Genomic DNA, 52,235 nt, shown 5'->3' with positions numbered 1-52,235 from the left:
ACATTTTTTAGAAATGTATATATAATTTTTATTTAATTTATATGTTTATTGTTAAGCACAAAGGAAAACAATGGGCTATGTTCTGCTTATTGTACGTGTCTAAACCTGATTTTTAGAGTTTTAAGCCAACAGATGTACCACTGAGGGCCCAAAATCTTGGACCCAGGACCACGACTTGTCATTTGCTATGTAGAAGTTTCTCTGTTTTTTGTTGTTTTGTTTTTCTATCAATCAGTTTTCATCCATTCCTCTGCCATTCAATGGTTTGTGTTAATTTGAAATCTTTCTTTTGCCACATGTTGTTTTACTGCCCATTTCAGGCTAGTAATGTCTCTGACTAGGACAGTTAACTAACTTTTGAAGTCTCAAGTTTTTGAGTATTTAGCATTGTTTTTAAAACTGTTTATAGTGGTGATGATAGCTAACTGGCAAGCCAAGGTTGTTAATACTTTCTAACTCTACTGAACATATTTCAAAGTTTATCAGAGTGACTGAGATGAAAATTTCTTTTCTAGAATAAAATGATTAAGAAGATTATTTAAGTAAAAACTAATTTCCCTGAAAGAAGGATGTAGGAGTTACCTTTTTTAACCATTTGCTCAAGTAGTATGTTGTCTGTCAGTCAGTTAATAGACATTTAAAATAGCATTACATAAAAACTTATTTGAATGAATTACTGTTGGGTTCCAGAGCTTGTCTTATGGCCCTGGAAACTCTTGGGTTCTAGATTAACTTTTATACATCATTCACCTTTTCCTGAGAGTATATTTTTCAATTTCAATACATCTTTACTGGGGGCAATTTGAAAAGTTGGAGCCCCACTCCCCTACACCACCATCATAGGGTATCTAAGAGACATAAGAGTTGTATATGTAGCAACGATGACTTGTAAAATGGTTTACGTAAAATATATTTGGGGCATTGTGAAACACATCCAGGCTGTGAAGTGAGTAATATAAAAATAATTAGGTAATTTAAGAGTTAAAATTGTACATAACACCTGCTGAAAAGTAAATAATCCTGTAATATTTTTGAAATTTACTTTAGAAAAATGTGTGGACGTACAATGAAGTTTTAGGACTTCTGACCCCTAAAATATATGTTCCAGATCTTTAAACAAGGTACTAGAGAGAGTAATTATGACTGACGTTATTTAAGTAGTTACCAGAGAAATGTTTAGAAGTTTGCTGAAAAGCCATTTATTTGAGATGAAATGTTTAAGGATTTTTAAAGCTCAAAATAAACCCTTCGATTGCTCAAATTCTGTTACAAAATAATTTATATTATATTGCACATGAATGATATTTGTTGTGGAATTGCATCCAATTTTGATATAGTTTGCAACGTCTTCAAGAGCACAGAAGAATTTGGTTGATAATTTTAAGAAGATACGAGAAGTATTAATTTCGAGCACCGATATACTAATATTCAGTAGAATGGCAGAGGAACGTGGTGGACAGAGCACAGATAGCCCATTGTGTGACTTTGTGCTTAATTCAAAACAACAAATCCTTTCTACTTTCCATATTACGCCAAGGTTTGATTTTCATTCTTGTACTCAAGAAGACTTTTGGCCTACACCCACATTAAACAATAGGTAAATTAATATAAAAAGAATTACAAAATGTTATAATAAAATCTACCAACATGTAGATCATGAAATTGAACGTACTATCACTTGTAGCATCTGTATTTTCGTAAAATTTGGAAAACTCTCAATAAACATTACAAGTTTTTTAAAGCGAAATATTATATTTTTAAATTTATTTTTATTAAATATTTAACCAAATTTATAGTTTTGCTTATTTTGAAATTAAACATAAAGCTACATAATGGGCTAGCTGTTTTCTGCCCATCAAAACCCGATGTTTAGGAAGCCAGAGTGATTCAGACTGATAAGTTTGAGTTATAGTGATTTTCATGATAGATTAAAGGTACGTTTTTATCTATAGGTTTTCAAAATTTATTTACCTAATCTATAACCTCCCTAGTCACAATATGAAGTTTGTTTTTCAGTAAAACTATTTGATTTGCTTTCCTTAAAGTATAATAGGAAAAAAGTCTACTCATTTCATTAGAATGATATATAGCCTAACTTGGACACTAGGTAATCAAGTGATTCTGTGTAATAGGATACAATGCTATCATAATCCCGCATGACTAGTTATAACTATGTACATTTTATCTTAATGCTAACAATACTGCTATGCTTTTTATTTCCCAGCTTGGCCAGCAAAAATTCTACGTTCCGTATCGTTATAGTTAATGTCGCATGTCATGTTAACTGTTTATGTTCAACCACAGTGCTAACAGTGTCGTTGTAGTTATTATTTCAAATGTCCATTCTAGGTTCCAGCATAATGTTGACAATATTGTTTTATCGGTGTGTTGCATGTTCTGAAATTGTATATGTTCTATCACGCTGTTAATAATTATGCTATAGCGATTTTAATTTAAGATCTGTACATATTTGAACAGTTTGTTCGTTTTGAATTTCGCGCAAAGCTACATGAGGACTATGCGCTAGTCGTTCCTAATTTAGCAGTGTAAGGTTAGAGGAAAGGCTGCTAGTCATCGCCACACACCGACCACCAACTCTTGAGCTACTCTTTTATAAACAAATAGTGGGATAGACCGTGACATTTTAACGTCTCTACGGCTAAAGGGGCGAGCATGTTTACTCTGGCAGGTATGATTTTGAACGAAACAGTGATGAATATCAACTAAGTAATTAACCTAAAGTTATAATACTTCGGCTGTTAGATATTAAATTTTAAACATTAAATATTAAATTTTCTTTGTATCATTCAATCAGACAGCCCCTTAGTTTGGGTATTTTTTAAAATGGTGAATGCAAATGAACCGGATATTAAATATCTTCCTTCTAAATTGTATGTTCTTTCTTTGTAGTTAAATGCAAAGCTAGCCAACCAACTGAATATTTGTGTTGAGGCCTGCGTACCCCGATAGTACAGTGGTAAACCTACGGATCTACAACGCTACAAACAGAGGTTCGATTCCCCTTTGATGGACACAGTAGATACCCTCTGTCTACAACAGTTGTTGAAAGTTGGATTTTAACATCATAAATTTAAAACTTACCGTTTCGCTACTAGGTGGCATTGCATGTCCTAAGAAGAACTCTCATCTTGGCTGTCATTATTTTGAAGTTGAACAAAATTTCTTAACAATAAATTGAACTGCAATGAATTTCCTGTACGAGATCTATCAGAAGTGATATCGTCATGCGTTGTACCTACGAAGTGCTGACTTCCAGTAGTATACATAATGCGCCCTGTGGTACTTACGTATATATTTTGTGTTGAAATTTGTAAGTTTGGTTTGTTTTGAATTTTGTACAAAGCTACTCGAGGGCTATCTACACTAGCCGTCCATAATTTTGCAATGTAAGACTAGAGGGAAGGTAGATAGTCATCACCGCCAACTCTAGGGCTACTCTTTTTACCAACGAATAGTGGGATTGATCGTACCATTATAACGCCCCCATGGCTGAAAGGGCGAACAAGTTTGGTGTGAAGGGAAATTTGTAAGTACAAAAAGAGAAATGTTCACATTTCGTTGAAGTTAAGTTCAGAGGAACGGTTAAGAGAATACAGTTATAATCAGTTTTTGGTGAGACAGTTTTTGCGTTGCCCCAATAAATAACCCTTCTTGTAGTAACTGAAATCAGTTCTTTTAGCAATGTTAGTAGAAGTCCTACTGGTGGAGACATCGGCTTACGAAATGTTCTTTCAATGTGACAGTATATAAAATGTGATAACGTAAGATTTAAATTACATGTACGTCGTCATCTTGCGATGTGACAAGTCGCGTCAAATGTTAATTGGTGAAATATTGAGAAATATGCATAAGTGCTTTATGCCTGAATCACTACATAGAAAACAATAACAATAATTACGTTTACTGGTATGTCTACTTTGGGTTGCCCTTTGTACAGTGATGATGCAAGAACCTGAAAGAAACATGATTTCCCAGTGGGCGTCTCGGCGATTGGAAACTCTTATCATGCATTATTAGATTGGTTGGCTGAAAATAGTTTGATACAAAACTAGCTCTGTTTAGGTATTGTGTCAGATCCGACACAGAAAAGAGCTATGAGGAAAGCCACTAGGAGATAAACGTTACTTGTTTCAATACAGTGAAACATCTAGGGCATTCTTAAACCACAACTCGAGAATTGGCAAGTATCCCGTTATATATGGACCGGACATGATCCATAGTTTAGTATAATAGGCTATAGATATTTTGGTTCATGGTTCGCGTTCTTTAACGAGAAAATAAATAGATAAAATCGCATTCCACACTTTGGGGAGGTGTGTGTGATAATAGTGATGGTCAAATCCATACAATTCGGTCAGATAATGGTAGTTTCAGAGTTGAAGAAGGTACTGTTGGTTATCTGTCTATCGCAGATAGTCTGTGAGTAGCTTCTCATGAATATACAAAAAAACTCTTGCTAATATTATTATGAACCACTGTTGTGGTTCATAATAGAGATCGCAAGAAATTGAACGAAACCTTAATATAACGTTCAGGTAAAAAGGTACCTTGAATAGCAAATATTTAGCTCAAGCAACACTTTAGAACCTTTTCTGTTGGCTGCTAAGGCTGTACAAGTATAAAGATGTACAAAATAAGCACGCGTGTTAGACTTAGAAGGAAAAGAAAATCTCAAAACGGACAGTTTGTAATTCTTATTATTGATATTCTGTTGCTAGCTTACAACAAAGACAGTTTGGTACATTGTATCTAGACCTTTTGTAGTGGTATACTAAATAAAGTACTGCGAAGGTCGTTGTGGTGTTATATTTTGTATGTTAATTATTGTCTGTGCTCTTATGTTTCAAATGCCTTCCTTACTGTCTTGTTTATATTTTTTGAATAATTGATATCAGCCATCCCTACATTTATTTCCTTTTTGAAAATTTTTCTTTTTTGCTTGTTGTTGTTTATTAATGGAGTGTTTCAATAGATAAAAAGGTTGTATTTATAACCAAGTTCTAAATACAGTGAGGTTCGAACCATAATATTTGTTTTTTTTTAATTATTGTCCGGTAATTCCCGTTAAACCCTGTGCTTAAACTTTTTAAAAAACTGAGGCTTGGCGGGTTAAGACATTCGACTCGTAATCTGAAGGTCGCGGGTTCGAATCCCCGTCCCACCAAACATGCCCCCTTTTTCAGCCGTGGATCGTTATAATGTTCGACTAATCCCACTAGTCATTGGTAAAAGAGTAGTCCAAGAGTTGGCGGTGAGTGGTGATGATTAGCTGCTTTCCCTCTGGTCTTACACTGCTAAATTAGGGACGGCTAGCGCAGATAGCCCTCGTGTAGCTTTGCGCGAAATTACAAAAACAAAAGAAAGGTTTTTTAAAGGAACACCAAATTTATGTAAAAAAGCTAACTGTATGGGGGTAATGATAGCGTCGTTTACACTATAATTATGAGTTGTTTATATATTACTAGTTAACAATTACTATAAAAGCTGATACACCGTTTAAAACCACGTCACTTCAGTGAAACTGGTTCACATTATTGTTTGTTTTGTCTTCAGATATGCAATAAAAAAAGAAGCGGAAGAAAGATGAACAAAAGAAATACAAACTTTTTGTTGTGGTATTTACAAACAATACCAGAACTAGTGACTCAGTCATTATATACATATTGCTACAAAAGGAAACATTGTATAGTATTGTAAATCTCTGATGATTTGTCGAGGATATATTTAAAATATAATATCGATGAATAGTTCAAGTAGTTTACTTTCTGATTGACAAAAATAAGTATTTACCTAAACTACAAACCCCTATTTTGACTCGACCAAATGTAATTTTAGGTATCAGCATGGAGCCAAAATTAAAATTTTGTACTTTGCGAAAATAATGTTTACACTATTTTCAGTCTTGTTCCTTTACTTTTTTACGATCCATGTTTGCAGGTTCTTAAGTTGTGATTTTTTTAAGTTATCTTGTTGATACAATTTTCGCGTCTACTATTTATTAAACAATCTTTCATGTTCGTGATGATGAGAAATCCACTTAAAGTAAAAATATATCTCGGGACGGCTGGTATGGGTATTTTTAAGCTTTCAACTTCTGTTTAAAATCGACTTGTTTCTGCAAGTTGGGAAAATGTATTATATGTGCTTTTCAGTTTTTGTTATTATGGATATTCTATCGCATTTCGTTACGAGAATAATAGATGGAATATTACTGATATGATTTGTGAACACGTTGTTCACGAGCATTTACAGCAATGTTTCCTATTACGTATCGCTAAGCCTAAAGACGGCTTCAAGAATTAAAATATTGATAAATATATATTGAAAGCGGGTATAAAAACTCGCTTAACCTTCATTAGTTATTTTTTTATGTAATTGTCACATTATTATCCTCTGACACAAAAAGTTTGTTTTTGAAATTCGCACAAAGCTACTCGAGGGTAATCTGTGCTAGCCGTCCCTAATTTAGCAGTGTAAGACTAGGGGGAAGGCAGCTAGTCATCACCACCCACCGCCAACTCTTGGGTACTCTTTTACCAACGAATAGTGGGATTGACCGTCACATTTTAACGCCCCGACAGCACAAAGGGCGAGCATGTTTAGCGCGACGGGGATGCGAACCTGCGACCCTCAGATTACGAGTCGCACGCCTGAACACGCTTGACCATGCCGGACCAATACACAAAAAGAGTAAAACTTTCTATGTTTGGCAATCGAGTAATTTTTTTGAATAAAAAGTTGCATCTGGTCCATGCGGACCCCAAGTGTTATACAGTTTTGGAGCTTTGTCTTCATCAGACATTGTGTGTATGGACTCACAGAGGTTATCCATTGTGAGAAACAATGATTACATATTTAGATATCTCCTGAAGTGAATTAATGCGCACAACCTACTTCACAGCCGTCTCCAGAATACCCGTGCAAGGCAGAAAGGCGTCAAATCTGTCTTTGTAGATCTAAGATTGCTTGACACAAGACAGCGTGCTGATCAAGGTGTTCCAGCAACAAAAAAAAAAACGATGTTATCTTTGCCCAAGAATCGCGGACAGGAAATTCCTTTAAACCTATACAGCATGTGGAAACCATGTCTGCACTGATCACACCATATCCAGTGTACGGTGTAATGAGTGTATGTAAAATGACTTAGACATGAGAAACACTTTATGTTCACTCAGAATGAGTTTTGCTTACATATTGTCCAAAGTTTGGCATTAGTTTAGCTTTAAAACAAAGCTTGATGTAGTTCGACCCCCTTGTGTCTGTTCAGACCCCAAGCACATTTTCGTACAATTTAGTGTTTTTTTTGTTGCATATTCGAGAAATCTGTTTCTTCATTCAGTGTTATTAGTTTTAATTGTGAGATGTCAATTAGAGAAGTGATCCTATATTATCAAAATATTTGTCAATGATGACGTTATTTTGTCTAAATATGAGAAAATGGATATAAGTAAATTTCATATTTTGTAATAACAAATCACGTATTATATACTTACGGCACTCAGTCTTTCTTACAGTTTATCTGCACAACGCTATGAGAAGCCAGTATGCTAACTTTTCAACATATAAATCATAGCTTCAATATTATGACCATTAAATATATGCAAGGTCCGTATATTTTAACGCGTACTGATGAAGGTTAAATCATTGCTATTATACTTTGTCATTTTAAAATCTTATCTGATCATGTATTTGATTTGTGTTTTTATGCAAATTTGCATAATTTATTATGACTATTGAAGCTGGGGTGATTTCGACCACGAACTCTAAGGCCTACACAATACAAAGGAATATTGTTTCCGATTTATTTATTTTTTCTAGAGCAAAACCATACGATGTTATTGATAGTAACTGATCCAAAAATGAGCGAAGTTGTAGATGTGATTCGCGTGTGTTTTTTTGTTTGTTTGTTTGTTTTTTTTTAAACTAGAGTTAGGTTTATATATATATTAATAGATGAGTAATTCCTTAAGTTTTGGCCAACTAGTTAAGGCGCTTAACACGCCATCTGAGGGTTGCGGGTTCGGATCCTCGTCCCACCGAATATGCTCCACTTTTCAGCCGTTATAATGTAATGGTCACTCCATTTATTCGTTTGTAAAATGAGTTGGCAGTGGGTGGTGATAACTAGCTAGCTGCATTCCATCTAGTGTTTCACTGCTAAATTAGAGACACAAAGCACGGATAGCCCTCGTGTAGCATTGCGCGAAATTCAAAACAAATTCTTACGTTTTATCGTATTACGTCTATTATGATGAGTCTCAGGATAAAATGTACAATATACATATGATGCATAAATATTGTGCTATATATACATCCGTGTATATTATCAAGAGTCCCAAACTTTAGGTTTGTAGTCCTAATTTATGACTGTCATCATGTTGGTCATTCTTGGACACTAGATGCTTGACACCAATGTTGTCTGAGCAGAACTTTGCGTATACTGAAATCGTATTATTCGACTGTCGAGTAAACAAGGACTGGTCAGACCACGAACTACAATCAGTTTTGTTGCCAATTTTGTTTGGTTCAACCAGCCACCTAACTGCAAGCTACTGTTCGAGCCGTAACCAACTTGATTAATGTCTTTGTTCGAAGCTAGAGACCATCTGCCGTCGAGGGGGCTAATACTAAGCTTCCGGTGGAACTGTTTTCCAACCCTCGCATCCAAACAAACCATACCCACAATGTTGCGCATCATTGCTTATTATATCGTTGTTCAGGCTCTCTGACTGCAATGAAACCCGTGGCGCGCGTAGCCTCGTGCTAGACACGCGTGTCGTCTTGTGTTGTTTGTTAGCACTCATGGTTATGTCAATCAAATACCATGTTTATTTTTTTCACACGAAATTAATAAATGTGTTAAATTTCTTATAACGCGTAATAATGATATATCTGTAAGTAAAAGTATACAAATCAATGTGTCTCATTCATTAACAACTGTGTATTTTATTACCGTCTTTGTGGTCAGAATTCATCAGTCGTCTCGGTTTTGAAAAGTTGCACTCTTTGCGACAGTGTCTAAAATATTTCAGCAAACATTATAATTGCTAGGAGCGAGCCCTGATTTCACAGAAATCTTAAGAAATTTGATAACGTTCAAATAGCAGTTTCATGGTTGAGAAAAAAATTAACCATTTTTCTTTACAAAAGAGAAAATACATTAATATAAGTTTTTCTATAAATTCAAAATAATTTTACACTATTAGGCTTAAGTATTTTCCTTTCAGTTTTTTTGTTTTTTATGTGACGTGAATCTTAGTATTTTGTTGTTGTTTTTCTTGTATCTCTCAAGGGTTCAGATTGTCTTGTCTGTAAATTTTTGCCATGAGTATCTTAAGAAAACATAGTTAAATTGCTCTATTCTAGCCTGCAACTGTACTGAATTCAATAATCAAATGTTTTTCTAACCTGGGCGGGTCCCTGCTGGGATAGAGAAGTCTACGGATTTACAGTGCTAAAAGTTACACTGATGTGGCTTTGCTAAAAGAAAAACACATACAGTAAACTAGGGTAATGTGATTAGATCAAACCTTCAGATGCCCCGGAGAAAAGAGGTAATAAATAGCACCTTATTTAGATTTGTATGAGGATCTAGATATGAGTTATTCTAAGTCTGACGATGGACAAGCACAGTGAAATCCGAATAAAACTATCTACATCAGCTTTTGTTGAACGTGTAAATAAAATAGGTCATAACCTTAATAGATCCAAAACTAGAATTGTAAATGAACCTGTAAAACAGCTAGACATATTCGTGAATCTATTGAAATAAACAAACAAAAAAGAACAGTTTCAAATATTGACTAAGGTCCAGGGAATAGCTATGTATATAACTGATTAAACGTGTTAACTTCCCCCTTCCCCGTTCATGGTGATTGGTTTTTAGCGTGTGTTACATAAGTTACGTTTGTTTCCCTCCTCCCTCAACGGTAATTTTAGGGCTCGTAACTCTAACAGTTGGTTTCGACACCCGTAATGGGCAGTACGCAAAAACACAACCGTATGTATTTCATTGCTGACAAGGGTATCGCAGCAGCGTAGAAACGTGTAGAGTCGGTTTTTAACATTGTGATAAAAAACAACAACTTACATTCAGTTTTATATTTTCGTAAACAGCATATGGAAAAAAAAAAAACTTATGGAACAGAATAGGAACTGCACATGTCGTAATCTACAGGAATAACAAAGAGGATTTCCACAAAGTCTTGATTCATTCAAGATAGAAACAGATCCGACTTAATACGCTAAGGCTTCTCTTTGTTACTGACTTATCACAAAAGTAGATTACAAGCAACAGATGTAAAGTAATCCCATTGACTCCACATACAGAACGTAGAATAAAATACATCGTAATAAGTATTCCATCGCGTAATCATAGATAGCATTTTTTATCGTATTCTGCTGCATGAAGTAACATCTGTAGTTAGATTAGTACATAATGTGAAATCTTTTGAACTGAAACTTTAAGAAAATTAAAACAAAACCAATGTTAATATGAAGTATGCACTATATGAGACAGAGTTATACTCTGTTTACAAACCACAGTTATATGAAGATGAATAGTTTTAACGTTAATTTTAAACGCACGTTTCTATACGCGTGCAACTGCATTTTATTTTGTAGCGATCTACTCATTCTACAATGTTAAAAAACGAACAAAATCTACGATACCAGAGAATAGAACAACCTTGCTACTAGGAAACAAGCTCACAAGGTTGCTAGGATACGAACACGTATATGGTGTCAAATCAGGAGCACATCTATGATTCTAGCACATGAACATGAAATAACCGTAAAACCAGGAAACGAAAAAGTATCGTAAAACAAAGATATAAATACAACTATGATGTCAGGATACAAACAAAACCACGGTGCCAAGATAAAGACAGAATAATGATGCCAGAACACAAAACAGAAACAAACTGAGATGACACTAATAGGACCGTAATGGAAGGATACAAACAAAACCACGGTGCCAAGATAAAGACAGAATAATGATGCCACAACACAAAACAGAAACAAACTGAGATGACACTAATAGGACCATAATGGCAGGATACAAACAAAAGCATGTTGCCAGAGCACAAACACGACTATAATGCTAGGACATAAACAGAACAGTAGTATCAGGATACGAAGAGAACCATGTCTCCAGAACACAAACAAATATATAATAGTAAAACCCGAACAGAACCATTATATCATGACACAAACATTATACTAGGTGAAAAACAGAAGTATAGTACCCGGATACAAACAGAAACCTGATATGAGAACTCGAACAGAACAATGGTGCTAGGACATATACATAACCACAATTCTAGCACAGGTATAGATTTATGATGCCATGATACGAACATAACCATAATTCAATGACACAAACAAATATACGATGACCCAAATGGATATCGGGATACAAACACAACTATAATGCCAGCAAAGAAACGACGTAACAAAAAATAATGACATTTAACTAAATCACGCTAATTAAATAGCTTAATTATTTCAATAATTTGATTTTGTAGGGGACTGTGATAACATATTTTATCATTAGAGAAAAGGAGATACTTTATATTTCTTCTGAACAATCTAATGAAACATATACTTTCATGTTGTGATATTAAATTAATAGATATAACAAGAACAGAACGATCGTGACATAAATAGCATCTAGATGCCAAGAGTCGCAATACAAACTGTAATGCTAGGATACATGCAAAAACATAATGTCAGATTACAAATAGAACCATGGTAGGCCAGGTGGGTTAAGGCGTTCGACTAGTATCATGTTTTTGTTCCTTTCCTGAAATTAGTATCTTGTCATCGTGGTTCTCTTTGTACTGGTACCAGTGGTTTGTTTTTATCCTGGCATCAACGATTTGTTCATGTCCTACCATTACTGTTCAGTTCGTAATTTTTCGGGCGTCATGATTACGTTTCTATCTCGCATGATGGTTCTTGGTGGTTGTTTTTTTTTAATTTCGCGCAAAGCTACTCAAGAGCTATCTGCGCTAGCCGTCCATAATTTAGCGGTGTAAGACTAGAGAGAAGGCAGCTAGTTATTACCACCTCCCACCAACTCTTGGGCTACTCTTTTACCAACGAATAGGCCCGGCATGGCCAAGCGTGTTAAGGCGTTCGACTCGTAATCCGAGGGTCGCGGGTTCGAATCCCGGTCGCACCAAACATGTTTGCCCTTTCAAGCGTGGAGGTTTTATGAACAGTAATGGTAGGACACGAACAAATCGTTGATGCCAGGATAAAAACAAACCACTGGTGCCTGTACAAAGAGAACCACGATGACAATATACTAATTTCAGGACAGGAACAAAAACATGATACTAGAATATTTAAGCAGAATTAGATAGAAAAACGTGATCAGAACAGTAATACTAGAACACACACACAGAATCATGATATGTTTTTCTATACTGGCATCATGGTTCTGGTTATGTTCTAGTATCATTTTTTTTTGTTTTTATGTGTATATCATAACATCATGATTTTATTTGTGTCCTCGTATAATTTTCTGTTAGCATCCTGACAGCATGATGCTACGATACACACACAAAAGCAAGAAAAATTGACTTCAGAACACAAACAGAACCATGATGCCAGTGTAAAAAAACAAACATAATACTAGAATATAAACAGAACCATGATACCCAGATATAAATAGAAGAATGATTATATGAAATTAACAAAAATGTGATGCCAGAACATAAACATATTCAAGATGTCAGTATGAAAAAAGAACCATGATGCCATGATACCGATGGATTTATTATTCCAGGGGATGAACATAATCATGATGCCAGGGCACTAAAGAACTATGATTTCATGACACAACCAGAACCACGATGCTAAAATGTAAATTGAACCAGGTCACGGCTCTTTCGACTGTTTATATTCACATTACTAGTAGACACCTTTAAAATTTTAACCAAAATCAAGCAATAAGAAAACTAGTTTTGTTTTGGTCTCTTTCTTCGTTAATTGTGTGCCATGAAGACCGAAATGTTTTGCTCATGAGTAACTATTGTTATAAAGAAACATGTACCACCAAGACAGAAATGCCTGACTCATGAATTACTATTATTTCAAGGAAACATGTACCACCAAGATAGAGATGTCTGAACCATGAGTTACTATTGTTTTAAGGAAAAGGAACATAACTGCTGCTATGCTCTATCATGTGTTTTATCTGACTAAAATGACGTCACCAGTGTAGCAAAGAACATAAAAAACGAGTTAGAGAGAGAGAGACTTTTAGTCAATTTTGAAAAATGAGTTCCATTCCTTAAGCCTTCACTAGGATAATATATTAGAGAGAGAGAGACTTTTAGTCAATTTTGAAAAATGAGTTCCATTCCTTAAGCCTTCACTAGGATAATATATTATTTTGAGTTCCATTCCTTAAGCCTGTCCTTCACTAGGATAATATATTATTTTGAGTTCCATTCCTTAAGCCTGTCCTTCACTAGGATAATATATTATTTTGAGTTCCATTCCTTAAGCCTGTCCTTCACTAGGATAATATATTATTTTGAGTTCCATTCCTTAAGCCTGTCCTTCACTAGGATAATATATTATTTTGAGTTCCATTCCTTAAGCCTGTCCTTCACTAGGATAATATATTATTTTGAGTTCCATTCCTTAAGCCTGTCCTTCACTAGGATAATATATTATTTTGAGTTCCATTCCTTAAGCCTGTCCTTCACTAGGATAATATATTATTTTGAGTTCCATTCCTTAAGCCTGTCCTTCACTAGGATAATATATTATTTTGAGTTCCATTCCTTAAGCCTGTCCTTCACTAGGATAATATATTATTTTGAAAAGCCTGAGCAGTCTTACGTTACTAAGTGAAAGTTTGACTCTATCGGCAACATAAACTACACAGCTTGCTTTCCACATGGACCTAACGATGTTATCTCTTAGCAACGATAGCTTTCTTTTTGTATCGCTTCCACAATCGCAGAGTTAAAAAAGGAAAGAAAAAAAACTTAAGGGAAATGCATATATACGAAAACAATGTAGGATATAAAACATTATACGGTACTATTACTCAAACCAATACTAACTAACAAGCAATTGTGTTGGATAAAGTTTATAACTATTCTTTATTCTCAAAAAAAAAAGAGAAAAGATTTATACATATGTATACAAACTGCGATACATTTTATATGGGAAGACATGCAGTTGTGGCTGTCCGATCTTGTTTAAAAGTCCCTGGTGTTCCTTCCCACACTCTACCACTGTGTTTGAAGAAAGAAGGTCTACACAAACGATGAAAGCTTGTAAGGGGAAGGCTTTTGTATAGTGTTTAAGAATTGGCGTCACTCTGGGTTTTGTAAAGGTTGAAACGAAAGCTGTCAGAATGAGAAACGCATTAGTGATGGGAAAGCAGAAGCAAAAAAAAAAACAAAAAAATCAGAAATGCAAGATTTTTGAAAGGGCGGGAGAAAGTGCTGCTACTTGTTGTAGATGCGGGTCTCCCTCTTGGCTCCTTAACTCTATTGTATGTAAAAATCTTTAGATGTGAAGACACGGCATCTTTTTAAAAAGAGTAGTTTATCGCTTAAATAGAAACATTGAATACCTTCGTTATTTCAAATTAATTCATCACACACCTCCCGTCTAATGGAGCATGATACACAGTTTAAAAGGTAACCTTGGGAACGTGTAAACTGAATATAATTTTCATATATTGGTTCCTCGTTGACAAGTAGAATCTTTTAAAGTACGCACCTGACAATGAAATTCTTAACCTTTACTTTATCGTTGAAAAACCACAAAAAATCTAGTGGTCCGTCATGGCCACGTGGTTAAGGCGTTCGACTCGTAATCTGAGAGTCACGGGTTCGAATTCTCGTCACACCAAGGATGCTCGCCCTTTCAGCCGTGGGGGCGTTATAATATTTCGGTCAGTCCCACTATTCGTTAGTAAAAGAGTAGTCCACGAGTTGGTGGTGGGTGGTGATGACTAGTCCTCGTGTAGCTTTGCGCGAAATTCAAAAAACAAACAAACAAAACCTAGTACACAGCTGTATTCAACAATACTGAGGGAGGGGAAATTAAAGTTGTAGTTTAAGTTTGTTTAGAATTTATTGAGGAACTTTACGACTTATTTATTTCTGATATAAGACATTCCTTTGAGGGACATCAAGAAATATCGAATTTACCAGTGTGAGACTAGAAGGAAGGCAGCTAATCATCACCACTCATCGCCAACTCTTGGATAACTCTTTTATTAACGAATAGTGGAATTGACCGTTACATCATAACTCTTCTACGGCTGGAAGAGCGAGCATGTTTGGTATGACGGGGATTCGAACCCGCGGCCCTCAGATTACGAGTCGAGCATCTTAATCACCTGGCCGTGCTGCGCTTAGCTAAAATTTGATAAAAGTGTATTGTTCACTGCTTTCTGAGAGATATTAAGCTGTCATAATATCTGGAACATAATAAGTTTATATTTGTTAACTATCCTAGGGGGAAATTACAATGTCACGATATCTGGAATATAGGAATATTGCATTTATTTAGCGATTTTGACGAATATTGTGGTGCTATAATATCTGGAATCTTGGAAGACTGTTTTTATTCACTGATCTCTGAGGGATATCAATTTTTCATAGTATCTGAGATATAAAGAGCTTGTATTTGTTTGTTACTCTCTGAGGAATACTACGATTTCGTGATATCTGGGATATCAGAAGCTAGTATTTATATAATGCTTTCTGAGGGTTACAGCAATGTCATTACATTTAGAACCTAGTACTTATTCGACATTTTCTAAAGGACATCATGGTGACATAACATATAATATAAATTATATTTAATAAACTAAAGTGATTTGATAAACAATGAGTTTATCTCATTGTTGTCCTCAACGGATCTACTCGTACTCGAGTTGTTGTTTTTTTAAAATAAAATCAGATGAGAGCTTTTTATTGTAAAGACAGTCGTATTCACGTTTTTCGCTGATTAACTACTGATAAGCACGTCCTGGCGGTACAATATAAAGGGAACCAGCAGCGAAAACAGGTTTGCAGTTCCTCACTTTTCTTCCAGCGTCCGTTCGAAAACCACCAATTGTCTAGTTTCCGGATTGTTCTCATTCAGATTTTTTAGTACGGGAAACTCTTAATGCTAGACAGAGCATTTTTATACATATAGATAGACGAGGTGGGGGATAAATGATTAAAGTCAATGAACAGAGTATATGAAAAATACACGTGCACGATTATTAATTCGTCGACAGATCAAACAGATAGTATAGTATGAGAAAGAACCTTTGGAAACATTGATAACCAACAATATTAACACGGACCACAAGGACAACGAGGGTCCGATGGGACAGAAGAAAGCGAGGTGGTGCAGGTTCCGCAAAATTCCATAGGTAGATGTTGAATCCCAGTTTTCAACTATTAAAAAAGAGGATTTCAGTTAACTGTAAGCCAGGAAATCAGTGAACAAAACTTTTTAACAGTAAAACTATTCTGAATGCAGGTTATTATAATAATAACAGTAATTATCGGTACAGAATGTTACTGATGACAGTTTCAGATAACAACCAACACCTGGAAAGTAAGTCAATAACGCCTGATTGTTCTGATTTGTTGTTTTTGGTTTTGTGAGAAGCAGTTTTGGGTAATGTTATAGACGCTTAAGGTAAGTTTGGGGTGAACGGATATCAATCGTTGACATAGTACGTGTCAATACCTTACTCGAATTATTAGTTAAGTACTAATTTTTATTATCTACTTCTTGCTAATTACAAAGTATATTTTCTCCTACTTTTCGGCTGCTAATCTATTGTCGTCTTCAGGGTTATTCAAAGACTTCAGTCTAGAGGACAACAAGCTAGGCGTATGTCAAGAAGACCCAGGATCGAGTCCAGAATAGGCTTTCTTAGGACTTAATCGAAGATTAGCAACCGAAACATAGGATAGAAAAATTGTTTAGTAATTAATGGCTACTTATTAAAAAGTTTCTAATGATTATTTAGATTTAGAGGATCGTATAAACTGTTAACCATGATAATGACTTAATGCCAGTTTCCGATTAGAAATAGACCTAGCATGGCCAGGTGGTTAAGGCATTCGACTCGTAATCTGATGGTTGAGGGTTCGAATTCTCGTCATACCAAACATGCTCGCCCTTTCAGCCGTGGGGGCGTTATAATGTGACTGTCAATCCCACTAGTCGTTGGTAAAAGAGTACCCCGAGAGTTGGCGATGGGTGGTGATGAATAACTGCCTTCCCTCTAGTCTTACACTGTTAAATTAGGGACGGCTAGCGCAGATAGTCCTTGTGTAGCTTTGCGCGAAATTCAAAACAAACCAAACCTCTCCGATGAGAGCAAGATATATCTAGTTAGATCAAAACTAAAATTCATCACAATAATTATGTAATTAAATATACTTCCCATCTTCATAAAGATTATGTTATTAACACTTTCATTACAATAGGCATTCACAAGATTAAAAAAAAAATTGTAAATTAAATTTGAAAATAGTTTAATTTCAGTACATTGTAAGTATTTACGTCTTTTATTAAAAGCTGTTTTGACAGTCACTTCCAGAAAAAAAAATCAATTTTAACCAGTCATTTTTGTGAATATTTTAATGTATCCCTAAAATAAATGTGAAACTCAATCTGTTGTTTGATTTACCGTTTGTTATTGTGCCACACTAATTTCAGGGAATTTCACCTCTCATCAATAATCCCAGACAAAAAGTCAAATCAATAGGAAAAAAGACTATAGAAACACATGATAAAATAAACCTTAAAACACCATGAGTATGCTCTCTTACACTACGTGAATCATCGTCTCATTCTATCGATTTGCCTTTTTTTTGTTTGTTTGTTTGGAATTTCGCACAAAGCTACTTGTGGGGCTATCTCTGCTAGCCGTCCCTAATTTAGCAGTGTAAGACTAGAGGGAAGGCAGCTAGTCATCACCACCCACCGCCAACTCTTGGGCTACTCTTTTACCAACGAATAGTGAGATTAACCGTAACATTATAACGCCCCTTCTGCTGAAAGGGTGAGCATAATTGGTGTGACGAGGATCAGAACTCCCAGATTACGAATAGAGCGCCTTAACCAGCTGGTCATGTCAGACCTGATTACAAATGAAGGCTTTTGTCTGATTATTACGAAATGGTTAGGTTATAAAATTTATGTTTTTCTACAGTTTTTGCTAATGAAGAGTTAAGCAGTATTTTTCATCTTGAACAGTTTAAAGAAGGTCAAGTACTGGATATGTGAGCCAGTTGCTAAATTTCTTTTTTAAGTTCTTATAGAGTGAACATGTATCAACATCGCGACGGGGATGCGAACCCGCGACCCTCAGATTACGAGTCGCCTTAACACGCTTTGCCATGCCGGGCCCGATTTGCCTTTATCAAACGTTATTGATGAGAAGTGGAATTTCCCGAAGCCGGCTACAACTCGGTTGCAAAACCAAATCGAATAACTGATTGAACTTCAAAAGTGGTTTTAGTATTTCAAACAACTTGTCGGCCGAATAATTCACGAGAACAAACTAGTAGCGTATCGCAAAACAACGTGTAAAGGTTGTTCTCTGCTTTATTGTTAGAAGTGTTATATCAGCTGTTCTCAGATACATTTTTTCTTCAAGTGGGTTTCTCGTCATCACGATTTTACTTTAATTATATTTTATAATCTTTATAGTTACAAGTATATTTATAGCATTATAAATTGCTATAAAATTCATAATTTTATAATTTTTAAGAATATACCAATATTCTCTAATATTGTGATGTTTCTCTTCAAAACCTCTGGCTATGTATGTCAAAACTAATTCTATCTCTAATTTTTACAATCCAGGTGCAGAATGAACTTTTTTTTCATGTGCCCCAGTATCAAGATAATGTGTGGATGTGCGTTACCAGTTTTTCTTAACGGGGGTTTTTTTAGACCGTAGACCCTATTGGATCATTCGAACGTTTTGTATTGTTATCAAGTGGTTATTTTGGGTTTTAGACCTATCGACCGAACAGGGTCACTAAGGTCGCCAAAGTGTTGAGACATCTCACGAATACCGAGGATATGTGCAGCCAGAAGAATTAAGTGCACGGCACGTGATTGGTTGTTGTGCAGCTGCACAGCTTAAAGATAACGCTAGACAAAACTATAGAACACTAATTAATATGTACAAATCTCGAAAATCATAGTTTGTTGTGCATATAAGCTCAAAATGACTAAAAACGTGCATTAAAAGAAGCTTGAATCCTCGCTTATCTAGCATCAGGATCTTGAAAATACCATAAAAACAAGCCCACATCTCTACTATTTCCAGACTGAGTAGATTCTTAAACGTCACCCCTCGTTATTATTCGGACCTGATCAAGTATCCTGAATGGATCATAAAAATCCTCAACTAATTCTTCCTGACACTTGATCAAGTAATCGAATGTGTGTTGAAATTCCTTCATTCACTTGACATCAGACCTGTTCAACTATCCTGAAAAAGGTACGAAACTTTTCCACCCATTTTGCTTCAGTTCTGATCAAGTATTTTGAGGAGCTCATAAAATGTTATCCAATCGTTATCCAAATATGCCAAATGTATCACGAAACTTAATCCACTCGTTCGTTTTCACACATTATTAAGTAACCTGAATGTATCACGAAACGTCATCCATTCATTCTAGTTTTTGGTTTTTGAATTTTGCGCAAAGCAACACAAGGGCTATCTGCGCTAGCCATCCCTAATTTTGCAGTGTTAGACTAGAGGGAAAGCAACTAGTCATCACCACCCACCGCCACCTCTTGGGCTACTCTTTTACCAACGAAAAGTAGGATTAATCGTCACATTATAACGCCCCCACGGCTGAAAGAGCTAGCATGTTTGGTGCGGCGGGGATTCGAATCCGCGACCCTCGATTTACGAGTCGGACGCCTTAACCCATCTGGCCATGCTGGGCCTATCATCCAGTTATTCTTTTTCATGATAATTTTGTTTAGGACTACCATCTTTTAAAATCTGTTATCGTTCTTTAAAATATATTTGCACACAGGGAAACGCAAGGAGATTATGGCTAAATCCAAATATTCTGGGCCCGGCGTGGCCATGTGGTTAAGACACTCGACTCGTAATCTGACGTAATGTTAGCCCTTTCAGCCACGGGGACGTTATATGTGATAGTCAATCCTACTATTCGTTTGTAAAAGAGTAGCCCAAGAGTTGGCGGTGAGTGGTAATGACTAGCTGCCTTCCTCTCTAGTCTAACACTGCAAAATTAGGGACGGGTAGCGCAGATAGCTCTCATGTAGCTTTGCGCGAAATTCAAATCAAATCAAAATTTGTGCTCTAAGTCACAGACAAATACACAAAGATGGCGGAATGTTCTGCTCTAACAAAAACACGGAGATGGTCAAATGTTTAGTTGTAGCTCACAAATACACTGAGATGACTGAATGCTCTGTTCGAACTTATAGACAAAAACACGGAAGTGACGAAATATTCTGTTCTAAGTCACAGACAAAAGAAGGAGGTGACCAAATTTAATTTTTTTCTCTGACTTAAACAAGTGAATGAAGATGATAGAATGTTCTGATCTAACTCATAAACCAACATCTTTAGGTTTACACTGATAGAAAAAAAAAAAAAGTTTAGAACGGACCTAGAAACATCCTACATTTAGCCAAACGTTCAACTCTGTTAATTGATAACTTATACAGTTAAGAACGGATGGAATAATAAATTTGGTGAGTAGCGTAACACGTCGGATATTTCCTTACTCTCATCTGAAGTTGTTGCGTGGTATAATTATACCACTGTCATAGCATATGCGTTCTCTTGTCTTCGGTATGACGGGGATTCGAACTCGCTACTCTCAGAGTAGGAGTCGAGTGCCTTAACCACCTGGCAATGCCAGCCCTCGTCTCAGTTTTATTGTATTTATGTAAGGACTATGAATATAATCATGATCTTCTTGCAAACTTTCCTGCAAGCTTTAAATATAATATAATATGCATGTTTTATTTTCATAAGGCCAGCCGTGGTTTTAATGGTTAAAGTAAGGTATTGCACAACAGAAGGATCAAATCTCGAAACGTAATGTCAATGAACGCGTTCTGCACGTTTAGATATGTGTTATAAAACTTATTCGACTTAAATAACTGCGCAAAACACTTGTGGGGGCGAGTGCTGTTGATTGGCTGCCTCTATTTGGTCAGTTAGAGAGAGGTATAACACTCTGACCAGGCCGTTTATCCCATGTGCGCGTAAGTTGTCGTTCTGATTCAAAAGGTCAACTTCTTTTTCGTAGGCACACGAAACACTAAATATATAAGAAGCCAATAAACGTTAGTATTGCCACCTCGAATCCATATAGACATGACGTCATAGGTTCTATCTCGTAGTAAACATCATCTAATTACGCCCGTGAGGCGAGTTGGAATTAGCGGAGTTTTGAACGAACTTGTAATCTAATTCCTTCTTTACAGCATTTTAAAGACCATTATTATTTTTGTTTAATTAGACCTCATGGAAAGTAATGACTAAATACTTTTTACTCCCCGAACTGAGGTTTCAGAGGCGTGCGTGGTTTATAAGATGCATTATGACACACGTTCTTGCTAACTTCGGGTGTTAAATTCTCTTTGGAAATGCTCATTACGTCCAGAACGTGTATCACGAGTATTCATATGTTACAGTCAGCTTCGCTTCGCGAGTCGCTACAAAATTTAATTTCGTGATAGTTACTACACCACGAACGTATATTAAACTAATTACAAAACAAGATTTTAAATTATTTGGAATTTCACTGACAGTTTTCCCCGTTTGCCTTTTCAGCATCGAGATTATTAAAAAAATGTCAGGCAAAAAGAACCAAAAAAATGTGTGTTGCTTTCAGACTCTTTAATAAAATTAGCTGTACTGCGAATTCAGAGAAAACCGAATCTGTTTAAATTGTCTTTAGAATATCAGGAGTAAACATTCCGAGGGAGAAAAAGTTTGACATTTCCCACAGAAACCAGATTTTTACTATAATATCCTTATTTGTTTTCTTATTTATCCAAGGAAATTTAACTCTCTCGAATTCGCGAAATTTTTCACGAAAATTTTATCTATGAAAGTCATATTCATTCTGTAACAACATTTTAGCAGTTTCAACTATTCAATAACACAGGCCTGCGAATTCAAACTTAATAAAAGTTGTTTTAGTTTAATAAAAAAAGTTTCCATAGTTTATCTATCGAGATTTTGAAAATAATATTTTTTTTTGTCGTGTAAGGATTTTTTTTTTCTTTGCAAATTGGGAAAGAAAAAAAACCCAACGTAATTAGATCAAATTATTATTTCGTTTACTACAATGACCATTATTTTATTGTTAAGTTTGTTTAAAAAAAAAAAAAAAAGTGTAGAAAACGAAAGGACAAACGAATACTGATCCTCACCTGTCCTGATTTTGTGTGTGTTTGAATCTACGTCTTTTAGTCTCAAAACTATTCGTCCAATTACCACAGTAATCAGACACCATGCTGATGTTCCACCTTCCCTGATATCTCATCTCCATTTTCCTGATGTCTTGATGAAATCTTCCCCCTTGTTCTTCTCCAAAAATACTGAGATTTTTAGGGAAATAATCAATATGCGAGTGTAAGAAATGAGCTTGCAAGTTCATATTACAACCCAGCTTTTTGAATTTGTCGAGCGTGTTATTGACCTTACTTTCGTAATTTGGGTCCCTTGGTTCCTAAACATTTAACATGTTAAAGGTAATCCACGCTTCTTTTTTAACTTTCGTCATTGTTCTCTGGAACTTTTTATCAGGAGTCAATTTTCTAAACTAAGGACCAACAAAAATCTCTTCTCTAAGTTTCGTCTCTAAAACAGCTGGGAATTTTCCACATAGGTACTTGAACTAGTCAGCATCTTTACAAACTGCTTCATCAAGCACAGTTTTATGCGAAGTCGAAGTAATAGGACTTTCTTTGTGTAAAACGAACTTTCACCTTCATTGTTTGTTGGTCCTAGCATCCATCTGACTCCATGTGGCCATTGCTTTTTTATCTAGTGATTTCTTGTTCTGCTGTCTCATTCACCCCAAAAAACAAAGAAACATTTTTATAATCGGATTGCTGACCCAACAACATACAAAGGAGTTTTAAGTCTCCACAAAATTGTATTTGATCTTATTAGGAAGTTCGAGGTTTCCATACGTTTCCTTCAAGTGAACCGAAAGAGCAACAGGAACAGATGTATGCACATATGTTACAGTTGGGAAGGAGAAGACCTTTTATACTTTTTTTTCTTTGGTGGAATCAATGAACAATCGCCTCACACTTGGTTTATAGACTGCACCTACTAGCATTTGTATTAATTCAGCAATATATATTGTCGCAGTAAAAGAGTGAACTTTCTTGTATAAAATATGATATAAACTCTTTCTCATAATTTCTGTACGAGTAAAATAATTCTCTGGACAAAGTAAGCTCTTAGCCAAGGTATTAACACATTTAAATACATCGTGTAGTCTTCATAATACGATTCATTTATTAGGTTAAATTTGCTTTTTCTTTTTTGCGTTTTTTCTGATATTTTCAAATCATATTTGTTTTTAAGCAAATATGTATTGTAGCTTTATAATGTTTCACTACATGTGAATTGAAAATGTTGGTAAATAGGCTTACTTCTATTAGTTAGTTTTTAAAAACAATTCATCTGCAGCAACATAAAACAACATAAACGTTCTGTTTTTCTGAAATGACATCACCTGCGAAGTGCATTTAAACATGTTAGTACTTTATGTAATTATGTAATACACGAGATTGTGCCACGTTAATTATAATAACAAAACCTTGACTTGTTAAAGTTATATCAAATAAAGATTTGTACTTTTCTCTCTGGTTTCTCCTTATTTTGTCCAGGATAATTTACAAGATAAAAAGTTCACAAGGACAATATCACTAGAACAACTGATCGTAGAAACTCACAAGGACTATTCCACTAGAACAGTTGACTAGAGAATTTTACTTTAGTTAGGATAATCGACCAGAAAGTTCACTTGAGCCATTGTGCTAAAATTATTAACAAAGACTTTTTAAAGAACCATTTTGCTAAAACAATTGATAAAGAAGTTTAAAAGGACCATTGTGCTAGGACAACTTACAGAAGTTTAAAAATACAATTCACTGGGATTTCAGAAGTTCACTCTGATAAGTTAATTAATAGGAAAAGAGTACAAGGACTATTTCGCTAAGATAACTGACTTTTAAAGGAACTAGGAACTTCACAAGGATTACTTCCCTAGCACAATTTACTTGAGAACCTCACAAGAATCATTTCACTGGAACAATTGACCGATGAGATTTAACCCTATTGTTGGCCCGCTGATCTTTAAAGATTTTCAAAGCAACAATAACATGCAATAAAAAGATGGTGATAGTCCCCTCCCCAATTTTGTACATAAGCAAATGAAAGTTATAATTACTTTGAACAAGTAGTCGGAACAAGAGTGTGCGTGCATGCGTGTTTTTCTTATAGTAAAGGCACATCGAGCTATCTGTTGAGTTCACTGAGGGGAATCGAACCACTGATTTTAGCGTTGTAAATGCATAGACTTACTGTTGAAGATGTTCTTTGAATTCTGTTATCTGATAAAACAGAAATCAGAAAGGCAATTTCAAAGGCATAATGCAAATATAATAAAAAACGCTTTTAAGGAAGGTCCTTATTAGTCAAGCGGTCACACTTAGATATCAGTTTTAGGAAAGGTTTTGTTATTATTAATCATAATTTAGAATGTATGAAAAGATAGAGCTTTTTTATACTTACAATTTATTTTACCTAACACGTTTGGCTAGTCTGTGAGACTGTAATGAATTGTTGCTACCCTGTGAAGCCAGCAGCTGTTACATTGTCAGTTTCTTACGTACCGCAACTAACTGAATAGCTCGAGAGCTGCACACGAGATTGTCGTAGCGAAAAGTCCCACTCAGACCTCGTCTGTTCCAGTTATTCAGAGGAAGCGCTCTCTACTGCTTCACGTGTGGGCTCCTCGTTTGTGGCTACTCTAATACAACTCCACGCCTGGAATGTGATTTACAAAGAACCGACAGAAACACTGTCACGATTGCTCCAGGGCCGGTCCGATAACGTAAACTTGTGAGCTACGAATTTGGTAAAACGCTTGTTTATTGTATCTTTAATAGTCGAGTCACTAATGTGTCTTGGACCGTGAACTGGAGGAGGCCAGAAGATCGTTTCCTCTTGTGCTCGGATAGGACAAGAACTTCTGCTGGTACAACAGTAAAGGTTCGAGAAGCAGAGAACTAGCTAGCATCCAACTCATTAGGTGATGTTACGCGGTGCAGGACCATCTCAGTAAAATATGTTACTATTCATGTCCGCATTAATAGTTTCAGTTAAGAGAAAACATATGTGATACATCTTCCATAAAACTAATTCAGTTTGTTTGTTTCACCAAGACAACTTTGAAAAACATTTTCGAGAACAGTCTTTTTGGCAATTCCTCTAATAAGGTTTATTTTTTCTCTTACAAGCTTCGCCAGAAAAAGAAACAACGTCAGCTCAAGACGTGATAGTTAAAGCACACGTTACCCTTAAAACCTTAAGAAAGTAAGTTCTCTTTTCTTTTAGTTCGTATATTTATCCATTATTTTAATAAGTTCGTTAAGCCTAACTCTCTATCAACATCGGAAATGGCAGAAGTAACTTATTTTCTGTAAATAATATAAATTAGCGATTATTGATTAATATAATTTGATATAGGTCCGAAAAAGACATGAATTAAAAACGATTCAACTAGTGGACTTTGGTCAATACGTTCGACTTCGTAGTACGTTGATAACGAATCAATATAACGTTCAGTGTATTAGTTTTCAAAAGATAAAATATCAATCATTAGAACTTTCGAAAATCTTCTAAACTCCATTAAGTTCACAAAATGTCGTTTTTTCTTAAGTTCAATATAGCTAATCCGATTATAAGACATTCACATCTAATTTATATTTCTGCCAAGACGGTGTAGATTAGACTGCTTCTAAAGGATAAAGAAAGTAAAAGTGACAAATAAATGTTAAAAGAACTTAATCAGGAACTATAATGTTTTCAAGATAAAAACAGTCATTTTTCTTCATTCTGTTCTGTTTAGTTTACTCAGTAAAGTAGAATAAGCTCGTATAATAAATTGTGTTCTTTTAATAACGTACGGTGTTTATACGGATGAACAGGAAGAAAACCCTACGCGCGCGTGTGTGTGTCCTCTTTATTGTGTAGAAACATTAATACAACAAATTGGTATATAGTTTAACACGCAAACTCGAATGAATAAGTGAGCAGCTTCAGGTAAGATTATTTTCTGACTTTTTCGTTGAAGGAGAATAAAAGAAGTTTTCAGTGAGAAAGATTTCTAATCACTAAAAGATAAGAAAAACCATTTTTAGTGAGATGGCTGTTTCACCTATATAGTAAAGGATAAAAAATATTTTGAGTGAGATTGTTTAATTACCAATACATTAAAGGATAAGAAAGGTATCTTCACGTGAGATGGCTTACGACATATACATAGCAAGATAAGAAAAACACCTTCACGTGGGATGGTTTACGACATATACATTAAAGGATAAGAAAAGAGGTTTTCAGGTGAGATGGCTTACGACATATACACTGAAGGGTAAGAAAGGCAGTTTTAGGAGAAATGGCTTATCTTAAAAATAAGAAACCCCCAGTTTAGTTGTGATGATTTCCAGGGTATTACACAGTCGCTAGTAATTTAAATTCTAGAGGACTACTCAGTTTCGTAAGTTTCAGACCGTTGAATTCCAAAATAAGGCAAGATGTGGCAAAAGTAAGCAAAGTGTTAATTTTACATAGTTTTGCGTACAGTTACAACCATTATATCATTTAACTTAACTCTCCAATACAGTGAGCACTTCTACAGTTCAAACGCATAAGTAAGTTACAAAGAATATATGTATATTCAGTGCGTATAACTACAATATTCCCAGCTTATAGTGTGATTTTGTTGCATACTGTTCCTTTGGAAGTCGTGTTTATAGCAAACGAAACGTGTGTCAAGATCATTTGTCAAACTGAAATTTTTGTCGGCGTTATTGAGATAACCTAAGACAGTGAACTGCATATCTTATGAGATAACCTAAGACAGTGAACTGCATATCTTATGAGAAAACCTAAGACAGTGAACTGCATATCTTATGAGAAAACCTAAGACAGTGAACTGCATATCTTATGAGAAAACCTAAGACAGTGAACTGCATATCTTATGACAGTGAACTGCATATCTTATGAGATAACCTAAGACAGTGAACTGCATATCTTATGAGAAAACCTAAGACAGTGAACTGCATATCTAAGACAGTGAACTGCATATCTTATGAGAAAACCTAAGACAGTGAACTGCATATCTTATGAGATAACCTAAGACAGTGAACTGCATATCTTATGAGAAAACCTAAGACAGTGAACTGCATATCTTATGAGATAACCTCGGACAGTGAACTGCATATCTTATGAGATAACCTAAGACAGTGAACTGCATATCTTATGAGAAAACCTAAGACAGTGAACTGCATATCTTATGAGATAACCTCGGACAGTGAACTGCATATCTTATGAGAAAACCTAAGACAGTGAACTGCATATCTTATGAGATAACCTAAGACAGTGAACTGCATATCTTATGAGATAACCTAAGACAGTGAACTGCATATCTTATGTAATAAAAGGAGCGACATCTACAGTAATAAATTATTTATTTGATTAGACCTTTCCAACTAGCAGTCTCGTCTGCGTACTGACTGTTAATAACGATTTGTAAGAATGGTGTTCCGGATCAAGGAACGTCATGTGTCTTTTCTGTAGATCGAGCTCTGTCTATTGGCTATGAGTATCCACTAATGCCCGATACCTCTGTCTATTGGCTATGATTATCCACTAATACCCGATACCTCTGTCTATTGGCTATGATTATCCACTAATACCCGACACCTCTGTCTATTGGCTATGATTATCCACTAATACCCGATACCTCTGTCTATTGGCTATGATTATCCACTAATACCCGATACCTCTGTCTATTGGCTATGATTATCCACTAATACCCGATACCTCTGTCTATTGGCTATGATTATCCACTAATACCCGATACCTCTGTCTATTGGCTATGATTATCCACTAATACCCGATACCTCTGTCTATTGGCTATGATTATCCACTAATACCCGACACCTCTGTCTATTGGCTATGATTATCCACTAATACCCGACACCTCTGTCTATTGGCTATGATTATCCACTAATACCCGACACCTCTGTCTATTGGCTATGATTATCCACTAATACCCGATACCTCTGTCTATTGACTATGATTATCCACTAATACCCGATACCTCTGTCTATTGGCTATGATTATCCACTAATACCCGATACCTCTGTCTATTGGCTATGATTATCCACTAATACCCGATACCTCTGTCTATTGGCTATGATTATCCACTAATACCCGATATCTCTGTCTGTTGGCTATGATTATCCACTAGTACCCGATACCTCTGTCTGTTGGCTATGATTATCCACTAGTACCCGATACCTCTGTCTGTTGGCTATGATTATCCACTAATACACGATACCTCAATTTTCATTGTAACAAGCTGCTGCAATTGACAGCCACACAAGTATGTGATCAAATGAGATTGTTGTATTTTTAGTTTATTCGGTCACTTTTATTATGACAACAGCGACCGAGTCCAAGGTGTAGCTGAAGGTTTGGGAACCTTTTATTTATAAATTTTTGTTACTGTTTTTTTTTATTTTGGGCAAAGCTACACGAGGGCTATTTAATTTAGCAGTGTAAGACTAGAAGGAAAACAGCTAGTCATAACCACTCACCGTCAACTCTTGGGCTACTCTTTTTACCAACGAATAATGGGATTGATCGTCACTTTATATCATCTCCTCGACTGAAAGGGCGAGCATGTTTGGTGTGAAGGGAATTCGAATCTGTGACCCTAACCACCTGGCCTTGATGGGCTTATTTATAAGTCTACGTCAGTTTCAATTTTTTGTTTATGTTATTAACGGCACCAGTATATTTGTTCAGCCCATCCTGCTGTTTTATGTGTGTGAGGGGGGGGTGTCAGATAGTTCTTTTTCGTATCTTAGTCCGGATTGTTTAGGTATGTAGTGTCGAAGCCCGTTGTTTTCATATATACTCTACCGAGCAAGTTTCTTTTTTCGTTAACACGGGAAATAATGAAAACCCTCTCATTTGTAATGCAATTGACCTTTTATTACCTATCGTTTAACAATCTCGTCAGTCACTGTATGAATAAGGTTTCTTCTAAATGGCTTTGTTTAGAGTTAAGCAATAGTTACACAATAGGTTATCTGTGCTCTGCTCACCACGGGTATCGAAACCCGGTGTAGAGCAGTGTGAGTCCTCAAACATACAGCTATGTCACTGGGAGGCATAAATGACTTTGATACATTTTTTTTCCAGATATTAGTCTGTATTGGTATTGCACTTTCGATTGGTTGAGATTTTGCCACGATCTAATTGTGAAGGCGTTAAAGATGTCGCCCTGGTGACTTGCTACAGTTCATATAGGGGCCTGGCATGGCCAAGCGCGTAAGGCGTGCGACTCGTAATCCGAGGGTCGCGGGTTCGCGCCCGCGTCGCGCTAAACATGCTCGCCCTCCCAGCCGTGGGGGTGTATAATGTGACGGTCAATCCCACTATTCGTTGGTAAAAGAGTAGCCCAAGAGTTGGCGGTGGGTGGTGATGACTAGTTGCCTTCCCTCTAGTCTTACACTGCTAAATTAGGGACGGCTAGCACAGATAGCCCTCGAGTAGCTTTGTGCGAAATTCCAAAAAAAAAAAAAAACATACAGTTCATATAAAGTGCCATTAGTCTGTGGTATTTACTTTATTGTTTTGTTAGTTTACGTTCTCTCATACTCGGACTTTTGGAATAACTGTAGAAGGAAAAGTTATTTGAGGAATATGTGATCTATGGGCAACAAGGTTAGTGACAATGTTACATTTACAGATTATTTCAGTGCTATTGATGGTAGAACTGTTATGACGGAGAGAAAATGTGTCTTTCCGGAAGGATGTCCTGAAAAACTAAGCTGTCAAAAAGCGCGGCGTAAGGACTGTGTTACATCAACACTGACAATTGATGAAAGAAAATCTCAGTAATGGAACACTGTTTAGTTTGTCAAGCCAACACTTTATCAGTGATCAATTGAAGATTTTTTGGACATTAACCTTTCTCTTAGAATGTTAACATTGACATGTCGAGCTTTTAGAACCACATTTTTCTGAGCCGTGAATGTTTCCTGACTTCAAGTGGGTGTTGCTGGCGAAAGCACTAACCGTTAATGTTTCAATAAAAACGCACATTTATCATTCGAGAATTATAATTCTACGACGGATGTCTGATTCTTTGTTGTGCTTCAAATCGGCATAAACGAGCTAAAGGCGTAAGCAGCTTAGTAAATATTACACTTATCAATCTCATTCCTATAGAGTTTTTATAAATACTTAGGCTTTCAGTTATGAATATCAGACATTTAATTCGGACTCCAAGCTCTTCTTCACTATTCGCATTTCCAAGGTCTCCAGTCATGCTTTCTTTGAAAACTAATGTTGACAAAAAACACAAAACGAGTCACAACTAATGTGACTAACGGATTTGTGCTTTTTGTTAGTCTACATGCCTTATTAGGTTATTTGACACGCCGTTCTAGACCAATGTGAGATGTATGCTTTCATTGTACAACCCAGGATGTTTTATTATACGCTGCAGCAGAATCATTTATCTTCTTTAATCTGTACGGTTCTCTTCGTCATCGGCAAAGTTTCTGTCTTGTCTCTAGAGAAAGAACTGCTTATCAAATAGATCTCTTCAGTGTCTTTCTCTAGAATGCTGACATGCCAGTGCCTCCTCTCGTCGCCTAGCTAGGCACCGCTGTGACTGGAGGCACACTACAAGTGCGTGCCGACTAACCACATCCGTTAAGTGTGGCGTGGTAAACGAACTATTTTTGCCATATAAAGAAACAGTTGACTAGAAGAATGTTTTTTTTTTCATGTTTCGCAACTACACCGTTCATATTTTGTGAAATACTCGTTAGTATTTGATCACTACGAAACTAAATGATTTGTACGCAAAAGCAAGTATAGGGCAACTTAATCCAATTTGCTGTATCAATATTAAGTAATAAATGATATTACTTACACTGTACACCCTCCGCTAGTCCGGCGGTAAGTCTACTGTTTTACAATGCTAAAATCAGGGTTCGATTCTCTTCGATGGGCTCAGCAGATAGCCTGATGTGGCTTTGCTATAAGAAAACACACACTCACCCTGTATTATGATTCGTCAGTTTTATCTTATTCTTGAATCTCTTAAATCCAGCTACACAGGTTTTACACTGTAACTCAACAATATTTTAAAGCAAGTATTTTGTTTCACAGTATCATTGTGTGTTTTTTATTTCTTTACTCCAGCATCTTGAATGTTATAAGGTAATAAATTAAAATGCAATGTTTTTTACCATTAAGGTCTAAAAATAATGAATTTTAGAATGTTAGAAATATAAAGACGTTTGAATAACAGGATTGACAGAAATCCACAAAAGTGGAAATGTGATAACAAGTTTGCAGTGGAATAATCTATTTCATTGCAAGTTTCTATCTTCATATTCCACTTTTAAACTAATATATGAACTTCTTAATTGGAAAACTACGCCATCTACATATTTTACTTTTAAACTAATATACAAGCTAAGTAATAAGAAACATTCTATATTTCCACACCCATATTTCGAAATAACATTTTAATTCCACAATGGAATGTTCTTCTGTCTAAATATTCCAATTTTAAACAAACATAAATTCTTCTCCATTGGAACATTTCTATATTTCCATATTTCCCTTACAAACTAACCCCCAAACTTCGTAATTGGTCACCCCAACAACTTCATATTCCCATTTTGAACTAATATGTAAATTCTCGATTAGAAACCTTCCCAATATTCATATTTTCCTTCTAGACTAACAAATAAATCATGTAATTGTAGTGTTTGTTGTCTCCATATTTTTCTTACAAACTAACGTGTGAAATCTATGATAAGAAACTCCTTCAACTCCATTTTCCATTTTTAAACTAAAAAAACCTGATTAACTAGGATGCTTCCCATCTTCACATTTCCCTTGTTAACTAATATGCAAGTACCTTAATTGGAATATTCCTCCAACTCAGTATTTCCCTTGTAAACTATCGTGCAAACTCTATAATTGGAACACTACTCCAACTCCATTTTTCATGTTCACACTGGCATGCCACGTTTTAACTATCCAATAATTTATAAGGTACAAGGATGATGACCTTCTTGTTCTCTATTCTTAACGGAAAACACAACAACAAAAATCAGTGTAAAATTAATGGTAGTAAAATTAATCATACATTTAAAGAATTTTATTTGTCAGTGTCATAAGGTCAAACAGAGTTGAAAGTAAATAATGATTGCATTCTGTGATGAAACAACGTCGCGTGGCGGTAATTTAAGTTAAAAGTTTATTTCTTTTCCTTTCGAGGAGTAATATATAACCAGGAATGATCGGAAATGTCTGTTTCTCTTCACCCCCGGTTCTTTGTGAAGATCAACGAGTTGTTGTTAAAGTTCCCATACTGTCACATTGTAAGTTTATCAGAGAATAAGTGATAATTTTATGCCTGCGTAAAATTAAACTTGTATTGCAGGCGTTTGACTGAAAGTAGGCCTAGGTAGGATTATCGCTATGTGGGGTTGTATTTACTGAACTCTTAAGAACTTGTGAACTATACTTTTGGTATATTAAGTTTTTATGCTGTTACTGTGTTTGTATAGAAACGATTAAGCAATTATTTTAATCACTATGTAAACTTTAATTTGATTATCAAAATGTAGCTGAAAGTAGGCCTGGTAAGAACCATGACTCTGTAGAGATAGATTACTAGATTGAAATGAAATTTTAGGAAATCGTTCTGTTAAATTATTTAAATCTGATAGAGTTTCTTTTTCTTTATTTCTCTAGTAAGTAATTAACAGGTAGGTTAGACGTCTATTAATCCCTATGTCTCAGCGATAAGCTTTACCACTTACAAAAATGCAAGAATTGATGTCTGTGATGGGCCTACTCCATTGTTTAGCTTTATGATACTCAACAAACAAATATATAGTAGTCTATCATTTATGAAACAACATAATTAAAAAATATTATGTTAAGGCCTAAAAATTTCTTAATCGTGATTAAACCCATTGTGGAAAAAGTTCAGTTTATTCAGGGGAAAGGATTTTATAAAAATAAAAAATGATAAGCAGATAGGAAGTTTAGGTCTCTAACATGGCAATTTGAAACTGTTACTATAACCGTATGGAAAGTGATTTGCAAATGTAGTGAACATGTCTTTAAAGGATATCGTCATAGTGATTATAAACAGATAGTTGATATTTTGTCCGTTACAGTAAGATAAAGTACGCACAAACATAAGGACAACAAAGGACCTCTTGATGACGAGAAACCCGTTTGAAGTAAAAATGTATTCTCAAGACGGTTGGTATGGGTATTAAAACTTTAATTACAGTAGAGTACAGAAACTACGTTGCGACCTTAGGTCGTCTTTAGATTAGTTCAAGGGACCTCTTAGTCCATCTAAGTCTTTCCATACACTAAAGTAAGAATAAAGCAATGAAATCAGTACCTTATCATTCAAATATTTGTCTGCCTTCTCTTAAACTTCTTTAAATTAGCCGCGTCCATCACGTCTGAAAACACACGTTCCAATTCCAAAAGCTAATCATCCCTGATAGGAAAATAAAACTGTCTTAACTGAAGATGACATTTATCTTGATAAATTTATATTAAGTACGAAGAAAGACGATACATTAGAATTTTAATCTTAGCGCCATAATCCCTTTTAATTATTCGTTGTTTTTTCGAAATTGCATTATATTGCTTTTCAATATTATATTATAGACTAGCTGGAGTACACGTCACTTCGACAGATGAATTAAACACTTATTTGTAACAAAAGATAATAAACTGTGCTTTTTATAATTTTTTAACATAATAAACACTAAAATCGCAATACAAATATACAAAGGTAATAATAGTGAATTTCATGCAAAGCTACTCGAAGAAAATCTATGCTAGCCGTCCCTAATTTAGCAGTGTAAGACTAGAGGGAAGGCAACTAGTCATCACCACCCACCGCCAACTCTTTTATCAACGAATAGTGGAATTGACTGTCACATTATAACACCTCCACGGCTGAAATGACGGGCACGTTTGGTGTGACGGGGATTCGAACCCTCGACCCTCAGATTACGAGTCGAGTGCCTTAACCACCTGGCCATGCCAGGCTCTTAAACAATTTGACAAACACATTCATTAAGAATAAATAAGTTATTTTCTCCAAGAAATGCTTAAGGTAGTTTTTCAAAATAGAATGCTTTGTACGGAAGAAATTTCTTTGTGAAGGCTAAGTAGGAAGAGGTAAGTTTGTCGGCCCTGTTTAGTGGGCAGAGAATAAGATTACGTTACAAAAAAGGTACAAAACTACCAAACACGGTGAAAAGATCAAAAAGGTGTTTACACAATAGACAGAAGAAGTAAATCCGTTAGCATCATGATTAACAACAATGTCTAGAAAGGATTGTTTTTGTTTGTTTTGGAATTTCGCGCAAAGGAACACAAGGGCTATTTGCGCTAGCCGTCTCTAATTTAGCAGTGTAAGACTAGAGGGAAGGCAGCTAGTCTTCACCACCCACCGCCACCTCTTGGGCTACTCATTTATCAACGAATAGTGGGATTGACCGTCAAATTATAACGCCTCCACGGCTGAAAGGAGAGCATTTTTGGTGCGACGGGAAGTCGAACCCGCGACACCCAGATTATGAGTCGAGCGCCTTAACTACCTATTCGTGCTGTGCTAGGAATATTCTTATTACATTACGTGTTATAATTTGTCTCGAATGAGTCTCTGATTTGTAATGTGACATACGTTACGTATTACGATTTCAAATAACTGGAAATTTAAATTTAGCAGCTATTTGAATTTCGATATGTATCACATCTGTGATATTTTCCAACAAAACTGATACGTACAATTGTCTTTCTTAACACAAATATATTTAATATACAAATAAAATATGATAAACAATATATTAACGGTTGTTACTAATAGTTATTACAAATAATTATTTATATACAACAGTTTTACAAACTTACAGACAATACCGAGTCTTACATCCGGTCTAGAATTGAATATTTATCGACGATCCAGGTCTATGACGAGCAAATTATATTGTTACACCTCGCTTAAGCTAACGGGCTCCGTTGGCCTTACGCCGATTACACGCTCACCCCTTATCGAAAAAGATATTTAATATCGTCGTAGAAATACTAACGTCCGAAGTTATTCACTGAAGTTGAGCGGTTTATGTTCGAAATCTATGTACGTTCCTGGTTAAATTCTGTAGTTTTCCGATTATTAAGCGTTAATCAAAGTTATAGCTTCCGAGGCCTATAGCACACTGACTGTAGCTGACTACTAATAATGTTATTGTTTCTTGGAACGTTGGTTTATATAGTTTCAGGAGAGTTTCTAGAAGGTGCAGCAACGTTCGAACTCGCTATCGTTTACGCAAAACTAATATTGTTGATTCTTACTCTCAAGAATCTTCTACAAGTTTAGAAAACAGGCGGGACTTGCATAATACATATCTAACATTTTCCGTCACATGTATAAACAAATATACTGAAACAAACGTAAGTATTACATTAAACGCATAACAGTAAATCAATTACATACTACATTGATAGTTTTCCGAAATTAGATATGAAATTTAGAGAGGAGGGTTCCCCATGACCTTTCTCATGTCAATCTATGTTACTGTGTCAACTTTTGTGTCCATTTATCAATAAATTTGAAACGTATGAGGAACAGATACATACACAGATATTGACATTTATTTATATAGATTATGTTAGTCTGACAGTACGAGGCCCGGCATGGCCAGGTAGGTTAAGGCGTTCGACTCGTAATCTGAGGGTCGCGGGTTCGAATTCCCGTCGCACCAAACATGCTCGCCCTTTCAGCCGTGGGGGCGTTATAATGTGACGGTCAATCCCACTATTTGTTGGTAAAAGAGTAGCCCAAGAATTGGTGGTAGGTGGTGATGACTAGCTGCCTCTCCTCTAGTCTTACACTGCTAAATTTAATTTCGTGCAAAGCTGCACGAGGGCTATCTGCGCTAGCTGTCCCTAATTTAGCAGTGTAAGACTAGAGGGAAAGCAGCTAATCATCACCATCCACCACCAACTCTTGGGCTGTTTTTTCACCAACGATTAGTGGAATTTACGGTCACAATAATAACGCCCCCGACGGCTGAAAGAGTGAGCATGTTTGGTGCGATTGGGATTCGAGCTCGCGACCTCAGATTACGAGTCGAGCGCCCCCTAATCACCTGATCGTGCTGGGCCTAGCTGTATGAGAATAAAAAATCAGGTAAACAAAGCAAAACAAGATACAGGTGAAAAAAAAAACAAAAACAAGTTGAATACATTTTCGAGGTTCCATGGTAGCTCAGCGATAAGTGTACGGACTCACACTGTTAAAATTCATGGTCCAAACCCCACTATTGGTTTGAGCACAGATCGCAAGCACACTGTGTAACTTCGAACTAACACAACAACGCTAAATGAATTTAGTTGCTCTAACTTGATTATACACGTACTTTCTCTGTAAAGTTATTAGAGACGCACAAGGTCGATTTTATGTGACGTCATAAGCTAAAAGGAGGATGAGTTAGTTTAGTATCCAGTGTATTAAAGATATGCACAATCAAAGCTTTATGTGACATTCCAAGCTAAAAGACGGATGAATAAGTTTGTTATTCTGAGAATTAAAAATGCTCAAAATCTAGTATCTATTCTTTCTTTCCCTCAAAAGGAGTAAAAATATTAAAAACATAATCAACGAGGAGATTTTTACTCTTTTGCTGAGATACATGAAACGTTCAAAATTCGTCGTCCGTAAACTCAGAACTGTAGACCTGAAAATCTACAATATATTCACTGTCCAATCAGCAGTTTCTCCTGCTAGGTCTCAGAGGCCATGAGGTTAACATTATTATCATTGAATGCTGTTGACAGAACACTATTTTTTTGCGCAATCATTATTATTTCCCTAGTGAATCTCCAGTTAACTGGTTGTCTCTCGTGTAAATAATGTTACATTTAAGTAAGAATCTGATGTTTACAAAAAAGAAAAGAAAAAGAAAAAGAGAGGGTGAATTCTACTAATGACGTCACGGACGCTGAGCAACTGTCCTCTTATTTTTTATATGGCGTGGTTAGCGTACTCGGTATATATATCAAAAGTCCATGGTTCGCGATCTGTTGCCAGGTGGTTAGGGCGCTTGACTCGCAATCTTAGGGTCGCGGGTTCGAATTCCTCACCTACTAAACATGCTCATCCTTTCATTTGTGGGGGCTTTATAATGTGGCGGCCAGTTTCACTAGTAGTTGGTAAAAGCATTAGTGGTGGGTGGTGATGACTAGTTGCCTTCCCTCTAGTCTTATACTGTTAAATTAGTGACGGCTAGCGCAGATAACTCTTGTGTAGCTTTTCGCGAAATTCAAAATCAAAAAATGAAAAACAAGTTTTACACTTTTTAGCCTTGGGGCGCATTATAAGAGTGGTGATCCAATCCTTGGGGCGCATTATAAGAGTGGTGATCCAATCCTTGGGGCGCATTATAAGAGTGGTGATCCAATTCTACTATTCCCTTCAGCCAAGAGCAACCCAAAAGTTCATAGTGGATAATAAAGCCTTGCAGCTTTCCTTCTAGTCTATCAGCTGTGAAGGCTAAATACAAATAGTCCTTGTGTAGTTTTGGGCGAATAATATGAATCCGATACCAAATTGTTTGTAGCAAAACACAAGTCTACATCATGGGCTGTCTGTGCTTTGTCCAAAACGGGTACCAAAATGTGGTTTGTGGCGTTGTAAGATATATTTTTGTGCCACAGGAGGGGGGAGGGCAGATAAACAATTAAGAAATTCTGCACTATGAAACTGGATAAAAGAAATGGTTAAAGATTTTTGTAATGTTAGTGAACACTAGTTAATTGGTTTATCCTGTTGTCGTCCTCTATCTTTCCAGAGCGGGTTTGCGATGTTATTAAACTATTTAAATTACTCCGATTTTTTTCTGTAGGTAAGGGGCAAAGATATATGGGTGACATTTCCGTAACCAGGGCCATTACTCTGCCGAGGTTGAGAAACTTGAGTTTCAACTTATAACTTTCAATTATATCTATGTGTGTTGTTTGAGTGAAGAAATGAAGGAAGCCAAGAAAAACAACTGAGGACACGACCTCGGAGTGCCCTTAACCAGTTACTGTCACGATCAACAACATTTTTGCCATCTATTAAAAAAAAAAAAAAAGTTGCATAGGTGTTATACGATAGCACGTGTTTATTCTGTATTTCTGGTTTAGCACCAGGGTCAAAGAACGCACAACAGCGGATTTTTCTTCAGAGAATGAAAAGTCGGCTCGTCTGATCTCAGCTCTTTCATCAATTAGAAACTCCCAAGGGACGTGCCGCCCATAGAACAACTTCGAGAAGGCTTGAGGCAATGGTGAATTTATCTGAAAAACTATTATGATAAATCTATGTGCGATCTACTGACGAGAGTAGCACTTAGGGAGGTTTCAGCAGAGTTGGATATGCCGTTTTCTACTTCACCAAGTCAAATCCCTATACAGTAATCGGTGCATTCAGATTTCTGATATGTGAGAGAAAATTATCCCTTAGGAGAGACTTTTGGAACTAAATTCTTTGTAATTATATATCATCTTCTCAGAAACCCTGTACAACTGCTCTATAAATGTGGGAGATACTTTCTGTTCTACCATAAGTTCAAAACCCTAACGCTTTTTTTATTAGTTAACACTAATACAGTAGTGTTAGGCCTGCTATCTAATTAACGAGTCGTCCTTAAAATAGCATGACCTACGTACCTAATTGTACGAGTCGTCAGTAAATAACGTAAAAGTGTGTTTCATATGTTATATCTTTCTTTAGCTTTCTGCTGAAATTTGTGTGTCATTACTATTTATATAATCATTTCTTTGTTAACAAAAATAGCGGTTCACTCTTCAATCAACTTGTTATAACATACTTAAATACGTTTCTTAGAGTAAAAGATGTAACTTTCAAGTGTAAAATGCTATAATTCAAATTCGGCATTATACTTTCGAAGTTCACTTTTTTATTCTTATTCAGAAAGATGTCATTACTTAAGTAAATAATAACTTCAGATAATACGTGGTAAACTCAGAAAATCCATGAAAATCATTAAAAACCAAAAGTAATAATTATGTTGTCAACGTTTCGACCAAACAAATATTTGGCCGAAACAATGACCACAATTATTTTTCATTTGCAGCCTTTTTTTTATTTCTCTCTTCTTATGTAAGCGTCCTGAAGGCTCAGCGAATAGTCTGAGGGTTTACAACGCTTAAAGTCGGTTTTCGATACCGATGGTGGACAACGCACAAAGACTCCGTTGAATACTTTTGCTCGTAACAACATGTAAACAAATTATTTCTAGAACATTAGATTTGCATTATTGTAGGGATTCCATTTGTTCTGTTTAGTTGAACATCTCGTAGTTTCCATCGTGGTAATCTTTCTTTATTATTATTATTTTCTCGGGTTAGTGTCGCATCTCACTACCCTCGAAAAAAGTTGGCGCGCTTAATGTTGAGTGAATGCTTTCACTTTAGTCCATCACTACAAGATTAGGGACGGCTAGAACAGGTAGCCCTTGAGTAGCCTTGCGTGAAACTCAACAAGTAACATCTACTGTTCTAGAGAATTTTCGTGATTTCCCCTCGTTCGGCGCTCGACTCGTAATCTGAGGGTCGCGGGTTCGAATTCCTGTCACTTCAAACATGCTCGCCCCTTTAGCCGTGGACGCGTTATAATGTGACGGTCAATCTCACTATTCATTGTTAAAAGAGTAGCCTAAGAGTTGACGCTGGGTGGTAACAACTATCTGCCTTCCCTCTGGTCTTATGCTGCTAAATTAGGAACGGCTGTCGCAGATAGCTCTTGTGTAGCTTTTCGCGAACTTCAAAAACAAAATAAACAAAACAAAGAGATGTGGTATACATCATAACGGTAAGTTTGTAGGTATAATAACGTTGAGTGATGAGGGACATATATATATATATGGTAATGGCAGGTTTTTCGTAGACAGATGTATATGTATGGCAATGATAGGTTATTGGTAAATATAAAAATGAAAGGGAGATGGGGAATATACATAGCAATGGCAGTTACTGTAAAAAGTGATAGAATATAAATTAGAATCACTACTGCGATATATAGGATGTTATACATAGTTTTTGAATAATCAGTGGTGAAACTATGTTTATGGTTAAGGAGGCTGAAATGTTTTAAAAGCTTTAAAGTAAAGTCTAGCATTCTCAAATAAAATGTTCTAGATTCACACGTACAGCAAGTAATCTGCACACGTAGCTTACACAAGTGTAATTTAAATTCAAAAATAACTGCTTACGAAACTTGATAAAATTTTATTTAAATAAACTTCCTAATCTAGAGCATGCAAAAGATTTTTTTGTAAGTAACAAATTATGACAACTAAGCACTGGTGTTTGAAAATAAATTTTAATGTTTTCTTAACTACTTCTTTATGCGCCATTCTATTTGAGAGAAAAGCTGAACTTGCTATTGAGAGTAGATCACGAACCTTTTGGTACAGAGTTTTATATTGGATATTCTAATCATTATAAAACAATCGTAGTAAGGATTATTTGATAGGAAGTGTTATAAGAATTTTACTTTTGAAATGGCGTTTTGGACTGGACGATTTAACCAATCTGAAGCAATCATAGTAAAAGTTATTTCAGTGACTTTGAAGACATGTTTTTTAGAAAGAATTCGATAAACTTCATATTGTAATGTTGAAAATGTTCAGCTGCACAGCTTTAACACTATTTAATCAGAGTAGAGTTACCTCCACAGATATCCCCATTTCATTCTGTGTCACAAAAGACTAAATGTTATTAACTCGGTGGAGAATGTACTCAAGAATATGAGGTATATTTTACTATGTAAGGAAGTTTTTCAAGATTGAACAAGTAAATTCTAGAAGCACGCGAAACCAGAGTTTCAAGAGCCAACTTTAGATTTAATTCGAAACGAGACACGTGGTTTAATGTAGTTTTCAGGCCTGTCGTGATCTTGCCCCAGTTTATTAAATATAATTAGATAACCAATCGCTTAATAAGCATTTCCTGTCCCTCCTAATCTTGTGCTAGAAACCACTCAAAGGCACGCTTGGATCTGTCACATAGTTTACAGAAATCATACGTACTTGTAACGCGTAAAGTTTCCATATTAACACACCTGACGATTTACACAATAATATGTCAACCCTTTTGCACTAAAAACGGACAATCAGTTTCGACATTTTAACGAGAAGGTGATTTTGCTGCTCCACCGTTTGGTTGATAGGGGATGACGTTAAGTGATGCGTGCGAACGTGAACGTGTCTCGTTACACGTCACCGAATTCGATAACGTGTTGTAGCTCTATTAAGATCGTTTATCATATAAATTAGGTATTATTTGTCACGATTTTATCTGTACGTTTGGAAATTACCAATTTGATTACTAAGAGCATACTTAAAAATAGAGAACACGCTATTCTCCCGATTAAAAAGACAACAAATGAAACTCTGTGAAGACAACTGTAATTAGGCAGGCATTATAAACATTGTTAAGTCTCAACGACATCATTAGCTCCTAGCGAAGAAGCGGAAGAGCTCTGTGTTACGTCTTTATTGTTATTAGTAGAAGCCGATCATGCGCAATAGGTTTATTCTTGCAAACTCTAGTCATCAGTCAGCAGGTTAGTGGATTTCTCTCCACTTTTTCATCTTCCATTATGATACTGTTCCAGCTCCATCTTAGTCCATTATTTACTACTTCCCACTTTTTCTCTACCTGCTCTTTTATCCCCTACCATCCACATACGTTTATCTGAGATTTCCAGCTCTTAAGATATGTTTACCTTTCCTTTTCTGATGATAACAATTATTTTCCGTTGCATCCTTGTGTTGTTTTGTTTCCATAACTACATCATTCCTTAGTTTCCACGTTCAGCTGGTTATCATCACTCTTCTAATCCATCACCAATATGAAAACTTCTAGTGTTTTGTTTTAAGTATATTTGTGTAATGTTTATATCTCTGACTCATATAAGAAAGTGGACCATGAATAGCACTTTATAATTATGATTATGATTTTTTAGCAATTTTGCTGTAAGCGTCCTTCTCTGACTTTCTGTGTTCTGTGGGTAGATACCTTAAACAAATAAATAAACCGATCTATCTAAAATATTTTCGTTCACTTCACATTTCTTCCACTTGTGATTTGTTCCTTACTTTCGAGATTTTTTTCCTTTAATATAATATTTTTAGGCACTATGTCAATTTTTTGTGTTTTACCTTATCGAACGCCTTTTCATAGTCTATAAAATATATGTATGCATTTCGAGTTATTTGAATTTGCCTTTCATAGACATACCTTTTAACTTACCCACTGTTTTTTGTGTCAATTTTTGAACCCATGCTGGTATTCTCCTGTGTTGTAATATATCATTTTTCAACTGTTTTTCAAGAATGATTCGTATCGAAAGCTTTGTAATTTACCTCATGACACTAGATATTAGGATTGTTTGTTGGTTTTTTTTTTTGTGGAAAGTGTGTGTGTTTTTCTTACAGCAAAGACACATCGGGCTATCTGCTCCGCCTACCGAGGGGAATCGAACCCCTGATTTTAGCATTGTAAATCTGTAGACATGCCGCTGTACCACGGGGATAGGTAGTATATATCCAGTGTTATAAATAATATTGTAATTTTATCATTTCCGCTCTCATCAAGTGCTTTTCCCTGATTATTATTTTGTTTGCTGTTGCTTTTCCATTTTACATCCTGTATATTGCATTCCTTACTTCCATCTTGTTCTGTTTTTCTTTTGTTTTTTGGCTTTTTTCTCGGTAGTCCTCATACATTTCTTGGATAAAGGAATTCCACTGTTTTTTGATATACTTGATGTCAAATAACACGTCACTTATTTTTTTCACTCTTCTTGTTATCTCTTTTACCTTCTTGTGTATTCTTTTGCTTTTGCCCTATTTACTCAGTTTTTCAGTTTCAGCCAGTTCAGGTTCCATTATATCTCTTCCACCTTCCATACATCCCTGTTGTGTATTATTGTGTGTCTCATGAATATTTCTCTTCCTTTCTTTTCACCTTTTTCCTTCTTTCATCATTTGTTAGAATGTCCTCCGTTAAACGTGATCATTTCTTCTTCTTACCCACTGTATCATCGGCTGCCCTTTTGAAACACGTCACGATGTTACACTGTTAAATGTGTTTTCATTGTTTTCCTCTTCATCAAAGGTATTATCTTCTGCCTGTCATATCGTAGGCGTTCAAAATACTTCTTAATTTTGATGTTAAACCTCTGTACAGCTTATGGATGTTTAAGTTGGAATACATTTAGTAAACTGACATTCTTGTTAATGTTTTTCCTGATGACTATTTTTATTTCTATATTTGACATCACTAGTTTATGGTCACTCTTACAGTTAGCACCTGGTAAGTTATTATGCTCAAGATAGAATTTCTGTCATTTTATGAAGTTGTCTCTGTGATACCTGGTGCATTCAATGGGCTTTTTCAAATTAAAAAGTCTTGCTTGGTGTTACTTGAATAATTTGTTCATTCATGGTCAAATTGTTTCTTTCACAGAACTGGGTTATACCTTTACCTCTTTTGTTTGCAGCGATGTCAGCATGTTTCTCATTTCCTTACTATTGCGTCCATATCTCCCATCACTACTAATATTTCATCTGATTTGACTTGTTTCGTACTCCTTGTAAAAAATCTTTATAAAAGCTTTCCACTTCTTCGTATATGTGGCGTGATGTTGAAGCATAAAACTGAATCAAATAAATGCACTTAAGCTGAGCCACCACTCCATCATTATAACTTTATCCGATGCTGGTCATTGCCAGTTTCAATTTGCAGCTGTTTTATGAATTATAATAACAACATTTTTGGTGTTACTGCCTCCACCTGAATAAATCGCCAGATAATCTCCTGCTTCAAACAGATCCGAATCCATTTAGTTAACCCTACTTATGCCAAAAATGTTCATCCTCAAATTTTTAGCTTCAGTTGTTACCTTTCTGTTACAATGTCTTTACATTCCATGTTTCAGCAATTAGAACCTTATTTCGGGTTTTAGCTTGATATTATATAAACATAAAACATCACGACCTTTTGAGTCAGTATCTTCATACTCTTCAACTAACTTCCCCTCGCTCATAAGTTATCTTTCCTGTTAGTACTTGCAACAAGACTCACCCCAAAGATCTATATTTCTTCTTTCGGTATTCCAGAATGTGAATGATATTTGATAGTCTTGGGAACATACGTGCTACAGCTACAAGGCTTCTTATACAGTGATTGGCCTAATCTAACTACACACCACTGTAAGCCCCATTCGTGCCACACATCCTGTTGTCTTGTTACTGTCGCCAGATTGACTAGTCTTCAGTTACTCCACCAGTCAACTCTTCGTTTACTTAGGAGTGCTAAAGCTCACCTGATATCCTTCTACCTAGTTTTACACGTTAGCCGAAGCGTGGAACCGGGGTGTGACCACTGATGTGTACTATCGCTTACATAAGATCACAAGGGAGATCTGAATGTTCGTGAAGAATCAACGTTCACAGAACACAACATGAACCTAGTTATTAAAAACAGTTAAAAATTCAGATTACGACTGTTTTTTTCAAGTGTTATACTTTTGTTTTAAAACATAACTGAAAGTAGTTTGATTTCCTTTGAGACATTGCGCCTTGGACTCCTTATAATATTAGCGTTTCGTAGCGCTCTCTCTTTTTTCATTTTTATTTCAATGGTTTCTTTTTCTCTTTCCACCTAGTGATTAGGGCGCTCGACACTCAAACTGCGGATGGCTCCCAACATTCTCATCCTTTCAGCAGCCAGGTGGTTAGGGCGCTCTTTTCGCTAACTGAGGGTCGTAACTTCGAATCCCCGTCACACCAAACATGCTCGCCGTTTCAGTCGTGCGGGTGTCATAATGTGATGAGCAGTACTCTATTCGTTGGAAAACGAGTAGTCCAAGAGTTGGCGGTGTGTGATATTGAGTAACTTTCTTCCCTCGACCTTTTCACTGCTAAATTAGAAACGGCTAACGCAGATAGCCCTTGTGTAGCTTTTCGCGAAATTCAAAACAAATTCAAACCCTTTCAGAGTTATAATGTGACGAGTATGTGTGTTTCTGTGTTTTCTTATAGCAAAGCCACATTTGGCTATCTGCTGAATCCATCGAGGAGGATCTAGCTTCTAATTTTAGTGTTGTAAATCCGAATACTTACAGCTATACCAGCGGTGGACTAATGTAACGATCAAGAAGCAGCCAAGAGTTAGCGGTTAGTGTTGTCAACCAATTGCTTTCCATGTGGTCATCATCAACTCCAAAGTAAGGACGGCGACAGTTGGTCTTTGTAGTTTTCTCATGACCAAACAAACTAAGTAAAATACGTTTGAAGGAAGTATTACATCTATTAGTAACCTTTCAAATCATAGATATATATAAACAAAAAAGATTACACGTAAGTACGATGTGACTTAAGAAATAAGAAAATGACTGAGAACGTTTCCTAAAGGATTTGACTCATGTTTAGAATTAAACACAATGATATAGAATGGGCTATTTGTGCTTTTCCCACCACGGGTTTCGAAACTCGGTTTTTAGAGGCGTAAGTCCGCAGATATACCACTGAGCCATTGGGGAAGCTTTCTAAAGGGAGAAGTAGGTTCACCCATGTAAACTAGTTTTCATTTAGATGAAACAGCAATAAATAGAAACTAGTAATTTTTTTAAATATCCGAGTTGTAATGAGCGGTTTGTTTCGTTTTTATTTCCTGCCTATGTTTGGAAAGCGGATGTATTTAGATTTCCAGAAATTATGTATGGTTCTTTACAGAACATTAATGTGTATAATTACAAAACTCGTAGAGGGCGATGTCCTGTTTTATACTGACTCCAGAGTGGCACACGTCATCCCTCTACTAAAAAACAATTGGCCAATATGAAGAGGAAGTTATTTAAAATGTAGGAGGACACATTTGTACTCACATCAAATGAGTGTATATATTTTCTCTTTCATCAGAGGGCACTCGTTATGCTATTAGGTTGAAGAATTGTCTATTCCTTTTAAATTAAATTTGTTTTTATAATTTAAAGCTTAACTAACAAACCGGTAGAGCTTTGAGTAGAAAAGATGAAAGGGTTGTGAGTAGATGGTGATGAAACCAAATGTGTTCACAACTTTTTTTTGTTAAACCACAAATGCTCTTGATTTTGCACCCTGTGACTCAGGGGTAAGACTATGGGCATATAACGATAAAACGTGGGTTTCGATACCCATAGTTGGCACGTTACCGGTAGTCTGTTGTGTGGGTTTGTGCTTAACGATAACAACTTAAGAAAACTGTATTTTCGTAGCATACTATCACAATATAATCATTAGCCTTCACCTTTCTTGCAATTTTGCATGGTAATAACACAGTTTTAGCCCTTAATTTTTGCAGCTGATTATGTGATACTTCCAAACTACTTTATTTTTATTCTCATTACCAAACTGCCTATCATCACAAAGGAAGTCTTCTTTCATGTTAGCTAGTATATTACTACATGTTTTTTATGGGACAATTTTATTAAAATTTTCAGTTCTTATAACAGATGTGCAAAGTTTCTGGTTGCGTGCAGCTGGTATAAAAATAAACTGATTAATACAGTATTACATCACATGATCTTAGTAATTTTTTTTTCACAAGAGAAATTGCCTTTTAGGTTCTTGATTTGCAACAGTGGAAATAACGAGATGAACCAGTAATTTTCCTCAATATTCCATAAGTATACATTTATTCAATACGTAAAACACAGAGCCTTGGAAACTTTCCTATATTAGAACTGGAACCAGTTTTCTATCTTTTTATTATTTGTTTTTAAAGATAGTGTCTATAAGCATTATGGTGCAGAATAGTTTACATTAAAAACATCTGGGTGATTATCAAGGAACAGTTTGCAAATAAAATTAATATGCGAAAACCAAAGTAAAAATATAAATCCCACAAAGCCTAGCTTTAGATAGCTTTTAATTTTTTAAAAGTTTAACACTATTAAAGTGCTTTACAAGCTTTCATTAACTATATCCAGCACAAATAATGTATGTTGAGTACAGCAACGGCTCCAGGTTTTCTTAATTGGGGTTCGATTTCCTTCGGTGGACTGAGCAGATAGCCCCATGTTGCTTTGCTATAAGAAAACATCTTAATTGGGGAGGATGAAACGTATAATAGAGCTAAATCTAAAACTAAAGTAAGATTAACGTACAGCATTATCTCATAAAACCACTGAAATTTCGGGGGGGGGTTCCCGTTGTCGCCTGTTCTGGTAAGTAAATTACACATATTTAGCTTCCACAGTAGCACAACGGTATGTCTTCGTACTTACAACGCTAGATAGCCCATTAGTGCTTAATTACCAACAAACAAACACAATATTTTATTTTCTTGTTTGTTTTAAGTTCAAAGGTACACAATGGGTTAACTGTGCCTATCCAAATATCGAAATCAAGCCTTCAGATTTATCGCTGATCCACTGGGGGTCATTTTGTGACTCCGAAAAAATGTTATTATAAACTCAGTTTCGACTAAGGTTTGGACGAATGACTCCCATGAGAACAAATTGACATCGAAAATTACTAAAAATACGTTTCATACTTCCACTTGAAATTTTACTTCGATATGAATCTTGTGATTAAAAATTAATGGAGTAAAGACAGTTTCTCACGTTATGAACTACCTCTTCGCTTGTCTACAACAAGTCAGTTGTGTTGAAGTTAAACACATTTACATTTTTCTAATATTTTTGCTAATGATCTGTTATGGTGACCAGATAAACAGGGAGTCCGGTATATTGTCTCCTTGTTTCTTTTTTTTTTATTGTCTCAATGAAACAAAATGAACGAAATTCAAATATTTGATCAAAATCAACTATCTTAGACAGACTTCTCAACAGTGTAGGTTAATATTTCCTTCTTTTGTTTACAAAGTAATCATAATATTATACACCCAAAAGTGTTTTACATTATACAGAATAGGACTTAGATATCCATGAACATTTATTTCACTAAAAGACAGCTGGACACACCAAAATATACACAGATAGAGTTTATCAATAAGTGAAATGTTTTGATAACTCGACTTAAGTTAGAATAAACTCCGTTGGCTTTATTGGTTCTGTGACTCTAGTGTAAACTTTTCTGATGTTCTTAACGATACATTCTGAGTATGTACAGCGATGTAGCACATTGTATACACATTGTTGTAGAATACTCTTCCTACGTACAGGCTTAGAATACCGTTAATACGCATATTGTTGTATAACATTCTTAATATGTACAGGGTTGAAGAATACTTTTAGTACATTAAAGGTTTTAAAATACCCTGAGTGTGTACATGACTGTGGAACACTTTTAATGCATTCAGGGTTTTAGAATACACTGAGTGTGTACAGGGTTGTAGAATACTTTTGATACATGCAAGGATTCAGAGTACATTGAGTGTGAACAAGGTTGTGGAATACTTTTAATACATACAAGGTTGTAGAATACTCCGAGTGTGTTTAGATCTACATAACACTCTTAGTAAATTCAAGGTTGTACAATAATAATGCTGTTAATACTGATATTTAAAAAATAATCAAAACTAATAGAGTCATTTCGTAACTGAATACGAGTGTTTTAGAGCAAACGTTTACGTAAGTTATTTTAAAAAAATAACCAACATCGTTATAGTGATTTTATAACTGAATACGAGTATTTTAAAATACTTTTTATGTGAATTATCAATGTATTGTTTTCAGTTAGAAAACTACGATATTAAAATTTATTTATTAATTTGTTCCAGATAAGGGGATTGAGAAGAATATCTAGAGATAATATGGCAGCTATTCTGCTATGGCCGTGGACCATTTTCTTACTATCTATGGCAGATTTATGTTATTCCAAGTGTCCTGATATATGTCAATGTAACGTCATAAAAACTCGGAAGGTCGTGACTTGTAATCAAGGAGGAATGATGCAAATCCCTATAATGGAAATGGACAGAGACATACAAGTTCTAATCGTGACCGCTTCCAGGGACAATCCCAATAATCTTACCATTGGTCGAATCTTTTTGAACTTCTTTTCTTTAGAAGAAATTCATATCACGCACTCTAATGTTCCAGCTATTGGAGATAGTTCTTTTTGGCCTGGTAACAATCTCCAAATTCTCAACTTGAGTTACAACAACATCACCCAGTTGCACGATACTGATTTTAACGGTTTGAAAAACCTCCGAGTTCTGGACCTCAGTGACAATTTGATTTCTGCGTTTCCTTCTGCTCCTTTTCATTTTCTCTCCAATCTAAAAACCTTGTCATTGGCAAGAAACTCGTTAAAAAGACTTGTACCTCGCTTCTTTTACAAGTTGGAAAATTTGGAACGCCTGGATCTCAGTGGGAATCCGCTTCGGAATGTTGATCCAGAAAACCTGAAGGACCTGAGGCCAATAAAGAGTCTTAGTTTAGCCAGATGTCAGATTGAGCGTCTTCATTCTCTGATTTACCAACAACTGCCCAATCTGGTGGAGCTAGACCTCAGAGATAACTCTTTCAACTATTTCGCTCCAGAAGAATTTCGTCACTTGAAGAAATTGAGTAAGCTTTACCTTGACGGTAACAATTTAAATGTGATCGTCGATATGGCGTTCAGTGGACAAACCTTTGATTATCTTGGTCTTTCTAGAAACAAGATTGTTAGTTTTGATGTGTGTGCATTCTGCAACTCCAGTATTAGAGCGTTGAACGTCTCTGACAATCAGTTTTCGATCCTCATGATTGACACTCTCAAACCAATAATTTTCACCCTACAAACATTGGACATTGGATTTAATAAGATCACCGTGGAAAACATAATGGATGTCCTGGAGCCACTCCACCGTCTCCGTGGAGTTTCACTTAGTGGAATGAAGCTCGCTTCTCTCCCTCCAAGTATATTCGTTTCTAATAGAGACCTGAGATATCTTGATTTGTCCCAGAATTATTTTGCTTCCTTAAGTTTCAAAGCGTTGAGACCAGTGAGCAAGTTGGAAGTATTGGATCTCTCAGGAAATCGATTTCAAAGACTGACGCAGGAAGAGCTGGATCATTTTGCCCTACTTCGTAACCTGAAGAGAATAGTTCTACACTCTAATCCATGGACCTGTACTGAATGCCACATTCTTCCGCTCTTGCATTGGATAGCAGAGACAGCTAACAAGGCCAAAGTGTGCAAGAACTACCATGACTGTATAGTTTGTGATAGTCCAAGAACCTTGGCAGGGCAGAAACTTCCAGCGTTGCGTAGTCGAGATATACCACCATGTGGAGGGCCGTTTAGTCAGTTCCGTATTCTCACTGCCGGTTCTCGTTTAGGAATAATAGTGGCGACGGCCGTCTTCATAATTGTCTTGCTCGTAGGTGTCATCTATGTGGTTCTTTACATGAGACATAGAGCTGTTTACTATACTCACGAGGAGGAACGCTGCAACGAATATGTCGTGTACGAAAGTGCGTTAGAAGCAGATTTGATTGGTGCTTACAGTGACGAAAAAAATCTAGGCTTTGTTGCTACCATAGACACGGGCGACAGTGCAATAGAAGAAAAAAACAAGAACCGTAATAACATTACGTGAAAAATAAAGAATAAACCCGGAGGCTATTAAAAGTAGAATTCTTGTCATGATTTAGAAAGTGCCTTGAGAGAAGAGAAAAGAACAAATAACAAGCCCGAAATACAAAGCAGAGTTTGGCACAAAATCCACGTTGAAAGCCCTTAGAAATACCTTTAAAGAGGACTGATCAACCAAGTTACGACAAACTCTCGAAATATGGGGGAAAATATTTATTTCAAAAATACGAAAACAATTTTGACTAACATCAACATCGTTTGAGTTTAAGTTTCTATTATTATATGCTCATACTATATCCATATGTTCGCGTATACTAAGCCTAATAGACACAGAAAATTAAATGTAACATTTCTCTTCAAATCATTGCCGTAGATAGTTTTCTCTATACAAACTTCTTGTTAACTTTATTGCAAATACAACGATAACAGACATTTCACCCTAATGGACAGTATTATCCAATTATCCATAAAATATCATATATATATTAGGACACATAAGAATGCGGGTTTCTGCTACAGAGTGAGGAGCCACTGTCAAATTTGCTTAATTTTACTCAACACCAGACGAGCCATTGGAAAGGTTTAAATTTATTCTCACTCGTTTCTAGTTTATCACAGTTATGCGTATATTACATTGTTCAGACCACAGAATGTACCCAGGATTTTGTTCGTGGTGAATATGTTGTGAAACACTGGATAATCAAGACTATATTAATAAAACTTGTCTTACTTGTCTGGGGACAGTTGATTTAGCGGATCACTCGGAATATTATGCTTGTGTAACAAACTTCTATAATATCTTAGATGTTCTATTTTTATTTTATTTTTGTTGTTTTTTATTGTTTTGAAAAATCTCGTTCAAATAAACTCGCCTTTGGCTAAATATGTTTTATGTTATATATATAATTATTTTAACTTACATTCTTTCATAACCTCATCATTTTTACTTCTGGCATGTACTAATTAAAAATATCTTGACTCGAACCGATCTTTAAAACATGGCAGTACAAAGAACAACCAAGAAACGATATTCTTTATTGAAAAAAGTTTGCGTATTTTCCAACTCAGAAGAATACTGATTTGTTTTTTATTTTATTTCTACACAAGGCAAAACAATGGGTCATCTTTGTTCTGTTCACCACAGTTTCTAGCGTCTTGAGTCCGCAGACATGCAACTACGCCACTGGGGTGGGGTCCTAAAAAAATAATTAGAATCA

At 35.8% G+C, this 52,235-nt stretch overlaps 1 protein-coding gene and 1 long non-coding RNA gene across 3 annotated transcripts; one reads left to right on the top strand and one right to left on the bottom strand.

The window, feature by feature from the left end:
* Positions 1-14,115: 14,115 nt before the first annotated feature.
* Positions 14,116-24,979, bottom strand: LOC143237941 (uncharacterized). The gene is made up of 2 exons (XR_013020345.1): positions 24,842-24,979; positions 14,116-16,451 (listed from the first exon to the last, which is right to left on the bottom strand). It is a non-coding gene; the product is annotated as an uncharacterized LOC143237941 (long non-coding RNA).
* LOC143237940 (uncharacterized) lies at positions 24,864-51,901 on the top strand. 2 transcript variants are annotated; one of them, XM_076477707.1, is made up of 2 exons: positions 24,864-25,645; positions 49,214-51,901. In XM_076477707.1, the coding sequence occupies exon 2, from the start codon at positions 49,247-49,249 to the stop codon at positions 51,020-51,022; it is 1,776 nt and encodes a 591-aa protein (XP_076333822.1). In that variant the 5' UTR covers positions 24,864-25,645; positions 49,214-49,246; the 3' UTR covers positions 51,023-51,901. The 2 variants fall into 2 exon arrangements, with proteins under 2 accessions (XP_076333822.1, XP_076333823.1); XM_076477708.1 differs by lacking the exon at positions 24,864-25,645 and adding an exon at positions 45,495-45,716.
* Positions 51,902-52,235: the final 334 nt, after the last annotated feature.

This window comes from Tachypleus tridentatus, chromosome 13 (genome assembly GCF_004210375.1).
Source record: "Tachypleus tridentatus isolate NWPU-2018 chromosome 13, ASM421037v1, whole genome shotgun sequence".
NCBI lineage: Eukaryota > Metazoa > Arthropoda > Merostomata > Xiphosura > Limulidae > Tachypleus > Tachypleus tridentatus.
Note: the sequence above shows the minus strand (reverse complement) of the source record. Positions and strands in the feature narration are given on the sequence as shown.

What these genes read in the sequence shown, in the direction of transcription:
- LOC143237940 (XM_076477707.1), top strand. Translation starts at nt 49,247, where the DNA reads ATGGCAGCTATTCTGCTATGGCCGTGGACCATTTTCTTACTATCTATG.